The sequence below is a fragment of the Sabethes cyaneus genome, chromosome 3 (assembly GCF_943734655.1).
Source record: "Sabethes cyaneus chromosome 3, idSabCyanKW18_F2, whole genome shotgun sequence".
Taxonomy (NCBI): domain Eukaryota; kingdom Metazoa; phylum Arthropoda; class Insecta; order Diptera; family Culicidae; genus Sabethes; species Sabethes cyaneus.
In genome coordinates this window covers 217,393,806-217,462,119 of record NC_071355.1, presented here as the reverse complement: position 1 = coordinate 217,462,119, position 68,314 = coordinate 217,393,806, and the positions used below count along the sequence as shown (strand labels likewise).

The following is a 68,314-nucleotide window of genomic DNA, read 5'->3' as shown; positions in this document are numbered from 1 at the left end:
AAATGAAATACAAATTTCCTCATAACTCGAGAACTAATCAAGCGAATTGAACCAAATTTGGCATATGTGTGTTTTTGGAGACAATTTTTTTTCAATGATGAATTGGGACCCCTCCCCACTTTAGGAGGGGGGGTCCTATAGAAACGAAATACAAATTTCCTCATAACTCGAGAACTAATCCAGCAAATGGAACCAAATTTGGCGTGTAGGTGTTTTTGGAGGCAAGAATTTTTTCTGTGATGAATTAGGACCTCTTCCCACATTAGGAGGGGGGGCTCCAATACAAATGAAATACAAATTTCCCCATAACTCGAGAACTAATCAAGCAAATAGAACCAAATTCGGCATGTTTTTGGAGGCAAAATATTTTCTACGGTGATTTAGGATCCTTCCACACTTCAAGAGGGGGGGCTTCTACTCAAATGAAATACAAATTTCCTCATAATTCGAGAACTAATCAAGCAAATGGAACCATATTTGGCATGTGGGTGTTTTTGGAGGCAACCATTTTTCCCATTATGAATTAGGACTTCTTACCTTTTTAGGAGGGGGGGGGGGCTCCCATTCAAACGAAATACAAATTTGCTCATAACTTTAGAACTAATCAAGCAAATGGAACCAAATTTGGCATGTGAGAGTTTTAGATGGCAGAATTTTTTTTCTGTGGTGTATTACGACCCCTTTCCCTTTTAAGAGGGTGGGCTCCCATACAAATGAAATACAAATTTCCTTATAATTTGAGTACTAATCAAGCAAATGGAACCAAATTTGGCATGTAGGAGATTTTTGAGTCTTGAATTTATTTTATGATAGTTAGAGACCTCTCACCCCTGTGGTAGGGGGATATGGACTCTCATACAAATAAAACAGAAATTTTTGCGAAACTCAAAAACTAATCCAACTCGAGAAATTCGAGACTCTTCCATAAAACATTAATCAATAACAAGACCACAAAAACTATCTATAGTAACACTAGATCATTCAGGACGAGCCGGTCGCGAGTGTTGCCGATGACCCGCCGTCGGAAGCGCCGCCCACTGGGGGGCTTGCAAAACTCGAGATAGTGACAAAGATCATCCGAGATTCATGATTTATGTACAACACAGGTTAATTTGTGGCAATACGAAGTTTGTCGGGTCAGCTAGTTATGCCAATATTAAAGAATAGGCGCTTAATTTTTAGTTTGTACATTCGGTGGTTGATCGGCCATCACCCGATGATGCCATGAGTACCTCCACATAGCGATCGACAGTTCTTTGCCGATTGTTCCGATCCGAATTACTACTTATTACCACGTAAACGAACTTAACGATTGTGCGGTGCTTGGTTTTTTAGCGGTACTGGCTTGCATGGTCCGCTACCATCGTGGAAAAGCCCTCCTTTCCTGGTCTCCAGCGGGGTTGTTTACGCCTTGATAATAAGGCCATTACAAATATTTTAAAAAGTTTTTGTCCCTCCGGTGTTGGGCCACTGAAGGGGAGGGCGAAAAAAAAACAAAGAGAATTTTTTAATCGAGCAAAAAAAAATGGATTTTTTAGGCATTTTTATTTTAAGTTTAAACGTGAAAACCAAATCTGTTCTTGCTTTTAATATATACGTTGTTAATTTCCATGCAAAAATTTACGAAAAAAGACAAAAACGAAACAAAATTTTTTTAGCCGATTTTCGGAAATTCCGCTGTTTGAATTTCCATTTCTATTTCATGCTAGAAGCGTTAACTCAACTCGTACACTCATTTTTCAAGTTTTTCATGCTGTAGAGCCTAAGACAATTGATTTTATAAAAAAAAATTAACTCATAACAAATTATTTTTTTGGCCTCCCGAGTTTTCAAGCCAATTTCCAAGGGGGGGGGGGGTGTTGACAAAAACTTTTAAAATGATTTGCAATGGCCTAATGATTTGTTCTAAATTTTAGTCGGCGATGTCCCCTTAAGCTTGAAATGTGTGTCGTAGTGTATTACAAGTAACAGACGGTAACGGGCATTTAATACACTCGGCTCACGCGACATCTTCTATATAATAAAACCAAGTTGGTTTGTTTGTTTGTAAGGGATAAACTCAAGAACGGCTTGACGGAATTGCATGGTTCTTTTTTCAGTTGTTGTGTTTTGGTCTGCGTCAGGTTTATATGTAAAAAAAGTAATAAAATTTCACGTGAAAAGCTGGAAAATAGTAAAAAACCGATATTTTACTTTTCCCGCCATCCATTGTATAGACAATGTTTTAGATTGCTATGATTATTATCGGTGCAAATCAGCCGACCCGCATTCAATATGAAGCAGCGTCGCGACGTTGCTGGGCAAACAAACACGTTGATGAAGGTAACTTGATTGAATGGTGAATTGTGCCGAATTTTCATAGAACATCTGTTCGTTATAACAGTACTAAACCATTAGTTAGAAATGGTGTTCTTTCCAAAATCCGAATGATTACTGCCGAATATTCATTGGAAACATGTGGAAAATGTTAATTTTTCAGTTCTTAGGACTCAACTGTTAAGCCGGCTGTCAATTTGTTTGTTGTAAAAGTAAACTCGATAGCTTTAGATAACACTTAATTCCGTTCGCTGTAGTTGATTGTCAAAATGATTATATTCAAACGAAATCTTATTCTTGCTAATAAACGATTTTATGAACTTGCAAGATTAGAAAATAATAAACGTTGTATGTGTTATGGGTTCAGTTTATCAAATAGCCTAACTGCCTAGAGCTAATTCTTTCACCTCATTTATCAAATTAATGTAACTAACCAAAACTGGAAACTTTTTACATTAGGTGCGTATCCAATGCATGTTTACAAATGTTTTACACACTAAATTGACTGAATAAAATATACGTAAACGTAATATACTGTCAAGTGAACAATATATTTTATGTACTAAAAAAATGTAAATAAAATTTTTTATTGGAAAGGAATATTGGCCGGATTAAATTGGCAGTAAAAGTTGTACAATGATGGTAGCCCATTAGAATAAATCGTATTTGAATATTGTTAATAATTTTTTGTCTTTTTCACTTCCAAGTGGACTTCTTACAAGTGCAAAAAGGCTCATGAAATACCAAAGGAATAAAAAAACAAGAAACGATTTAAAGCAAAGTAAAGGTTTAATATCAAACAGAATTAAAGATCTAATAAATATTGACATCGGATACATATCCGAATTTACACATAAAAATTACTGTGGAAAACAAAACAAAGCTCTGATTACGATAGACGAAATGTGATCGAAAGTGTCAAAAAATTATTTGTTTATTAATTCAACAATTTGCGTAAAAAACAACATGTAAAATTTCAACCTAATAATGGGCGAATGCACAAAGGCAAATAGAAAGCGTTTGAGGGCGGAAATGAAAATATAGTTGGTGGCGCAATGATTCTGTTCTCAAAAAGTTTTGAATATATATTGCATATCGTTAGTCGGATAACCGCAGAAGACGAAGTTAGACGCCATCGAGTTTTCTTTTCCAAAAAATAAATTGACACCCAGCACAACTTTTGAGCACTGCGAATTGAAAAATCGACATATTTCACATGTTTTTAACGGATATTTGGCAATAAATGTTATGATTTCGTAAAGATTGCTATTCCCATCAAACATTTTATTTGAATAGTAGATTATTTAACCGTTATATAGCTAATGTTATATTAATAAGCAATTACATATACAGCTTTTGTTAAACGTATGTTGGGTTTCTAACTAATTGCTAAACGATTGTAGAAAACAGACGTTCTGTGAAAATCCAGCATTTAATTAACCATTCCCTCAAACTTCTCAAAACAAGTACAAAACGTAACCTATACTTCAAATACATCCGCCATTAACAATTTACGTCTTTTAATACAATTGGTGGCAGTACGAAGTTTGCCGGGTCAGCTAGTTTTAGTTAAAATAGTGGTTCAAGTATTTTTCATTCAAGCAACCTATTTGAAAATGAGGCACGGAAATCAGAAAACATGCGGTTTGTGCATTATACAACACATCAATTACATTTTGGTAGCACAGATCTGAGCAGCTCTGTTTCACGAAAGATTTGAGTGCAAGGTTGAGCCAGTTCAAATAGCAGCATCGTAAATCTTATACAGAAACAGAAATTTGCACGCTCGCAGGTAATAATATTTCCTTCATAACGTCGAAACATTATTGTGCAGTAACTAATTACAAACCCCAGATAATAAAAATCAATCATTCAGTGACGCAGAAAAAAATCGAATTTGCGAACCATGCCAGCCACACGCTATGGAGTCGAACTGAAATAAGTTTGCCAGCAGCAAGCAAAAGAATCATCTAATTTTCTTGGGAAAATTAATTTGACCTCTTCGACCGCAACGTCGCTCATTGCTCGGAAATGAATCGTCTTTATCCGATAGGAGTATAACAGGGTAAAATAGGCCAGTCAAGTTTTTCAAACCTGCGAAGCCTAGTGTTGGTGAAAAGGGATTGTTAAGTTGAATTTCTTGTGTTTTAATGTTCTAATTTCTTTGAAACCTAAGAAATCAAATCAATCAATTTAAAAAATAACACCATATGGTGATTGTAAGTACATATGTTAACGTAGGGTGTGACATATTGTTTATAAAAACTACTCTAGGAAAAATTTGAATACTTGATTTGGAAAAAACTGTAAGCAAAATATAAATTAAGTTTATAAGTTTATAACTTTGCCTGAGAAACTTTGCAGAACGACGAATTTAAGGGATGGAAAACAGTTATTTCGAAAACACGCCCACAGACTGAAATTTTGTTTGGAAATTATGCCTGCGTAAATAATGTAATGTAAAACTGATAAGTTTTTCATGAAACGAACCACGTTTTATGCTCTGTTCCCACGTGTCTGCTAATGAAAAAGTCAATATTCTGACCAACATGCAAATCCATCCACAGGTACCTACTGCGTCGCAAATTTTTTTTCCCGCCGTCATTGATAGGCAATTTTCTCGTAAAAATCAATTCTTGACTGATTGTGTAATTTTGTAATCTTGGTGTCGAACAGAGTAGTACCTGGTAGGTACTGTTTGCGTACATCGACAATGAATCTCAGCAAATTTTCACAGTTGAATGTGAAAAACTCGACTTTTTACTCGGCAGCTGCTGAGAGGCTATAAAAAGAAGTAGCGCTGGATATTTTTCTAACTTTTTAATGATATTCGAGATGGAATTCTGACTTCCCGAAAATGTTGTTATACTAACAGTCACCGAAAACGTATATTAAATTTAACCTATTTATTAATAATCGCTTTGAGACTATTTGAAGTAGGTATAATTGAAAATATTATTCAAGATCTTTCAAATGTTTGTGAAATTCTAATTTAGAATAGCCATTAGAAATGTATTTCTAACAAACCTCCTTTACCATCCTAATATATGGAAAAAATGATAGGGGAAGGGGTAAATATTACCATGACAGTCGGCATCACCTACTAACCCGAAAAAATCAATAAGTGGGAGTTCTATTGATATTATCTAATTGAATGTTATTAGAAACGCCGAATGATTAACTCCATGAAGAGGAGATATCGAAACCGATAATCATGAAGGCAAATGATACGAGTACGGTTGGCAAAAACGCCGACAGTTCAATGTTTCACGCGAGGATTGTTTTCTGCGGGAAGGCGTAGAGAAAAAAACCTGACATGTCAGTCATCAGATTAAAAGGCAATCATTGCTGTCAGTTTGCGGTAAAAGAGTTAATTTTCTCAAATCTGCGGTATAAGCTTTAATTTTTTATGCAGCAGTTTTTTATGCACCAGTAAGTAAGCAGAAGTCTAAAATTGATTTTGTTTTTTTTTGGCAAGCTGTAATTATATCATTTTCAAGTATGATCTTCACTTTTCCTGTTGTACTCGATATGATTATGCATGGCGTTCAAGGTGAAAACCTGCGGCACCGAGTTAGCAGCGTACAAGTTTTCCATCGAGGATTTATTGCGATCGGCTGAGGTCGATCACGTACACACACGGGTTTACTGTGGTAGTTTTTTCCCAAGCACTTCTGAAGATAATCGTTCACGCATTTTCTGTTGATCATTGCGTTCTTATTAGCTACGTTGAACAAATATCGCATCGAACGAAATAATTTGAAATAAGTTGCGTAACCTGGGTGATAAGTTATAATCGGAATTATATCTTGTACTATACCAGTTGAAAACACTTGGAATGTACATAAAATTTGAAGATTTTGATAGGTATAAATTGGAGAAATGTTACGCCTGGATTACCATGTTTTAGAAATGGCGCTTAAAACAAAGCAATTCTACACGAAATTTACTTTAAAATGTGGAATCTGAAGTAAACTTTTCTGATTTGGAAAAGAAAAATTTTCATCTATTTCTCTCCGCAAATTTGAAGCATCCTTCTGAAAACCCTTTAAAATTTTACCCTCTATTGCCTTTTGTTTCAATCGCAGCTCTGTGATGATCCGCGTCATTGATAGGTGATGCAAAAAAGCATTTCGTAAAATTCTGTACTTTAGTTTCAGAAAAACAAGGCATACTCTGCACTTACTTAATCAGCTCCAGGCCGTGGTTTCCTCTGCTGTACGAGCAAGTCGGCTCCATTCCACTCGGTCTATGGCCGCAATTCGCCAGCCACGTAGTCTGCGTAGGGTCCGCAGGTCATTTTTGACCGATCCATCTCGCGCGCGCCCCGTTCCAGTTGGATCGTTATTGAGAACTTTTTTAACCGGGTTGTCGTCCGACATTCTCACGACGTGCCCAGCTCATCGCAGGCGATCGATTTTTGTGATGTGAGCGATGGGTGGTTCCCTAAGCAGCTGATGCAATTCATGGTTCGTTCGCATCCTCCACGTTCCGTCTTCCATCTGCACTCCGCCGTAGATGGTGCGCAACACCTTCCGTTAAAAAACACTAAGGGTGCGATGGTCCTCCACGAGCATAGTCCATGTCTCATGGCCGTAAAGGACTACCGGTCTAATCGACGTCTTGTAGATTGTTAACTTCGTGCGGTGGCGAATTTTGTTCGATCACAGCGTCCTACGGCGTCCAAAGTAGGCACGATTTTCTGCCATAATGCGTCTTTGTATTTCTCTGCTGGTGCCGTGTTCTGCGGTAACCAGCTCGATTTCATCACCGTCTAAATGAATCCGGGGAGGGAGGTTAGCATTCACTTCTCTAGAACCACAGCGAACAGACATCCATTCAGGAACAAATTTTTCGGAAATTCTTGGATAAAATTTCAAATTAAAATCACCTAATATGCTAGCGTCACCACCACTATAGTTTCCCAACTAAATGATTCTTTTGATTTGCACACTGACAACCTTTGGCTCCCCTGGCGCTAGTTTATATGGACTATAAGCGTTATGCTAGCGTCAGAAGTTAGCTGTTGTGAGTTTAGTGTAGAATTTTATGCGCCTTCAGCGACATCATCACTAAAGTTTCCCAACTAATTTGACATAAGTTTTATCCAAGTAGGGACCTTTCGCATGGATGTCTGTTCTCTGTGTCTAGAACCTCTTCCTTTAATGTATTTTGTTTTCGATACGTTAATAACAAGTCCAATCCGTTTGGCTTCAGCTTTCAGTCCGATGTACGTCGATAACGTCGTCAGCGAAACCAAGAAGCTGGACGGACTTCGTGAATATCGTGCCACTCGTGTCTATCCCCGCTCTTCTTATCACACTCTCCAAAGCGATGTTGAACATCAAACATGAAAGTCCATCACCTTGCCGTAACCCTCTTCGAGATTCAGAGGGACTCAAGACTGCCCCTGATACTCGAACAACACACAAACGGAAATCCGTAATCTGCCATAGCTGATCTCGATCGATCGTGTCATTCGCCGATTTGAAGTCGATGAATAAATGATGCGTGGGCACGTTGTATTCGCGACATTTCTGCAACACTTACCGAAGCGCGAAAATCTGATCCGTGGTGGCACGGGCACCCATGAATCCCGCTTGATATTGGCCCACGATCTCCTTTGCAAATGGCGATAGTCGATGACATAAAAGTTGGGAGAGTGCCTTGTAGGCGCCCTTAAACAGTGTGATTGCGCGGTAATTACAACAATCCAACTTGTCGCCCTTTTTGTAGATCGGACACACGACGCCTTCCGTCCACTCCTCCGGTAGTAGCTCCTCCTCCCAAATCTTGACGATAACCCAGTGCAGCGTCACCACCGTATTTCAGCTACCTCTACCTCTTCTGCTACTTCCTGGAGGTCGGGGACTGGTATTCTGTCGTCTTCTGCACGTGCTCCAAGATCTATTGCCATATCGTCACCTTCATGTTCAGCTACATCGCTGTTAAGGTGCTCGTCATAATACTGCTTCCACCTCTCGATCACCTCACGTTCGTTCGTGAGAAGATTACCGTCTATTTTTATTTTGGTAGATATAGAATATAGATGACTGATAGTTGTTTCTTCCCCTAAGCACAAATGATTTACGTTTATTCTAGGGTGAAAGGCCTATTGACCGTTTTCCTAGATGATTCAGGGCGAGACGGCTGCAGGCCGCGAGAGTACGCCGGTGACCCGCCGTCGGCATCACCGGCCACTGCGGGGGGGCAGCCCCCCCGCAGAGACTACTGCTATTTAGGGGCATGCATTTTCCTAGGTTTACTGACTAGTAGGGATTATCCCTTAGTTAAGTCCGAACGAGCGGCAGCGAGTAAGGACAGCATATACCCAAAATTTGTGCAGACTGAAGATCGTGATTATTTTCAGCCGAATATGACGTTCGGTCATTTGTGTTTCAGTCTTTCGTGATTCGGCCATTAGATGTGATATTATACCATTTGTTATATCGGCCATTTGTGTTTCGGCCATTCGTAATTTGGCCCTCTGTGTTTCCGCCATTCGTAGGTAATCCATTAAAAGACAGAGATCAAAACTAGTAATCGCAATTAAATTGAATTTGAAACTGAACTACAAACCGGAGTTGAAATTGAATTTGAAATTAGTTACGCAAGATTACTTGAAATAAGGCTTGAAGTTCGATTTTAATTAAAATTTGAAAGTTTACTTAAAACTATTTTTAAATTGAACTTCAAATGAACTTGAAATTGGACTTAAAATTAAACCTGAAAATGGACTTGAAATTAGCCTGAAGTTGGACTAAAATTAAGATTAATTTGAGCTCGAAGCTTCACTTCACTTTAAACTGGAATTTAAACTTGAAAATTGACTTAAATTAGACTTGAAATTGAATTTGAAAATGAAATCTCTACTTGAATTTAGACCTAAATTAGACCTTGAAATTCTTAAAATTGAACTTGAAATATTCAACGGAAATTAGATTAACACTAAACTTTAATTTAAAATAATTTCAGTTTGAATTGGAAATTGGTCTTGAAACTAGATTTGAATTGGACTGAAGTTTGAATAAGTTAAACTTAAACTTGAACTGGAAAATTGTTTATGAAAAGGTCTTGAAATTGGACTCCAATTATCACATTGGCTAATGATCAAACCAGAATCTGCTTGAATTTCAGTACGTTTAGCTTATATCTGCTTTTTGTGGGTCTTGAGAGAGTTACGTATACATTTTAAGCGCAGTTCATAACTGATGTTTGTTTTTTCAAACATATAACATATAACAAATTTTTTCGCACATCGATTTAAAGGTATATCCATAATAAGCGACACGGTCCTTATGTTGAACTTTATACAATCACAGTTGAATATACGGCAAATATCCTATCCAGGCAGTATGGAAGGCGGGGTGAGAGTAATTTTCTTATTTTTTCCTAACAATATTTATTTCAATCTATTTTAAACTGTAAAAGAAAATTCTCATCCGAGCTGGTAGAAATATTGCAACAACAAAATCAAATGTGAGATCATCAGCATATCCTACTTTTTACAAGATTATTGTTTACTTATTCCAATTCTTTACATATCATTATAGTGCTTACATTTTTTTACTCCCGGTTGAAAGTAGAATACATTAGTGAACAGGACAGAACAAATACTGTATGAGTTTTTCAAGAAAAAAAACCCCTCACCATGATGCCTCGGGAAAAAAAACTCCATGCTGCATTCGTAGGTAAAGCGTGATGCTACTTATGATGGCTACACACTCTTAAGTAGCCACTTTTCGCCACGCTCGTGCTTGCTTTCGAAGATCTTCAATTTGAATACAAAATCTGAAGAACGCTTGCGGGAAGCTTCCAGTACCGTGTGGTGCTTCGTGCAGAACAGAACGTTCGGTTACAATACCATACCCGCCCCCAGGATGATATTGTTAGTTTTAACGGCCATTGTGTCGGTGCTTACGGCAACGCTGTACTGGTTGCACCGAAGGAAGTATCGCTTCGCGGATAAATGGCCCACACTCCAGCCAACATATCCTTTGCTGGGAAACGCTTTGATGATGATTGGAAAAACGGACGTGGAACGGTTTCAAGTGATTAAGCGCGCATTTCAAGTATCCGATAGAATTACGAAAGCCTGGGCGGGACCAAGAATACTGCTGATCACCAGTCACCCGGATCTGATTCAGCAAATTCTGACCAGCCAGGATTGTCTGGAAAAGCCTTTCCTGTACAATTTTGCAGGATTTAGCGATGGGCTTTTCACGGCCAAGTGTATGTGTTTTAGTCGAACGAAATCCACCGAGTGATGCTTCAACAAATTTGAACCTTGTTACAGATCATATTTGGAAAGGATCCCGCAAGCGGTTGAACCCGTCGTTTAATCAGCGTGTCGTCAACGGTTTTCTGCCGATGTTTGTGGCATGCGCCAAAAAGATGGCGGCCAGTTTGAGTGAGCTCGAGGACGGTGCCACGGTTAACATGCACAAGTTTACGGGTCTGTGCACGGTTGAGATGGCTTGTGGTACTAGCTTGGGTAGGAATATCATCGACCGGAAGGGTAAACGGGAGTTCAAACAGGCGTTAGATACGTGAGTTTCTGTTGGAATATGTGCTTTGCAGTATTCCGTGTGTTATAGTTTTGTGAAACTGAGTTCTATAGTGAATTTGTGATGTGTTTCATTGCAGAGCTTCCGAACGAGCCTCAAGAAGAATGATTAGTGTTCATCTGTATCCTGATTTCATCTACAAATTGACAAAGTATCACAAAGAGTGCACGGAAGCCAGAAAGGCTGTCGTAGATTATTATACCGAGGTAAGTTAAAACAATACGACTTTAACTGTAGAAATTAGTCGTTTTGAAATAGTAATTTTTCAACCATCGAGATCCATCACTATTATTATTACTATCATTTCTAAATACGAAATTCGAGTTTCATCATGATCTGAACTTCTGTTCTGAATTAAAAACATTCTTTAAAAATTATGGAAAATGAAACAAAAATCAACCAAATTCATACTTTCGATGGATGTATGCCTGATTTTGTGACTTTTTTAAATTGCTTGAAGTCATGGAGTTTTTTCTAAATCAAAAATATTTTATGTTTAAGTGCTTCAATTTTACTGAAATACAATCAGATCGAGGACGAGGACTTATTGTCTGGTTTAGACAAAATCAAAAAAAAATACAACAAATTTTCAAAATAAGAGATTTTTTATGCTTCAAAACTCAGACGATACATGGAAGAATCCAATAATAATAAAAAGTTTATGTACCGGTCTCGAAATTTTGTAGACAGGTTGGGGCAAGTAAAAAAAATAACATCAAACCTTTAATAACTAAACAAAAGAAAAGAAACTACCATTTATTATTCATGTTATTAAAATTATAGTATGTACATTCATTTTGTACAATACTTATATTTTGGTTAAAATAGATCCAACTTGAAAATTGCATTATGAAAATTGGCAGTTTAGGTTCATGTTTGAAACCGCTTATTTATTAGTCAACTTTTAAGTTATATGAATATCAAGCCCAAGATTGAAATATCTTTTTGAAGCACAAAAATTTGCTCAGCTGATGCTGGTTCTTCAACAATAACGTGTTCACTTTTGTATAGCGAGGATGCAAACCGTTTCAAAAACAATTTGATTCTTTCTGGCAATCAGTTTCAGGCTGCCATTGTTGTAGGTCTCACCAATGTTTTTTATTTTGCAAATTACATATTTTCTTCTCATCATCCAAGCAAATAAAACACACATAAATGTTATATTGGCAACACTCTTTAAATATTTAGCAAGATTGATAACTGAAAACTATATTATCGATTTATTTAATGTAACATAATACATGAACACACCATAAAAAATAAAAGCAATACGCACTGCGTACAGGAAGTTCTTATCCAACTTATGAAAAAAGTAATATAACTTAATGTGACTTGATTTGATGTAACGTTATGATTCGGCCCACCGCTTTTGGTCCTGGTGATAATCATAACGTGCCGATAGTCAGAGAATTTCAAGTTTCCAAGCAGTTCAGTGGCATGCAGAAAGGCAAAGCATGGTAAAAAATTGTATCTTTAGCTTTAAGCCCCCAATATCTAAAAGTACCTAGCCTAGATTTGAACAGTACGGAATACAATGTCCGATTTGAAGCACCGATTGGCAGAACAGCACCAAGAAATGCAGAAGAGTAATTCTCGCTGAAACGGGGCCACTACTGACACGAGGTCTTCAAATACTGGAACTTTTGCACTTAATTGGCTGAAAATGGTTAAAAATAAGAATTACACTTTTGATACCTCGAAATACTGGACCCCTCGTTCGACAAGGGGCCTAACAGGTTCAAAAAATGGTGAATTTTGAGTAAACCTTGAGATCTATATCATGTGATATTTCATAAATTTACCATGAAACAACTAACAAATGGCCCGGTTTTGTAAAGAAGAAGAACAGGCCTTTCAAATAGAGTAAACAAATTTTAACGGCCCTCTTAGATTTGGTCGCCATATTAGATTTTATAAAAAAAAATCGCCGTTTTCACCAAGAGCCCTCCAACCGATTTTCATTTTAAGAACACCATTGGAAAGCTGAAATAAAATGCTACAAGAAACATTTATAAAATTGGGTGTGCAATGGCATTTACTGAATAAAACAACCAGTTATTTGTAGCAAGGTTCACAATTTTCATAGAATTATAGTGATATTTCCAAAAATTTTACTCTATTTGAAAGCCCTATTCTTTTTCTTTACGAAACCGGGCCATTTGTTAGTTGTTTCATTGCAAGTTTATAAAATATCAGATGATATAGATCTGAAGGTTTGCTCCAAATTCAACTTTTTTAGAACCTGTCAGGCCCCTTGGCGAACGAGGCCCACAACACCCGGGTTCGAATCCGGTTGCAATCTCAAATTACAGCTTGGTTCGACTCATGCACCTTCCAGTATTGGACAAAAGGTAGGAGTCAAAATGACTACTTGTCAAGCATAGCTACCAATACCCCCCCCCCCCCCTTCCTTTCCGCTCTTCCCCACCTTCACCAAAAAAAATTTTCATTTCTTTCCCTACCGTCCCTTCATCAATTGTAGAACCATCGTTTCAAAAAAAAATATTAATATATATGTATGACCGCATTTCAAGGTCAAGACTAAAAACTTGAGATTAGTCTAACTATTTGATAATGTGTTTCGGTATTCGGTCATTATCGGACCATTTTCTCCGGCGCAACGAAAATCTTCGCAAACCCAACTTCGCAAACTGAAAAGCAAACAGACGCCGATTTACAGTTGTCGAACGATATCTTGGTGGCTGAAAATGGCCGATACCGGTAAATCAGTCGTAAACTGTTGAATCAGTGTCGGTCTTGTGAAGTTGCGTCGCGAGCAACACTGTTCTCATGAATTTGTTCTCATCTGGGAGCCTGTCGTCTTCTTCTTAAGTGACTTGTCGTCCTAATACAAAGATAGTTGAACAAGGTCTTTATTCATTAATTTATTATTCATTAGCTGCATGTTGGCATCCATAACTTCGCCTATCGTTGTGGTTGGCACCTCTTCCCCATTTGTTGCATCGTCAAAATCGCTTTCCCCGCTGCCATGGCTCTCTGCCTGGGCGCCAATCAGGTATTCATCGAAGTGTTGCTTACACCTATCGGTCGGCTCACGATCGTCCGTCACAACACTGGTTACTTATCCCGACACATTTGCGGGATCCGTTCTGCTTCTGGTAACAATTTAGCGTTTCCTTAGAACGATGCAGCCGCTCCAACTCATGCATATTCCTACTTTTCCAAGTAGCGCTTTCTCTCCTGGAAGAGTTGGTTTCGCTGCATCTCCTTCTGTTTGTGTCTTTCCACGTTCTCCTTATCCATCAATCCATCCATCAATCGTTTCGCTGATTCCATGCCATATGCCCGATGGAGCTCTCCGCTACACTGCTGATGGCTGTTTTGATAGGCTTCCAACAGTTCTTGAGATGGATTGCGTCTAGCTCGGCCTCATCAGGCAGCGCAGCTTAGAGTGAGTGCGTGTAGTTTGCGGCGACGTATGGCTGCTTCAGCCGCGCGAGATCTAACCGAGGCTGGCGTCGTTACAGAATGTTGTTCACAACGGAGAGTTTTGGGCGCATCCTAACCATCACTAGGTAGTGGTCCGAGTTTACGTTAGCGCTTCGATACGATCTGACGTCGATAATGTCTGAGAAATGGCGACTGTCGATGAAAACGTGGTCGATCTGTGATTCTGTCGGATTTGGTGACCTCCAGGTGTACTTATATAGCAGTCAGTGCTGGAAGAAGGTACTACGTACGGCCATGTTCTTGAAGGCGGCAAGGTCGATAAGTCTTAGGCCCATTTAATTGGTAAGCTGGTGTTCAGCGCACACCTGGGGTACCTGGGGGCCTGTACCAAAACCGAATTGTACCCAACAATGATAGTGGACCAGCGTGCCAGCGACCAGCGGGTTCTCTATATCGTAAAACTCTCATGATGGTTTTAACCTCTTCCTGACACTCGAGAAAAATCACCTTCCGTACGAATATATTGTAGTAGCTCCACAGGGATGAACGTGGTAGCCGGGACGCTATTATAGTAATCACTCTCAGGTTAATTTCTATTCCACCTCTATTATGGGCAATTTTTTGGCAACATGTGGAATGCGACATGTTGCTAGTTATTGCTTCTGTTGCCACCTCACGTTCTACAGTCACTTGGAAACCTCGGGCAATAGTTTGGAACACGTTGCATGCCACAATTTGCCAATCTAAATGCACCTTAAGTAAAGTTTGTGGAATGATGAAGATGAAAGCGAAACGTTTCAAAATAAAAATAAATATTATGAAATTTGTCATAAAACCTGATATGCTACATTTATTGTATTTTATCTTATTCCAGCTAGTGATGGAGCGAAAAGAGCTGCTACTAAAGCAAGGCAATAACAACATCAGCGATAACGACGATGATAGCCCTAAACCAAAAATTTTGGTAGATCAGTTGCTTACTACAATCAGCGAAGATGGAAAACCGTATACTAACAAACAAATCACTGACAATATTTACGCCGTAATGACTGGGGTAAGTTTAAACAACTCAACAATTAAATGAAAGAAAACTTTTTCACTATTTAATTCCACTTTTAATTCTATTCACGACAGATACGTATTTCGCCCACAACTTGCAGGCTTCATCTATATCTGTTTTCGAACCGCACTGATGAAGTCTGCAAGTCGTAGGCTAAATGCGTAGGATGATATATGTATTTTGGACAAGCATTACGCCTCCTCTATTTTGGACATTTTCCATTTGATTTTGCCGTAAATGTTCAAAATAGAGTACGCGTAACGCCTGTCCAAAATATATAAATCACCCTATCTGTCGTAAATAAAATTAATACATAGTGGAATTAAATAGTGGAAGAGTTTCGTTTCATTTAATTATTTGTATTCCTCTAAGACGCTCATAAAAAACCAGATTAAATTTATGGTATCTAATCCACACATTATTATACTATCAATTTTCTTAGGCCACGGACACCGCCGGTCTCCTGACAGCCTATTCCTGTTTATTCATGTCTTTCTATCCGGAGATTCAGCAGCGTTTGTACGAGGAAATCACCGAAGTCTTTCCCGACGACCCAACCGAATCGGATTTTACTCCGGATAAAATTAAGCAACTAGAGTACACCGAAATGTTTTTGAACGAAGTGCAGCGTCACTGGACGGCCGTGCCTCAAATAGCACGGGAAAACATTGCCGAAATCGAAATCGATGGAGTTAAGGTACCGCCGGGAACCATTTTCGTGATGAGCTTGATCGAACTGCACAAACGAAAGGACGTTTGGGGCCCGAATGCGGACAAATTTGATCCGGAAAATTTCACACCCGATAAGGTCCGCTACCGGCATCAGTTCGGATTTCTGCCGTTCAGCGGAGGCCATCGAATTTGTATCGGTGAGGCATCGGGTGGCACTGAAACTGAATAATAATTTGAAATAATTTGTTCGTTTTTCGTTTCAGGATGGCGCTACGCTTATCCGGCAATGAAAATCATCATGGTACACCTGGTGCGAAACTTTAAGTTTAGTTCGAAAATCAAACCGGAAGACATATGCTTCAAGCATGATTTGACACTAAAGTTGCCGTTCGACGTGCTGGTACAGGTCACGAAAAGGAATCCAGTCAAATAATTGAATGTTACCGTTTTAATTACTATCTAATTATCATGATCGATTTGCGTAGCCACGTTGATTGTGTGCTTGATACTACATTATGGCTTTTGATATATCTGGCGTCAAACAAGGAACAATAATTTGAAAGTGAAATAACCAAAATTTTGATGAAAAAACGCAAGACTGTTGATACGACGCATGGATAGGATGGATGAAGATTGATTACATATATTATTGTAATATATATTAGACATAAAGTGGGAAATAAATTAAACAAATATAAAATAATACTCAAACGTATTTATACATACCAATTATTAAAATGTATTAATTTACTAGTTGATTACCAATCTTGCTCAGGCACCCCTCCCCCTGTTTGTCTTCCACCCTTTTGTACATCTGTTGTCATTCCGAAAATTCACATAACGCAGGAAACACATTCCGGAAATACAAGAGAAACAAAACCTTTTTTTCTTGTGAATCTCTAACCCTTATCAGAGATCGCCTCTCTTTCTGTCAATCCATCTGTTTTTTTATTATAGGGTGGGGGGGAGGGGACTTGATATTTGCTTACTTAAAGTGCTTAATAGAAACTATCCTAACAATCTCACGTTTCATCCGTAAAATATTTTCGATCCATGAATTATATCAATAACGAATAATAACGACTGAAATGGTTATCACTTTATAAATTAGTTTAAATATTTAATTAAAATAAAGAGAAAATAACAGATCTACAATATCTACGCAGAGTCCAAATGTATATCTCCTAAAACGGAATAAAATTGGATCATACGTTGATGAGTTACTGTTTTGTTTTTGAATGGCGCCGAGTATTTCAAAGCAACGGAAAAAGGTTAAATCTTTGATAACATGGCACCGGTGACCGGCCTGCATCCAGATGGAAAGAAGCCGGAGAAACGTTATGCTTCATTCAACTGATAGCCTTGAATCGTTTGCCGATTAGGTTTTAACTGTGTCACGCAACTAACCAGAGAAGGAGACAAACCAAACTTGTTTGGTTATGTTTTTTTACCGGTTCAAATCATTTTCTGCAAACGATCGAACGAGATTCCTTATCCCATGGTTTCGACCAGTACATTACTGTTGAATAATTTGAATTTTACACCTTCAAGTGAATGAACTATATCACCGGATTTCCTAGATAACTTTTTTATCCATTTTCGTTGAGTCACAGCGTAACGGATGAGCCCAGCAATCGAGTTATAGCGTAACATACTGAACTCTCTGCCGTGCAGCTCGCCACCCCACACCGGTTGAGCTAGTTCAGGTGAGGGTCAGCTCCGAAAGTTGACTCCTTCGTTGGTCACCCCCAGATAACTTTTATCATTTCGCCGTTTCGGTTGCTTAAATCTGCTGTTTGTGACTTGTTTTGCAGTTATTTTTAACAATAAGTCAGATAGTTGTTGCACCCACTAGTAGGCAATTGCAAGCTATAGGTGTAAAAAATCGCAAGTTAGTTGTTCGTTTGCACCGCACAGTACTTCATTTATCAGTTCTGAACTATCCGTTACCAGGATCAGTATGTTCGCGGTATTGTTGATTACTGTGGTGCTTTGTTTTGTTCTTTATCTAAAACACAGACAAAAGTATAAGTTCGCCGACAATTTACCCGGGTTACGACCGGTGTATCCTATACTCGGCAATGGAGATATTATGTTGGGAAAAAGTGATGTGCAAAGATTCGACACGATGGTTAACATATGCCGTAATCATGACCGTTTAGTGAAGGTATGGGCAGGACCACGTTTGCTGCTCTTTACCTGCCATCCCGATTTGATTCAGCAGATTCTGTCTAATCCAGATTGTACGGAGAAACCTTTTCTGTACAAATTTGCAGGATTTGGGCAAGGATTATTTACGGCAAAGCGTATGTATTAATTCTGATTGAAATTATCTAACCATGTGGAGCGTTTGGTTTGTCTAATTATGCAAAAATACTCGTATGAAAAACTGATCCGATTTCAAACGAAAAACCTCTGAATCTGAAAATTTCTACTTTTCTTAGAATACCTGTCACAAAAATAAATCTTATCCGTCCGCAGACAAAGTGTGGCGTGGGACGCGAAAACGGCTCAATCCCTGCTTCAACCAGCGCATTTTGCACGGTTTCATACCAACGTTTGCGAACTGTGCCCGGCGGATGGCCGAGAAATTAAATGAACTGTCCGATGGTGCAACGGTCAACATTCACAAGTATACCACGCTTTGCACACTGGAGATGGCCTGCGGAACTACACTCAGCAGCGACATATTGCAGCGCGAAGGCAAAGAGGAGTTCGTCGAGGGTCTCGATGTGTAAGTTGAAGTTTTCCTTCACCGCTAATAGCAGACGATTCGTTTGAGATGAAAATTTATTCGGATTTGTGCAAACTGTGCTAAAATTCGTTAAAAGTTAAAAATAACGATTCGTTGGATAACATTTTTTTAGGCAGATTGTTTTTTATTATTCTTTTCACGCCAGCATAGTTTTTGGACCCATGTGTGAAAGTTGAAATGAGACCGCTAATTTTTAGCCTTATTCGGAGGATTCCTGTATCATGGTCGTTAGATGAAATATAACGGATTAATTTATATTTTTGCACAGAGAAATATTGAATGATTGGGCGTTGTTGACTATAGAAATCAAACTCAAATTCTACATGAAATCACCAGTTCATAAATACTGAATCAACCGTTGTATCTATGTTGTACATTTTATTTGAGGTTAATAATAATGGTTTTTACAATGATGAATCCGACATTTTGTGGAAAAATTCTTCACTAAGCAATTATTACACAATAGACAGTTGTGTTGCCGTGTACCTATAAAACATTAGCTGTAGGATACATTATTTCAAGAGTGTTATCAATTTCAGTGCATTCAACGGTGCAGCACGCCGCATGGTTAGTGTTCACCTGTATCCGGATTTTGTATATCAGCTCACTAAGTATTACACAGAGATAATACAGGCGAGAAAAGTGGTGGTCGACTTTTTCAATCAGGCAAGTATGAATTGCTTCTATTTCATTATCTGAAAACAATATATCTGGATTACCTACGAATGGCCGAAACACAAATGGCCGAATCACGAATGGCCAAAATGCCAAATGGCATAATATGTCTAATGGCCGAATCACGAATGGTCGAATCACATAAAGCCGAAATACGAATGCGTGTACGCCATATTCGACCGAAAATATTCAGAGCATTCACCTGCACAAACGTTGGGTACATGCTGCCCTTACTCGCTGCCGTTCGTTCGGACTTAAGGATAATCCCTACTAAGGGATAATCCCTATTAATCAGTAAACCTAGGAAAATGCATGCACCTAAATAGAAGTGGTGTCTGTAGGGGCGCACACTCACGGCCTGTGGCCGTCTCGCCCTGAATCATCTAGGAAACATTTGTTACTGACACGGTAAATAGGTCTCGCACCTTATAATGACCGTAAATCATTTGCGGAGCACTACGAGTGGAACAAAAAGGCGTTCATGAAACTTGTTTTTTTTTGTTTAATAGTTAATAGTTGTGTTGCTTATTTTGTTTTTTGTTTGTGATTCGGTCATTCGTGATTCAGCCAAACGAAATTTCGGCCTTTTGTGATTGCTGTTGAAATTCGACTATTTGGATTGCGGCCATTCGTGATTCGGTCATTTGTGTTTCTGCCATTCGGTACCAGCCCATACCATGAATGTATGTTGAAAATGTAGGGTAAGGAACCTATTTTAAGCAGTCTAGTCGGCTCTAGATGGGTCGACTAAGTGGAACTCATACCAATCTTTTTTACTCCTCCAAGCTGTTACTACTGAAAGTCACTATTAGTAAGCGAAACTTCTGATATTTTACATTAAAAATTAAGACACTGAAATTAATTCTAATCAGCCCGTACGTATTTTAATCACCAAGGAGCTTTCTTAGGCAGTCCTGAATTTTACTTACTTGTCCTAAATTATCACTGTTATAATCTTGTGACCATGGCATCAAATAACGCAGGCGCTCACATTTCTAGTACAATATGGTATGTTAAATTGAGTGCCTGACTTTTACAAATACTGTAATCAGTGTTCAAAGCAGTGAGGTGGTGATCTTTTTCAGTAGTAGCGAGAAGGCGATTTTCTTTAGCAACTGAAAAAAAGTTTTTTGAAAACAATTTTGAATTTATCATATTTCTTATCAAAAACACAGTAAATTGTGTTTGTATGAATTACATCTATGGTTAGGGGCCATCCATAAAGTACGCCACGCTTATAGGGGGAGGGGGAGTTGACCTAATCGTGACGATTTGCGACGTGGGGGGGGGGGGGGGTATGAAGTTATGTGATGTCACATAATAAAAATTTCAAATAGAAAATTTATTCGGGGAATTATAATTCAGTTTTCACAAGGCTTCTATAAAATTAACGTACTGGTGGATTTAAAAAAAATAGTTAAATTTTTTGAATGACAACTTTTTATTGTCAACATATATGTGTGAAGAGGACTCATTTATTCTTCTAGTATGAACTCTCCATTAAGGCTTTACAGAATATGCTGTAACCACTGAAGAGCTCCTTGAGTGCCGTTTTGCCTAAAAGATTTTTGCAACTGCCAATAGCAGCCGCATAAACTCCTAAGGGCCTACGGGGTGCTACCAGAGACCAATGGCAATGTTTCCCCTTGATATTCGTGCTGAACTCAATCGATAAACATAAAATCATACCGAAGTTCTACGGCTGGTTTTAAGGGTCTTCCGTATAACCTATACTGCCCCTCATTCAAAATCTCCCTGAAAGATCAAATTTGTGCCACCTGTGGCTTATATTTCGCATTTAAGGTAATGTTGAATGATTGCAATAAAATGCACAAAATGACAAAATCAATCAATTGATTAGAATAGGTGACCCCTGATTAATCCGTTCCTTATCTTACGTCAGTGTCAGTATGACTCAAAACTGCTTTTTATATGAGAAACTGGTGACTCACTCTCCAAATGATAGCTAAGAATGCTTGAAACGTCGCGTCGATAGCTTTGCTTTTCGTTCGTCGACAACTTGCTTTTAAAACCATGTTTTTACAGGAGCAGCATTTGTTGCGACGAGTTTGTTCCGTGCGGCACTGGAAATTCCAATCTGGAATACTTATGTCTATGATCGTTTCTCATACACTTCCCGTTATCGGATCATTGTAAAATTTATACAGTAAGATTTCGAATTTGGCAACAAATACGTGTCGCTTATGTTGCCAAAATCGAGACACTTTTTGATACGAAAAAATTGAATGTAAATGCGTTAGAAATTGACTTAACATTATTAATCAAAGATTGCAACCATTTTATGTTTAAAAAGTCCGCCAAGAGCTATCCGTCTGGTGCAAATAAGTTTCCGTCAACCTGCGTTAAGACGAAGTCCTACGGCAATAAAAATATTGTTGGAAACATTCTATAACTGCAATTTTTTTTTCATGAACACACTGTGGGCATAATTTTTTTGTCATTTAAAGCATATATGCGGAAACAGATTGATATTTAAGCATATTTCTTTAAGTGAAATATTTTGTATTGCCAAAAACGGATACTTTTGCTGCCAAAATCGAGCCATGCCCAATTCAAAATTCTACTGTATAAAAATAAGCGAGAAAAAGTCTTTAGAACCGAAATCTGAAATAACAAAATCGTAATTATTTCTAAATTTTTAGTAGTTTATGTAGTTCATAGTCATATATTCTGCACTTCTAGCACAAACAAAGAAAACGTTAACGAAGTGTCAAGTCCTTAAGAAGAATCGTTACTGATTCATTACAATGTTTTAGGTCAAGCAGGAAAAAGGAAAATTTTTCTGAGGAAATTTTTTTGAGAGAGAGTTAATAATGCTATGGAGAGCATAACTGTCAAGTCCGGTCTTAATTTCACGGAATATCTTTAAGTCGTCTGCGAACATAAAGCAGCTCAAATGACTACATAGCTCTTTAACAAAAAGTACAAATATCATGGGTCCTAGATGACTGCCTTGTGGCACACCGGATCTCAAAACAAGCCGAATTAATACCATTGATGCTGACAAAAATGGAGCGTTCGGTAAGATATGATTAGATTGACTGTATCACCCAGGTTGGTAACCCCATACTAAAGCCAAGATGCCATAACATGTCGTTATCTCGTTCTGCCGTTAAACTTCTCGGGACGTCAGAGAAACTTTGCTGACTGTTCAAATGGAGGAGCGTTCAAAATATTGGGCAGATTTGTGCTTGACTGTCGTTTAAAAGATCCAGTTTTTTCATTTTTCTCCTGATTTTGGAACCCATTTTAACAGATTAGTCGTTTATGCTAGAATGTTCTTTCTTAAAAATATGATTTCTTTTCAAGGATATATGGTAATCAAATAAGACAAAATTCACTTGCGCAAAACCATTATAAAACCTGATAGACTCTGCAACGGTGTGACAAAAATACTGAAAGAAATAAATGAAATTAGTTTACCATTGGATTGTTGCTTATGCTGTGTTTCTGGATCACAAGGCATAACGCAAAGATCTAGGCCCAAAAAGATATGGAATACAGCTCGTTCAAAAACTGAACTCGTATGATCAGTTCAGAAATCAGAAATTATAATTGGTATTTAAAAATATTAAAAACAGGAAGAAAAAAGAGTGGAAGCACCGACACTCAAGCACGGATAATAAGCAATTCGCCTAATCAATAGTGCAAATAACAAAGTGCGGAATACATAAAAACATCCGGACGATGTCATAAATTTGTGACACATGCTAACAGACATAGCACTTCGAAAAAACTTTTCAGCAAAACATTGTTATGATGATAATTCTACGTCTTGTGAAAAAATACTAGCAACATAATCATGTGTAATGGTATTTATGTGAATCAACACCGCTTGCAGTTTTCTCGATTAGCAATTAGATGCTCAATTTCGGATTAGCAAACCGCTAGTTGTCTGAAGAATTGCGAACGACCAAAACAGTAAATGAGTATTGCGCCACGACATTCACAAACGCTCATACGGAGTGGTTTTTGCATTGAACCGACTCTCCGCACTTTGACGGAGTTTGGGAACGTATGGTACAGTGCATTAAGGTAACGACGAATGTCGACATCAACATATCAGCAATCATATTCGAGACTAAAAAATTGTTAATTATCAACCGCTAACCTAGTTCGCACTGTTGGAAGCAACGGACCAAACGACAATGTAGAGAGAACACCAAAAATGTAAGATAATACAACATAGCCAGGTGGAGAGGCGTGCGCACGGAGACACAAAAATTACCCGACAAAGTCGTGGCCTCTGTATTTTGGAACACACATGGATTTTCCCCTAAAGCTTCTGTCAGAGGACCGGTTGCTGAATCAGTTCCAAAGTGGCTAACGTTAGTGCGATAAACACTATACTGTACATCTCATGTGCTCGTTAGTGACTGAAGCGTTTATATTTAAACGTAATATTGCATTAATATTGGTAAAATATGACATATAGCGTTCGACTACGAACATTCTAAAGTTTGGTTTGTGTTCTTCATTAATGCATTCTGATCTGATAACGCATAGGATCCCAAGTAACAATTTGGGTTTTATTACACTCTTATGATGGCATTTAAGATCAAAATTGGTCATGAAAACCGCCAAAGAAGTACAGTAAAACTCACATTGTTGCTTGGGATGGTAGATTAATCCGGTTGTATTGTAGACCAGTTCGAGGTTCCTGATACGATTGTTATTTGTTTACTTCACTATAAACTTATGAGCCGTTATTGATCACAGAAAGGTGCTCCTGATAAAGATATGACCTTGGCAATGTGGTTATAACAGCCATTGCAGCCTATTTTAAGGTTAAAAGCGATAAAAGAAGAAAAACACCGACATTTGTATTCTGCAAAAAAAAATATCGTTTAGTCACATCACAAGTGTTACAAGAAAAACTTTTTCAAGCACTACGACAGCTCCATAATTTCTTCAGAATTTGTAGCGCCGTAGCATTTGCCATTAATTCCAGCTTTTCGGTTGGTGTCCAAGTTGATCTCGAGATGGTCTAGTAAGCCAATCATCGTATGTTTGAGTCTCAATTGGGAGAGAGTATCTCCGAAAGACTTTTAGACTGTATACTAACAATGCAAACTCCATACATGGACTGCAAACACCGCCGAACAAAAAATTAGAAGGTCAAATTCCGGAAACGGAAAGTAGCGAGCCAAGACTTTGCTTTTCAACCGTTTCAAGTTTTTCAAAATTACTTAAGCTGCATCTTTTCCTATGTTGCATTTAAGAAACCTGCTGCTAGCAAACTAGCAAAATCTAATCTTATAACTACAATGGCTACGGTTTTCCACCGATTGAATATTAAGTGCTTAAAGTCAAAGTACTTTAAAAATTTGGTTGTATTTTATTACGATTTCCGTAGCACTTTCATCTAGGTCAAGCAGTGATGATTGTAAGGAAGCGATTTGTGGTGTTATCATTTACCACAGATTTGCTTTACAACTGAACAGATGCTCATATGAGAACTGACCAAATACCAAATAGATTTAATACATTTATTTTATTTATTTTGTAGTTAATTTCTGAACGAAGAAATTTCCTGGATTTGGATAGACAAAACAACAACAATGATAACGACGAGGGTCACAAGCTGAAGTGTCTAATAGATGAACTGTTAAGTGTTTCTGAAAACGGAAGCACTTTCAGTGAAACACAGATCGTAGACAACATTTATGCGGTTGTTACTGGAGTGAGATATAATTCTTATGGAAGGACCGTAAATAAATTTAATTATTCGTTTGCTATTTCAGGCTAACGATACATCTGGTTTACTGATAGCCCACGCTTGCTTGTTCCTATGTTTTTACAAAGACATCCAGGAGCAATTGTACAGAGAAATTATCGAGCACATACCGAACGAGGAAACGGACCTCTCCCCGGACGTATTAAAGCAGATGGTATACTTGGAAATGTTTCTCAAGGAATGTCTGCGTCATTGCCCTGTGGCTCCCAATGTAGCGAGAGAAAATATGACCGAGCTTGCAATCGACGGCGTTACGGTGCCTCCAGGCAATATTTTCGTTATGAATTTTTATGCACTTCACCGACGAAAGGACGTCTGGGGTCCAAATGCGGACCTGTTTGATCCGCTTAATTTTTCCGAAGAACGAAGCAAACATCGGCATCCGTTTGCATATCTACCGTTCAGTGGAGGCAGTCGGATATGCATCGGTAACTATTTTTCTCTTCAAATTGAATTTAACGTTGCAAAAGAGAGTAGCTAATATTTATTATATTATCTTTTCCACAGGTTGGCGTTACGCTATGTTGAGTATGAAGGTTATGCTGATTTATTTAATCAGGAATTTTCAATTTGACACGAAGATACGGCCAGAGGATATGCGGTATAGGCACGATTTAACAATGAAGTTACCGTTTGATCACATGGTGCAAATCATCAAACGTAAAGCAACAACAGATTTGAAATAATCTGCAAAATTTAAGGCATTTGATTAGCCGTGTTGGGAAACCTCCACAAAAAATTTGCATAGCAAATTAATTTTAGAAGGATTTTTTGGAAAAACCTAGTCGAAGTACAATGTCAAAAATTTTAAAAATTGCGCAAAAAATTTGCTTTAAAGATATAAATAAAGTGTACGATCTCAATTACGATAACATTCACATGTTCACCTCGGTGGTGGTAGCAGTAGAACTTAATCACGCTTAAGAAATGGTGCTGAGGATAAAGCTCGTGACTGAAAATTTATAGGCATACTTGCATATATGTCACTCTTGTACATGCTTGAACTGTTGGAATACCTACGCAGATAATGCTCTGGAATGCGAGCAAGTGATAGGAGTATCTGAGAAGCACATCAATGTGAAACTTGTGTTCTGAGGGTTTAAATAAATCATTTTCTTTCATTTAGCACACTTCTTTACCAAAAACTATATTTTATCAACGGCTCGAATTACCATCTGATAAAACCTACAAAGCTTTCAGTCTTATATAATTTTCGCTACATCTAATTTTTCCCTTTCGTTCTTCTCAACGTCTTGTTATTTATGTCTTGTTTACTACAACTCTATCATAGTTAATTATTTCATTACTTCCACTACTACTTCGTATTCGTTTATCAATGGAAATGTCTCGTACACTTCTCTATATAATCCCAGCGCTGTTTAAAAAAGAGTTTTGCTCAGAAATTTTCTGTTAGATAAGGGTATTTTAAATTTTACAAAAGGCTTTGGAAATATCTGCCTCAAAAATAAGTACATAATTTATGGCTAATAAATGTTAATCATAATCTACGATTGATGACAACTTAAAAACAGTTTGTTACTATAAATATGGACCTGATATACCCCATTGTGTGCTATATTGCTTTCTGGAAAGGGTGATTTCCGAACCAAAAAAAAACTAACGCACATTTCAACACGTTAATTTCGGAGGCAAAGCAGCTCCACAAGGTCAACGCCCAACTAAGTACTCAGTTAATTCGCCAACTAAGAGAATTGTTCCGGTGAAGTTATTACTGAACGCTTGCGATTTATGTGGGACGAAATTTTCCGATGTCAGCCAAAAGTGTAGAAACTGAATGAAGTAATGGCCAGCATTGCTGCTGCATACCATCACATGGCAACGATAAGCGCTTGCGTCGAGAGTATAAAGCTCTATCGATTAAAACGAGCTTTACGGGCGGCGGTAGTGTTACTTGGGTTAGCTGGTGGGGATAGGTCCGGAAAAGCGCAACAGACTGTTTCGAAGTTTTGAAGCGTTCACCTACGCATGATAGCAAGCAAACGAGAGTTTCATTCAGGCAGGCGGCATAGTTCGGGTTCGGTACCGACGGGACGGAAAAATCGACGCGGCGAAGGCGAGTACGTCCACTAGCGAGTGCATAATCTCCCCTTTGGCAGTGTCAGGCAGAGAGCTTTTTGGATTACGAGTGCAGGCATGGACTAAGACTAGTGGAAGAGTGCCTCTAGCTGTTGTGGTGTTGTGGTTAACGTTGTGAAAAATGGTTCTCACCCGAATCGTAGTATATCGAGCAACTCTGGGATATGGGATGGGTGCTTAATCTTTTCAAGCTCGGCTTGTGCTCTTATCGAAGTTAGTTTCTCACTTTCAACCTTTAGAAACTTATTTGTGACTGCACGTGTTAAAAAGCGAAGATTTAGTCCTCAGATAAAATTGTTTCTTTTGTTTTTAGCAATGTGATTCTTTATTTTTCTTGAAGAATGATGTAACGTGATTAGTTGCTCACAGATTAGAGCTTTCAGCAATCCACCTTTTCGCAGGTGTAGTGGCGGCCAGTCGGTACAACCCTCGGAAAATATTAACATGTCTTTGGCGACTATGTTCACGTCACTATGTTCACATTTCCATCCTAGATTGTTGTTGTAGAACTATCAAGCGTACGACAGCGGAGTTGCCAAAAGCAAATAAACATTGTCGAAAAGTGCACCCACCAGCCGCCATTAAGCGCGCGAAAAGGTGGATAATGGAACTAATTCCGTCCTAACAATTCACTCAACGTTGTAATTGAACGGGAATCTAAGAATTTAAATTGTACCAAAGCCCATTAAAAATGAGGGCCTCCGTTCCTATCGGCATGCGACTTTAGTTTTCATCGGGGCTGGTTACCCGATCTCTAGGTACTAAGGTTTCTCAAACTGTATACTACACTCAAAATAAATTTCACGTCGAAATCATAGGAAAAGTTATGTGAATATTTATCCAGCTTTTCCTGTAATATTTACGTAATTTTCAGGTAGTTCGCATGCATACTAATGCGTTAATGTGAAAATCAAATAGATGTTACTATTTTTTCTAATAACAATCAGCTGAAAGTCACGTAACTCCCTATAGAGAAATTTACGTGATTTTTCACGTGGAAAGGACGTGTAGATTATTTTGAGTGTAACTTAGAGTTCAATTTCACGTTAAATGTCATGTGCAATTTTAAGTAAAATTTATAGTTTAATTTTAAGTCTAATGTCAAGTTTATTCAATTGCTATTTAAAGCTCAATTTCAAGTTCTATTTCGAGTCTAATTTCTGGTTCAATTTTCAAGCTCGAGTAAATGTGCCCAAGTTTCAAGACGAGTAAATGTGTCAAATTTCAACTGCAACTTCAGCTTCGAGTCCAATTTGGGTCCTGTTTCATGTCCAATTTCACGTCCAAATCCAAGTTTAAATTTCAATCCAAAACTTAAACTAACGTCAAGACTCCTGGCGTGCTCAGGCAGGAGCAGACTAGGGAAAGTGGCCCGGTTTCTATAACAAATTTAATGTTTAAGTTCAAAAACAGACTCTGATGAAGCCTGCAATCTGTCGAGAATAAATATAAACAGTAGAATTTAATTTGGAAAAAATTAATGTATAACAAAATAACCGGAAAGTCCGAAGTTGTCAATTCAAGAGCCTGTACGATAAGAAAACTATTTGTGTTAAATACATTCTGCTTCAAATCCAATTTAATCTCGAGTTCAATTTAAGTCAATTTTCAAGTACGATTTAGAGTTTAAATTCAAGTTCAATTTCAATGTCCCATTTTAAAATCAATTTTTAGTCTAGGGGTCAATCCCGGCGTAGTGGTTAGAACTCACGCCGAGGACCCGGGTTCAAATCCCAACCCCGCAGAAGTCACGAATGACCTAAGCTGTTATAGTGACTATAACCAAACAAAAAAAAATTTAGTCTAATTCAAGTCCAATTTCAAGCCCAATTTCATGTCCTAGTCATTCACAGTCCAACTTCAAATCAAATTCTAAGTTCAATTTTATTGTCCATTTTAAGTCCTGTTTCATGTTAATTTGATGTTCCATTCTAAATCCAAAAAAATGAATCTTATTGAAAATCCATTTTCATCTCCGTTCTCAAGTCTAATTTGGTCTGTCCAAATTAATGTCCCATTTTAAGTCCGATTCGAGTCTAATTTAGTTTAAATTTGATCTCCGATTTCAGGTTCAATTTGATGTCCGATTTTAAGGCCAAATATATTTCTAATTTCAACTGCAATTTGAGATTCAATTAAGGCAAAGACCCCATTTTAAACATGACGTGTAATTTCAATCCCCCATTTTAAAGCCAATTTCTACTCAACTTAAATGTCTATTTTACCATCGAATTCCAGTGCAATTTCAAAAGCATTTTCAAGTTCTATTGAGATTTATGTCCAATTGGAAGCCCAATTTAAATTCAAATCCCGAGTTCAATTTGAAAGTCAAATTTAATACGACTTCATGGTCAATATTCGAACAAAAATCCTTTTATGCTTGCAACGGTGTCATCATGACTTATGTCTTACATGACATAGTTTCATTTTCGTAGTGTATCTCGTTCGGTGTGTACGTAACATATTTGAGTTACGGTCGTTGACAATAAATAAATTGCGAAATGGTGCTGCACCCGGCATTATTTTTCGTGACCTCAAACCTCTCCGCATAAAAAGAGGATTTTTATGCTATACTGTAAAAAGATTTGTCCAGGCGGAAAATGTTAAAACTGTAAAAAATCGGAAGAAAACGAAGCGTTCGAAATGCAGAGGTCAAAAAGGTTGCTCAAGAGCGAATTCGTCGCAGTTGCGGCCGGTCCGCACGGAAAATGGCAGTTGAGCTGAATATTAACAGATAATCTCTACGACGAAATTTGAAGATGGAACTGGATATGAAAGCATTTAAAAAAACCTAAAAAGAAAATGTAATTTTACTATTGATTATTTACGAAAAATCGCGGTTTTCTTTTTTCAAATCGCTGTAACTCTGGATTGACAAAGAACACCTTGTGGTTTTGAGTGATTCTTATGTAAAAAAAAATCTGAGGAATACGATGAAGCTGGAAATTTTGAAATCAAATTGTACTCAATAAGAGAAAAATGCAAATTTAGTTTTTAAACCGAATTTAAAAATATTTGGCAGCACTATCCCTAAAAATTAATATTTTTTCGGATTCCTTGGACAATTTCCTTTGAAAACATGATAAAATTTCCTTTCTAAACCTAGTGTTTCCAGAGTTAAAGGGTGTCCCACATCAAATTGCTTCACGGAAAAACGCTGTAGGAAATTACCTAGTTAACCAATCTTTTTCAAACTTTCATACAATAAAATATAACCTATTAGTAATCTTTTTTCATATTTATTTCATTCAACTTCAATACCATAACCGTTTGCTCGCACCTTACGCTTAACTCCACTCATAAGGTTCTGTGCAACATCTGGATGCAGCTTCTTCTGTACGGAAACCCACTTTTTCTTCATGCATTCCTCCGATTTGACTTCCTTGGGATGCTTCCGTTCCGTGCTAAGTTCCGACTCACAGTTGAGTGCACGGTTTCGAGTTTTTTCCGACGTCCCGATAAGATAGTTGAGGATTTTCCAGGTGCTTGCGCAAAATCAATTCGCGACGTTGCTTTTCGGGTGACGCCATTTTTTCCAATTTTCGAAAAACTAACAGCGATAAATATACAGTGTAAACAATGCACTCTAAATTACTGTTACTCAATTGTTCAAGAGATAATACTTATTGGGCAAATTTCTACATCGTTTTTTTCTGTGATGCAATTTGATATGGGACACCCTTTACAAGCAAAAGAAAATAATAGGATTTGACGAAAACGTGCCTTTTCTTTAAAACTGGAGGTACTCCCATTAATCGAGGGGACGTCCAATCGACACCAAACAAATCCGAGTATCCGAAAAGGTCGGTTACAAGGCACTCAGACACTTGACGTGGCCTATTTAATTCCAACTATAGCCTTATTTAATTCCAATTTCCCCTCCGATTTCAAGTTCAATTTAAGTCTAATTTTAAGTCCAATATAATATCCGATTTTAAATCCAATTTCATGTCTAATTTAAATCCAATTCCGATTTGAAGTTCAATACAAAGACAAATTTGAAGTGCAATTTCAAGCCCACTTTTAAGTACAATTTGAAGTTCAATTGTCCAATGTCCAGTTTCAAGCCCAATTTAATGTCCCATTCAAAAGCCAATCCCAAGTCGAACTTAATTCCGATTTCAGCTCCGATTCAAAGCCTAATTTTAAGTCAAGTCATATCCGACGTCCAGTCCAATTTCAAATCAATTTCAATTCTGATTTCAAGTCTGCTTTCAAGTCCAATTTGAGCTCAATATCTAGTCTAATTGATTCGATTGTCTAATTGTTCAATTTAGGTCCAGTTTGAAGTCCAATTTTTAGTTCAATCTTGATCCAATTTCAACATCCAGTTTGAATCCAAATCCAAATGTAAATCTAATGTCTAGTCCCAATCTAAAGTATTGTCATGATATAATTCTGAAGTCCGGAAATTTTAGTCTGAACGGTCGATATTTTGCGATAAGCAAATTAATTGCGTGTAAATAGATCCGCCATCCTCCGATTACTTGATTTTTCAAGGCCAAATCATGTTTCTGAAAGATTGGTGCTCCACCTTCTGCTTATGGCAGGGCACGCCAGGGATCGCAAGATAATCCAATCGGACGAGTGGAGTGGCCTAATGAATTAATGACGATAAAAAACGAACTAAACGAAGCGAAAAATTAACCCAATGTTTCCGCTTCCGGTATCTAGGAGACATGTGCAAAGTTAAATCCGAATCCAAAATAATAAAATGCCCAAATGCGTTAACGAAGTAACGTTAAAAACTTTTTTTATTCCTGTTGCTAACAGCTGTAAACTCTCGAACACCAAATTGCCATAAAGTGCCTATTTTTATATTGTGTGTTCAGATGCCTATCACAGGACAATCGGATCTGCGCAAGGTTAACGATACAATGCCCATAGAATATTGAATTCAGCGTACGGCATAATTATCTATGGTGAAGCATTCTTGAGAGGTACAGTATCACCTGACATTCATTTTTTTTCTGTTCATCGAAAACTGTTGCTTGGTGCTGGTGGTAATGGATCCGAGTGGCACCATTCAGTCTGGTTCAATTTCACTCTACCAGCCACCCACATGAAATGGCCTGGCCCATTACTAATGCATATTTTGACAATAGCTATTAGTCTTACCTGGGCATATTTGGTTTAAGTCAATTTTCGATTAGAATCAAATATATGATATTTTCCGACAGAATCAGATTAAGTATAGATGGGTCACTACTAATCGATACGAGTTATCTATATTTCTATGGCAAAACTAACATTTTCTGCTCACAAAAAATATTGCTTCTCCAAAATAGATTATAGGTTATAAAAGTAATCATTAACCAGCTGTAAGAATGCTTTCAAATTATCAAAACTATTTACACAGATGTTAAATTAACGGATTAAAATATACTGCAACTTTCATAAATCAAACTTTTGTGAAAGATTAGATGAAATCCTGTCTTCTCATCACATCGTGATACGACTGAATTTTCGAAAGTAAAGTAACGAAAAGAGTAACGAATTTCTGATACAGACAATTCTCTCTGTCTCTATTCCAGATTACCTCCTTGCTGAGACACTTTGCACCAAACAACTGGAAGTGATGTGATGACGTTATCGTTATCACATAGCTGCAGTCTCTTCTCTATATATGTATTGTATTACGAATGGGGCCCAATAATGAAAGTTTACTCCTGCGTGGGCATTTGCATTTTCCCTAGTTGACAGAGTACTCCAGCGTGGCTTCAATGTGGGAATCAAACATTAATTGGTTCTCTCCTGGTGTTGTCATGCAGGGCAATATTATTTAATCAACGAAGTAATATGAATTTACACGGAGGAATTTACGGGATCTTTCAGTTCAATGAGTTTAGCTTTGGAATAAGCTAACTTATAGTAGTATTAGTAAAAGTAACTTATTTCTTGACATCCATCGTTACAGATTTCGTATTCGGTAACTATCTTCTACAGTATGGACTAGAACCAGAAGAGGAACGCTGGATGAAAATCAATCCCGATTTTTAAGGCAACAATACAAGAAGACCTACTGTAATACTGCCATCGGGTTGGAAACACCCATTTACTCAGTAGTACATAGGAATACCATCAGTAGTAAGACTGGTCTGGAAGTGGATAACGATGATAGTAACTTAAACCCAAGGCAAAGAAAGCACTGAATGTTTGCACGAAAGATAATCATGCGTCCCACTCAGTCGACATTCGATATGTGACCTCTTCTTAGGATGGCTGCATCGTGGATTGTTACCCTTTTTATAGAATTATTGAATCTGTAAGAATACTCCATTTCAACATCCAGGGCCAGTCAGTTTGAGAAATTTACACAGAAAGAGTCTTTGTCAGGATTGTCAAGGAAATTGTTTATATTTAAACTTAAATCAATGCCCTAGAAATTTATCGTCATTATTTTCAATAAACGCAAATTAAATATGAAATGCCTTTCACCTTAAGTAAAAATCTGTTCTTGAAAATGTGGCAGCTGAATCTCTTTGTCAACCGGGACACAATGCTTACATCAATAATTTTCAGACGTACAAAATTACCCTCTTCTACATTACATTTTCATTCTTTTTCACACTTTTGTTTTATCTGAAGAATTTCACTCTTTCTGCTGGCTGCAGGTTTCAACTCCAATTAAGATTTTACTGCACTTTCGTTAAAAAGTGAACAAATCGAGGACGCCAGCATAGTCATATTCAATTGTTTTACGTAGCAGCTAAGATTGTATAGAAGAGTTAGATATATTTTGGAACATGTTCTTCTTTTTTAGCAACGGTTCTAGCGGAACTACATTTAGTTTTCACATTGGCGAACGACAAATTGACATTTACTCATTGGCGGAACTAGGGAGGGGCCTCCCATGAGAGATTTAGCCCCCCTAGAAAAATGGACCTGGCCGACCAATAAAATGGTCGAAAAAAATGCAGGGGGTTATAGCCTCCCCTAGAAATGAGTCTTAGTTCCGTCAATGCATTTACTTGCCACAACTAGCAGATCATCAAGTAGTAAAATGAAGAAACAAATTCGTGTGTAATGATAAATCTCGAAAGGGTTAATGCCACAACCATTTTAAAATTAAATGAACATTGGTGAGTATGAAGAAACGTTGTCTAATTAAGAATCCTGACATGGAGGAAATGCTGTGATTAAAACTAATTTGGGGAACTTATGGTTTCTAAAACTTAAATGTAGTTAACTTTAGTTCAATATAAAATTCAATTTTTACAACTTTACAAGGAGTTATGGAAATATTTTGGAAAAAATATATTTCAGGGTTTAATTTGAGAATTGAAAATAGACCGATGAATTGAGTTTGTTTTGCTGCGAGTGAAACGTACTGCCTGAGAGGTTAAGATGGACTGATACTGTACAGCTTCATAACTGAAAGCATATAATTATTTTTGACCATTAACAAATAAAATACGTAAAATACGGCGGTGCACCGTGCACGAAGTGGCGGTCCACCTCCTTCTTCAGAGGCCTGCCAATCGGAAATTGTTTAATAGCGGTAGTATGAGCAAACACACCAAAATCGATTTCATGTATGGCCGCTCGTAACTGGGCAGAAGTCCGCGTTTTCCAATATAATTTCCTTTTGTATGCTCGTAGAATGATGAGAAATGAGAAATGATCTTGACTAAAGACTGCCAAGAAAAGAGGATGGCCGTTTTACTGTGGATTCCTTTGAAACATTATAAGGTTCAAACGCAAACGTTTCCAACTCAATTAGCCAACTGCACCTAATAAAACCTCGAGTAAAACAGTTATTCGCATCACTTTAATAAGATTTCGTGCATCAATTTGCATTTAATATGCATGCAAAATAAAGCAAAGGAAAAAAATTGCCGGGGGCTATAGCCCCGCTCTAGAAATGAGCTCTGCTTCCGTCGATGATATTTCAACATCAAGGGGAAATCATCGGAATCAAACCAAACGACGAAACGGACATTACTCCAGATATAAGCGATTGGAATGCGTTTGGAAATGGTTCCCTTGGCAGCAATCGGTGCAAGAGAAAATATGACCAAGCTAGAAAATCGACGGCGTGAATCCGCCTCCTGGCAATATTTTCGATATGAATTTTTATGCACTTTGGGACATGGCAAAAGCGGACCCGTTTGATCCGCTGAATTATTCCGAAGCAGCAAGTGTCGGCAGCCGTTTGCATACCTACATACCAACTGCTGCTTGGTCCTGGAGTCAGTAGGATGTGTATCAGGACCTAACTGTTTTCTCACTTCTCAAACGAATGCAGCGTTGCAAAAGAGCAGCTATTTATATTTGATTTTATCTCATGCAGAAGATGGTGTTATGCAGTGCCGAGTATCAATGTGCGGATTTATTTGATCAGAAATTTCCAATTCGACACGATAACATTGTGAGGAGATGGTACATGTACTATGGAGCTACCGTTTGAACGCATAATACAGAACCGGAGACGAAAACGGATTTGCGAATAAACTTTTGATCGGGACCTTTATAAAAATTACTAGGAACACTAAAAATATAAATTCTAATTTTGTGTTTTCTACCATTAAAAAGTAAAATAAATAAGCAAAATAAGATCAGTAGTATAAAACGTACCATTCATGACAGGTATCATATCCTGGCCGGCAGCGGTAGACGCTTAATCGCCGATGCAAAATTATGCGTGGGAACACCTCGTGAAAGAAAGTTTGATGACATACTTAGGCATACATGTCACTCTGGCGTGTGCCTAAGTATGCGGAAATTAAACTGTCTTGAACGGTTGAAATACTTATGCAGATAATACTCGAGAATGCAGGCGTGTGATTGAAATGTCTATTGAAGGATATCGGTCCATTTATGAAGCTTGTATGATGATGGTTTTCAATTGGTTGGCTAGAAGTTTTTCTTATGTAATTTGGTAAGTGCTAAAGTTTCTTTAAAGACATTTTAAAATTATAAACGAAGTACAAATCTGACAGAATTTTTTCCTGAAATTTCCAATAATATCCCACCGTGGTTGCACTGCATCTGGTATAGGGTGGTTGCCGAATTAAAAACAAAACTTAACACGTCTTTTGAATAGTTTGTTTGCGATGGAAAAGCTACTCCACAATGTCTACACCTAAATAGTCACAAACGGTTACTTTAAGGATTACAAAATTTGTTCGGAAGATATTATAACCGAAAGCTTCCTATACATGTGGGACGAAATTCTCCGATGTCTGCAAAAAGTATAGAAATTGAATGAAATGATAGCCTAGCCTCATAATTGCTGGATACCATCACAAGGCGACGGCGAGCGCCTGCGTCGAGAGAATGAAGCTCTATCGATTGAAACGGCGAGCTTTAGGGCATGGGTATTCAGGGGTTAGTTACTAGTGGGGATAGGTCCGGAAAAGCGCAACAGACTGTTTCGAGGTTTCGAAGCGTGCACCCACGCATGTATTTGGCGGACGAGTATTTCATTCAAACAACGCAGTTCGGGTTCGGTACCGACGACGGGACGGAAAAAGCGACGGACGTCATCGCGACTACGGGCGACAGCGAGTGCATAATCACCCCTTCGACAGCAGTGTCAAGCGGAGAGGATAATATTTTCACACTAAACGCAACATTCGTAGTTCGGGATTCCGAGTGCAGACATGGACTAAGATGGTCCTAGTGGAAGAGTGCCTCTAGCTGTATAATATCATTGTGAAAATTGAAAAGCTACCAAGCAAAAATACCAAGCAACCCCGTATGGGTGCTTAATCTCTCCTGCTTCGGTTCGTGCTCTTCTCAGAGTTGGTTTCTCACTTTCAACCTTTGGAAACTTATCTGTTGTTCTGCCGAGGGTTCCTTCCGAAGCGGAGACTCAGTCCTGAGCAGATTTTTCTTCCAGAAAGGTGAAGTGTGTAACGCAAGCTACACAACATATTGTCTCTGGTGACACCTGGAAAATTTTCCACTGTTTTTTGGTTTTTCAGTTATTTTAGAGGTGTAATTTTTAGTTTTCCAAAGTAAACGCAGTAATAATTCGTCCAATCGGAACAGTGTGTTCACGTTAGGAAAGGGGGCTGTCCCCCAGAAGTGTGCTGTAAAGTGATCAGCTGGCAAGGTGCTGGAGCCTCCAGCAAAGATGGGATTAATTCTTTCCTGCTAAGTCCCCGGATTCAGCTGGAAACAGATTGAATCTCAGCGTCGAACGCGGATCTAAGAATAGTCCATTTTTCGGTAAGTATCCTCTTTCCAATGGCAGGGTTTTTATCTTATCATTAGACATCCCACGCTAATGGCGGCGCTCAATTTTTCTTTCATCATTATATCAGAAAAAAATCCATCACAATCAAAGCAATTTGTGATGGGCTACGTGCGTTCAATTGCATGACGATAGGTGGGTGGTAATGAGAAATATTGTCAGTCAAATTTATGAATAATAATAAAACCTATTTTCTATTGTTTTTTTTTTTTTTGATATTTTACGTTCATGTATTGTCACTAGTAATAAAATTATTCGCATATTGTGTGTTTAAGATATGAGTTATCACAGTAATGCGAAACATTTTAAATAGGTAGTTAAATAACATTGCAAATAATGTTTAAAGGGGAAACACGATATTATTGCATCACAGTACATTTACTATCAATTTTCTTGTATTTATCGGATGAAAATCAAATTTGTATACAGTTTTAAGTTCAATTTACATAAATTGAAGCAATTCAGAAGTTTCTGTATTCGACACTTTCGCTTAACGCCATCCATAAGAGTTTGTACAGTCGTATTCATTTTTTCAATTTCTTTAACATGTCCTTTGTATTTTTTGCTTTCTGCTTAGTTTTTCAGAGCTTCCGCTTCATCATGTCCCAGTAGGTTTCAATCGAACGTAGTTCGGGGCAGTTCGGTGGGATCATGTCCGTGAGGCTAAAGTGCACTGAATTAGCTTCATGCCAACACGCTTATAGAATAGTGAGGCGAAGCTAAATTCCGGCCAAAATAGTGGTATTCCATATATCGCAAAAGACATTTTTGGAGGCACTCATTCTTGTAGGTTTTCCCATTTATGGTACCTTTTGTAACGAAAATTTTACTTCGCTTGCTACAAGTGCAGACAGCCAACCATAATAGGTGCGAATTTCGACATTTAATTCTTTTTGAAACTATCATTCACTTTGAACTTATCTTCTCCGGTGTAAAACTCCTGGAATTCGTTGGAAATCAAATTTGACATATGATTCGTCATCAATTACACAGCAGCTGTAGCAGGTCAACATCTCCGTGTAGAACTTTCTAGCACGGGTTTTGGTGTTCATCGCGGTTTAAGTAGTTTTGAACCTTATATGCATTTAATTTAGCTTTGACTTTTCGGATGTAGCTCTGTGAAACGCCAACCTTCTTTATTTAACATCACGTTTTGAAATATTGGGATTTCAAGTAAAATTAGCTTTGATCTTGCCCTCCGTCTTCCTGCGAGCTGCCCCTGGTTTGTGATCCAACGTCAGTCTTGAGATGGTTGAATTACAAATCATCAACCTTGTTCCCAAAACACGATGAAATAGCTCCGGATTTTCCATAAGTGGGTACAATTTTTGTCACGCATCGTCAATTGCCTCTTCCATCTTGGTTGAAATAAAATGCACTTCATAGGTCACAGGATGTAACCAATACGTTTTAAAGAGAAACTGTGCCAAATTTGGTTAATTTTTACACAATACAAAAAAGTGGTCAGTTATAAATATTGCAATAGTTTCGTGTTGGTCCTTTGTGTAAACAATGCTTATACATGCTTCGAATGCTTGAAGTAACATTTTATTAATGTTATTATTTAGATCTCCTTGTTCTCCACGAAAAAAGTTTGAAATTCGGGTATAACCTAAACCTGATCTAGTTTTAAGCTGTATAAATTGATCAACCTACAAACTCTCCAGTCTTCAATCAATTAAAACTCACAAACATAGCTTATAGGCTTTAAGAGAAAGCAAGAAAGTTTTGGAAAAATACTTAAATTTAAATCTGATTGCAGAAAATTTTGGTTTTATTGTACCCGACAGACGTTTACTGTCTAACTATATACGCAAAACTAACAGTTAGGTCCTCTGTTCCAATAAATTAGGAAATGCTTGGATCGGCTATTTACTTGGAATTGAATCTACACGACGCTAACATTTCACAAGCAATTGTTTTCTGTCACTTTACTTCCCAAATCTTCATTTCCCAATGCTCCTTCTATCGGATTCGTAAAATCCGAACCTGAAACTTGAAAAGCCGATGTCGATGCTGCAGCACAACACGCATTCATTGAGAATCATTACAGTTTGTCACTTTTTAATACTTTTCCAATTTCTTTTTCATCGTAGCTAAAAAATTTTTCAATTGTTTGGAGTTGTCCAAATTTATAGTTCAACCAAAAGTTTTTAACGAATTCAGTGAACTAAAGTTGGGAAGAAGAAATAAAAGAATCAATTATCAAATAGTTGAAGATATTTTGAACAAATTAAATTAGCAACATCATGGTACAACACGTTCCTCGTAAACCATACATTATTTTCAATGCAGCAATATGCCACGGGTTTCTTGTTTTTGATCACGAAAGCACGATCGTGAAAGTCCATGAGCGAACTACCGACTGTTGAACCCCGCCCCCCTTCCACCCCTCTTAAGCATTCTCAAAAGAAACGGTTCAGCAATTTGAAACACTGAAACACTGCTGCGACTTTTCAATCTACTATATAAGCGTTTTAATCGGTATGTAACCTATAACCAACACCAAGCCCCTGACAGGACAAAATGTTTTCGTGGTTGGAATCGCAGCTCGATCTCTCACGTTTTACGCAAACCTGCGCCTGAAGACAGGACTTGTGGACCCGAGAGAGAAAGGGACGATAGATTGTGTTACAAACAAATATACGGTAACGACATACAGTACCCTGGCCATAGCCATAACCCCAGGACCACTGTGGCAAATTGAAATATAACAGAACAAATTTATACGATTTAATCATCGAAACACACTCCTTACTCTGTTATTTAATATTGATCGTTACGTTAAACGACTTTTATTACTGCACGGGGGAAAGAAATAAAGAACAATACAGAAAGTTTACGAAAATATCAGAATTGGACCAAAGGCCCAGTAACTCAAATCGTATCACAGGTGGACTAAGAGCTAACCAACTTCATCATAATTGCGCGCTTTGTCGGCTAGCCGCAATGCTTATCAGTTGTTATAAACTGCCTGTTGGCATGTAAGCAGTAAACAAGCGTAGCTTAATGTGATGTTCCTACCATTATTGACTTTTGGTTCTGAGGCACGAAAGCTTTCATTTTCCGTTTCAAAAAAAAGTATAAAAGGTCTTTACCATTTTAGATTGTGTGGTCCCTGCCGTTCTGGGATTAGCGGAGTCTGTTAGCTGGCTCTCACGAAAGTGATATTAGATTCGATGTCTGATTAGATTGTTAACGATAAGCACTGGGATAGAATGGATCATTGTTCTTTGTATTAATCAACTACACACAAACTGACCCGCCAGTTAGCTTGAAGCACGATACTGGTCTAATAAGCCAGTCGTCGTATTTTCGAATCTCGGCTACAGGGTTCTGCTGGATACAGTCAGTAGAATTTTTGCACTAGCCCTGTCCTGCACATTAACAGCCGGCCGCAAACTCTGTCGATAAATAAGGGTCAAGCCTTAGAGAGACAAACGTCAAGCCCAAGGCTTTACTTTTTTACATACAAACTGGACTAAATAAACGATATCGAAGTTCTCTCATCTAAATCACGGTACAACAATTTTTCAGTTTTTCTTCTATTCTGGTTCTTCTATGATTCCTTAATGATTTTTCGTCTATAACTACACTGATCGCATCATATATTTTAAAGTCAACATATTTAAATATCCTATTTCAACAAAGTGATTATGTGACCGGCTTGTCTGTTTGGACATGGAACTCGGACCCGGACCGATTTTGTTTGGATCTATTTAGATTATTGTAAAAAGCATAATTTTCGATAATTTTTTGTCTGGACGTGTCTGCTGACGTGGTCGGCCCGAGCGAGAGTTTATTTCTTCTATTAGTCCTGCGGAGAATAACTTTTTATTCGGTTCGTTTTCACCAGCGGATGATTTTTGGTTGTTAGTAACTTTAAGGAGAAGTAAGTCGTCGAAAATTCTATGAGTTTCGAGGGCAGTTTTTTCAGTTGAAACGAAAATTCTGTTCATGAAAATGAACACATGGTTCAGATTGCCAAGAAAAATGCGGTGGATACATTTTAAAAGCAAAACTCTTAGTTTGTGGCAAAAAACTGCGTCCGAAATTCGAGTTATTGTTCGAAAGTTAATGATAACTCATTTCCCCTCAATCTATTTTTGGAGAGCGAAATAAGGCGCATATCCTCGGTCTATTGCAGCCTTTGGTTAATGCCATAAGTTCATCCCCAAAGGTTCGGAGTAACACTTAACCTTTATTAGCGAAGATACTCCCAACGACTATGAACATGTAGATCAGTGATTCCCAACGTTTTTCGGTTCGCGAACCCCCTGGCGGATTTCCCTATACTATTCTGCAGCGAACTAAAGTTTTGGCGAACCCCTGGTGGTTCGCGAACCCCCATTTGGGAAACGCTGATGTAGATAAACAAAATAGGCAGCGTCTCTTACGGGACACCCACGCTTTCTTCCTTCCTTCCGCATTCAAGGAGTTGAATAATATTAGATACAATTTTTGCTTCTATTTAATTCCTTGGAACTCTCTGCGTTATATGTTGCGAATGATAGAATCGAGTAATCGTTGTTTTCCAAGATGTTTTCAAGAAGTGACTGCATTAGTATGACACTAGATTAGATTAGATAACTAAACTCTCATGAGATTGGACCCTTTTGATCATAATGGAGAAACGCCATTTTGTTTTTTAAATGAAATCTGCCATTAAAAATGAAAAATCTGGCTTGACTCTCCAATTTGAATGAGACTTTGAACGTGCCTTCAGTGAACCAAATCATTCTTTTTGAACAGGTTAATTACGACCATTATGACTCGAAACAAGTTTTTAAAAAGGTGTGTAAAATTTAGAAAAAAAATCAAAAAAAAATTATTGATTACCATGCTGCATCAATATCCGGACACTTAAGCAGGTCATGTGTTTAATATGCTCCGTAAACAATAATTTCGCAACGTTCTAGTAATTGTTTTGTACTGTAACCAAATATAAAGCTTAAATTTGCAATAACACGTCAATTATACATTGAAAACTCAATAAAATACATTAAAATAAGAGAAATAAACAGGCTTGTCTTGTTCATTAATCCGGACACCTCACATCTCAATGAATCAATATCCGGACACTTTTGAATCGTTTTCCGGACAGGCAAAACTTTCTCGTATTTTGTCTAAGAAATGTACCTATGCCTTATCACTTGTAAAATGTAGTATTAAATAATCATCTCTCTATACATTTTTACTTTTAATGCCACTTTGTAATCATTAACGGTACGATTTTAGTTAAGTGCTACACTGATCCACTTACCTAACCAGAGAATGAAAGTGATTAAATACTTCAACATTAAATGCCTTAAAGTATTTTGGATTTCCAAATATTTTGACGGTTCCATGGATCGAGACTCCTTCTCTTACCACACATTCAGCCTGGTTCAACGTATCCTTTCGCATTTTTTAAGAAATACATTAGGTAGTTACCATCAATAGTCAAACATGTCCGGATTTAAAAACATGGTTTTAAATCCGGACAGCGTAATTATTTATAGAAATACACTTTATTTCAACACATTAATGAATGACACCATCTCAATTAATTAAAACTAACCTTCTTTGTTGATACTAAGCCTAAAAAGTTGATTTCTTTGTAATGATAAGTTCCAAAAACCTTAAATCGCGAAAGCACTACTTATTAGTAGTCTAAAAAAACTCGCAGAAAAAAGACACTGTTTGACACCAACGTTTCATTTGGATTTATTTAAGTTATTTCGCGCAGCCTACTTAACCACCGATTATGTATAAACGGTCTTAGATATATTTGCAAAGTAATCCACATAGCTACACCTCATAAATTGCATTTTTTATTACTTAATAAGGATAAATTAGTGAAGGTGTCCGGATATTGGTACCGTCCGGATTTTGATGCAGCATGGTACAGCGGAATGGCGGAAAAAATGAGCATCTATTTTGCACTCCCTTCATTATTTTACCATGCACTGCGACGTATTTTTGCAAGTTTGTATTTAGCCATCAGAAATGGTCGTTGCTCTTGCTCGTTATTACCAGGGGGGATCTATTACTGTCAAATTCCATACATGTGTGCGTTACCGCAGATGGTGTTTGGTCCATGACGTTTGTACTGTCATGGACCAAACGGCGTGTGATTGATTTGGAGCCAAGGGACTCGCAACTCTATTTTTGTCTTCTGCAGTTGACAGAAACTCAAATCCAAACACGCAGCGCAATTGTCGTTTGTATTGTTTTGATCCCGATAATGGATTTATCTGCTTTTTAGCGTAAATAAAACAAACTAATAAACTTTTCGGAAGCTACATATACAGGTAAGAGCAGCAAATCGGTAAGAAAAAAAGTAGCAAGAGCGGCATTGAAAATTATGGTCACCTGCCTGCCCCTTCACATGTGAGTTTCACAATTCCTTACCGATAGATCCCCCCTGGTTATTACAGCCCAGCAATTGATACCTCATTGCTTGTAAGCAGGGTTGCCACATGCACAGATTATTCTGTGTTTAACAGATATTTGAAAGAAATCGCCTGTACAGAATCTGTATGCATAGAATACAGATTTTCGCCAAATTACACAGATTAAACAGATTTTTGAGCTTTTACATGAGAGTGAAAGAGACGGAAATAGTCAGCAAATTGACTCTCTATCTCTTTCACTCTCATTGTTTTGTATTGGACAGATTTTTGCACAGATATTTTTCCTCGCCGTACAGGTTGTCAGATTTTTCCAATAAAATGTGGCATCCCTGCTTGCAAGGGCACTCTTACCCGCGTATGTAAACGAGGACGCAAGATGAAGAAAAAAAGGCAAAATTTGTATCTATGGATCCTAGTATGCCGCTCGCGCTCACAAGTTATTGGCGGGCTGTGCAGATAGATACTACGAGGGTGTGCCTTTGCGAGTGTGTAGGTAGCAGAATGTATGCACACATCACCAGCGGATGCTTCTCACGCATGCTTGTCACGCTTTCCCGCACAGGGGTTGGCATCGTTTGCTTCTTGCTCTATTTGGTACATTGGTCTTAATTGGATTCATTAGAAAAATATCACTAAAAAGTATTTTCGAAACAAAAAGAATTTAAAAAAGATTCAAATTCTAGATTCTTGAGGGAAAGTCGGTACGGGGATTGGGCAAAAAAAAATTTCGGTTTCGGGTAGGGTACGTTTACCTGCAAAACTGGCGAATCCGGCTGAAAAACAAAGTTAAGAAGCCTAAGTACTACATTCCGTTTTCAAATCCTAATCATAGTTTTCAAAATTTGTGCATTTTCTCATATATGCAATCATGAAAATCAGAAGAAAGATTGCTTGTTGTTATCTACTTTACTATACTTTACTTTAGTGGCAACGGTCCGTTACCGATCTACGTCGGTACTGTTGGTTCTAGGCCACCGTTCTCTAATTGTCTCGAACATCTGCTGTGCGTACATCGTCCTCGACAGCGCACATCCATCGGGTCCGGGGTCTTTGGACTCTTTCTGGTTTACTGCTGAAAATAAGTTTGGCCACTCATCATCAGGCATTCTGGCCACGTACCCAGCCCACCACAGCGGTATTATATTACCTTCATTATATTAGCATATTTGTTCATGCACTTACGCCACATTCCATTTTCCATATTGATAGGTATTGATCGTAGAATCTTACGCTCAAAAATCTGTAGCACTCGTTCATAAGATTACTTTAGCTTCCATAATTTAGATCCATAAAGGGCCACCAGGAGAATTAGCATTCTGTATAGAACCAGTTTTGTGCGAATTCAACAAACTACGGGACTTCAGCTGGCTACGTAATCCGTGGAAATCCCGTTTCGCATCTGCAATTTGTCGTTTTATTTCACGACTTACTTTGTTGTCACATATTACGAGCGTACCAAGTGTTATGAATTCCTCTACTACTTCATATCGTTCCCCATCCAGTTCCACTTCGGATCATCTTCCACCAACAGCATTTGGACTCCCCCCAAGTAGCACAGTTTTGACACTTCTAGTTGCAGCAACTTATTTATGACTGAAATTTGTCATATATCGGTTGCCACAACTGTTTTGTAACAACTGTGCTAGTAGGGCCACGATCCTTGCAACCATGTACTCCATTGGGGCGGTGTTAATTGTAAGTCCCAATGTCGCAGCTTCCCTTTAAGGTGGCCTAAAGGACTCTTCTACTGCTTTACGATTGATTCCGATGATATCGACAACATCCGCAGAACTATGAAGCATATGAGATTTCGTGATTATATTCCCGTTCCTTTCCATGTTTGCTCTTCGTATTGCACCTTCTAGAGCAATGTTGAAAGCAGGTTAGAGAGTGCATTCCCTTGCTATAGTCCATCCAACTTCACGATAGCGGCTAGCGTCTCATCCGCTATCAGCTTAACTAGTTTCATCGGAAAACCACGTTCTGGCATTAACTGCCACAGCTCATTTCGTTTCATTGAACATACACACTCGCCGCCTTAAAGTCCACAAACAGACGATAAGTCTGCAACTCCCGGAAATTGTCTAGTAACCGACGCAGGGTAAACATCTGATCCTCACGAAACCCAGCTTGGTCCTCCCGATGAAGGACCCCGCTAACGGTCTCAGTCTACGAAACAGAATACGGGAAAGCATCAAACAGGCAGAATTGTTTCCGTTGGATAGTAACCGAAAATCTCTTACGATTTTAGTTTGAATACATACACCGTTTCCTAAAAAAGCCACTAATAACTACTAGTCAAAACCATATTGTCCAAAACATTGAATTGTGCGGAGAACTTAAAAGCGTTTGCGCCTATTTTGAATCTATCCCACTATGCATTATCCATCGGAAAAATAAATTTTTCTCGCTTTCCAGATACTATTAAGTAGCGCTTGATAGACTTATCAATACACATTATCTTATTTCGAACTCTTCTGTCGCCAGATTGTGCATTTTCGATGGGCATTTTAGCGTTCAGAGCGCTCCCATGGTCGTTGTCGATGGTATTAGTGTAAAAGATGAAACGACCTGTTGAGCACACTTTATTTTGATTAGATGAATGTTATAGCACATTTAGCTATACGTTCATGGTAATTGGCATCCGGAGGCATTCACCCAGACGAACGAGTGTTAGTAAACCCCGCAGTCAATCCTTTCAGTGCGCAAGTGAGGGCAGCATGTGGGTGAACGTTGCGAAGAAAATTTCCAGTCTGCCCCAGAGCAGAACGCAATGATGGTAGGACTGCGTGCTCATATTAGCACAAATAAGTTGTCCATTGTCCATGGTCTTTGCTGGGTTGGCATGGGTGCGGTTTTTGCACGGCGTTGGTATCTTTCCCTTCTATCTTTCTCTCTTTCTCACAATTCTCTCCTGAAACATTCCCCTGGCACGCATAATCTCCTTTTGTACTAACCATTTCTATCCTATACCTAGTGAGCACATCATTGAATGGAAGGTTCCGCCAGCACTTGCACATTGAAGTCATTTTCCCAAGGGATATTATCGCATCATAGTTTAGATAATGGGTGACATTTTGCCTACAGGCGACGATAATGTATTCAATGAAGCAAGCATTGCTTTTGCGTCATGAAGTTGTTATTCGGTGACAGCTGTTTGGGGACGAATGCAATTTTAAAGATTGGGAAGTTTATTGGAGGAGAATGATTAGTATTGTATAATATAGAATCCTGAATTATCCTGAATAATATAATTGACATTAAAACCATTGCAAAAAGTGTTCTCCAGTTGTTAGTGATAAAAACGAGTCGTTTGGCAAGCACCGATGGAGTTGCATGGTTATCTATTAGAACTTTGTGACAAACAGTCACAAACAGTTTTTTCAATGTAAAACGTAAAATTAACTAGACTTTTTTTCGCATTCTTTCAACCTCCTAGGCAAACGACAGCTTCGTCTAACCGACACAGAACGCAGATATTCTAGAAATCCACGAAGAAACGAAGTGAACGAGCGAGTATTGTTGCCCTCGTCGGCCTGCCTCGGAACGGCGGTTTCAGAGCTGCAGTCAACCCGTGCAAGCGACAGGGGCAAGCATAACTTTAAAGTGATGTAAAAAAGCACAATGTCAAATATTGACACATTGACGACAGCAGTAGCAGCATGGACAAACACTTGGCGACAACTAGTACAACTGGCACTGCTGACAGGATGCCTGATCTTGGCGAACGGAGGCAGTAATGCGGTCTCAGCCGAGGGCAACATCGGTAAGTTGCAAGCAGCCTGCCGGTTGATTTTCTGGAATGAAAACCACTTATCGAATGCCAATTAATGTTGGATTTAACGGGACTTGGCCTTGAAATACCCATCCCAAGAGGATGAAAAATATAATGCCCCTAAGTATTTCAGTAACTTGCAAAGCAAACTTGACGTAATGAAACGCCGCCCTTGTAAAATCATGTTCTTCGAACTTCATGCATCTTTTTCTCGGGAACCAAAATACGTATTGAAACTAACTTTTTTTTATTTTGTTGGTAAACGTTTGTAGAAGACTTTTATAATTTTTTAACTTTGTACACCAAACATAACCCAAGGTAAAAGAAAAAGTTCAATTTCTCTCTCCATGTTCTTTCTTCTTTTTGTTTCCACAGATTATGTTTTGCTTAGAAAGTTCAAAAGTAATATACTGTCGCTATTCGCGTAACAGTCCCATATTCTATAGCGTTTCCTATATAAATGGGACTATTATGTGAGTAGCAACAGTATAATTCTTCTATGAACGTCTCCCGAAAAAACAAGAAAAATGTGTTATAATGCATTATGTATTTACTTCTGGAGAAAAAGCAAATGAAGCTGAAAAAATTGTTTTTATAGTAGAGGCGTATTATTATATCCAGTTTGCTCCTCCTATCATTAGCATGACTATTTTCATCAATTTCTACTGACGGAATCGTTAGTAAATTAATAACCTTACAAGCAAAACAGTTTAAACCGATATTCAAAATACAAAAAATATGATTTTTTGAAATATTTTCCGACGGTCGAGTCCTTCTGGTTGTGATAAACAATAGTAGCACAAGTTCATGTACACATCAACAATATAAAAACTGGGAATTTAGGCACAATAAAAGCGGCATTGTGTTTGATTAAGCAGTATGTATGATAATAATAGTGTGGATTTGGAAAATTCACTATGTCTTAATTCAATCCTGTATACGTGTGCAGTAGAATCCTTGATCAAAATGACAATTCTTCGAATGCCAGAAACAGTATCACAGTGGCCGACGATAAATCACAAGTAAAATGACCAAATTCGTATCGATTTATTACCTCACATTTGTCGGTTGCCAACAGCTTGGAAATCTCGAGCACCAAATTGCCATAAAGCGTCTATTTTTACACTGTCAATTGAGTTACCAGAGGATAATAAGAGCATCACCACAATGCTAACGGTACGATGCCCATAAAATCCGGAATTCAACATATGCGCTACAGTTACCTGCGGTGAAGCTTTCCTGACAGGTATGGTATCACATGACATTTATTTTTCCATGCTGTTCACGACCAGCGGTTGCTTAGTGCTGGTAATGGATCCGAGCGGCACCATTCAATCTGCTCCAGGTACCTGCTGCCCACGTAAAGTGTCATGGCCCATTATTCGTGCATATTTTGACAATATTAACTTTATCTTAACGTATTCGCAAAGTCATAGGGCCAGATGTGAAAGTTTTTCCTGTGTAATTTGGCAGATCCTGTGGCGCCTCACAAAAATAGTTTTCTGTAGTGCAAGAAAGATGCTAGAGAATTGAAAGACCACAAGCTTACATAACATTTTGAAGCATTTTTAAGTGTATTTGACAGCTGTACATTGTACACTTTTCCTTGGAGAATTTTGAAAACCTATACTGCAGAGATGATTCGATGATTGCAACTTGTTTTAAAAGAAAGGGTCAGAAGTTTTATAGATATACCCGAAAATAATGCAATTTTTTCCAGCATTTATTTCAAAATTCAAATACCTGAAAACCGTGGATTTTTTACAGCGAAGTATTTCATATTTTAAAATCCCTTACCCATTGACCAATTCTACACAATCTCAATACATCACAAATTTAATCATATTTTTGCTGCGAAACGCAAAAACCAGTGAGACAAGCGCTTTTTTTAACTCAATTAAACTGGAATAAGCTTCAAATAAAATGATTCCTTGGTGGAAATTTTAAAAACATTTGTTTATGAATGAACAAATAGGGTAAGCGTACCAGTAGTGGTGCATTTAGTAGTAAAATTTCAGAATTGTGGTAAAAATACAGTGATATCAGGATAAATATACATACACCCACACGATATGATTGAAACTTAATCTAGATCTTAATCTTACTAAAAATGACAGTTGGAATCGTTAAAAATTCAATTTTTGTTAAAGAGAAAGATTTTTTCTACCATCATTGGTTTGCCTATAGTGGTGATATGGTTCCTACCGAGGTCCCTAGAGTGGAGGCCTACAGAGAAAATATAAAAAAAATACAACTGACCTTCTCCGGCTTAATATAATCTAATCTAATCTCACACTAACGCAGCCAATTCTCGAAAGCATCCTTGAAATAACGATTACTTGAATCAATCATTTTTCTTGGCAACGGCCAGACCAATTGCGCAGCATGTACCGCAGAGACAATTCCAAAGAATCAAGTGGAACCAGAAATAATACAGGTATTACGTCTAATTCCATTAAACTCCTTGAAATCAAGGGGAAGGAAGAAAGCGTGGGCCTCCCGTACCAAACGCTTCCCACATATGGGTAATAATTTATTTACAATCATTGGGAGTATCTTTCCTAATAAAGGTTAAGTGATACCCCGAACCCTCAGAGATGATCCAATGACATTTAGACCAGAAGCCTGACTGCAATTGGCGAAAAATATATCGCCTTATTTCGCTCTCTGAAAATAGATTAGTCTTTCAAAAATATTAGTTTAAATAATATAACACTTGAAAAAAAAGTCGTGTGGATCAATGGTTGCCTAAAAGTACAGTTGCAAAGTTGGGAACTGAAAACCACACGACCCCGCACCTTCCAGCTTGGCTACTCAATTATACAAATTGAAGTATTTCCTGGTGGAACCACGTGGAGGCGCCAGGTAGGGACTTGGGATGGCTAGAGCTATGTTAGGCGCTTTCTGCTAGTTACCTTCTCCGGTTTAAGCCAAAGATTCAAGGAATCTCTAATCCCTCACCTTAATCCCAAAGTTCTATGCGAATTTGCTAATCCCCTTCAAAGTGATATCATTCTTTTTTTTTTTTGATTATTTGAAAATATCGTTTTTAATATTTAATATCTGCGATACATTGATAGAAAGACACGTCCAAATTCGGATTTTGGAAGCGCAATCGAGTCATGACATCAGATTGGTACCGTCAAATGGGGTAACTTGCAACAGCGGGGTAACATGCAACAACGCTATATCGATCTAATTTATTGTTCTTTTTGATCGGTTACTTCAATTTTCAATCTATATCAGTCACTGAATCTTGTTAACAGTTCAAAGAAGCTTTAGATACTGTGAAGTTGATTTTCTGCTGTTTTGGTGATTTTTAAAAAATCCTACAAGCATATTCAAGTCAAAAGAAACTCATACTAAACATTAAATTCGTTTAATCTCCAAAAAATATTGCTTGTTGCAAGTTACCCCGTTTAAGGGGTTACTAGTAACAAATTAATTAAAAAATTCAACAACAGCCAATATTGATCGCATATTTTTTCTCAATATGCGAAATTGTTCTATCCTAGACCTAATAACTTTGTATTAATTAAATGTCCTCATATGTACTACAGATAAGTTTTTACTCGAACTCATAGCTGAGAACTGTTGCAAGTTACCCCATTTGACGGTACTTATTTACTTTGATGGCGACACGGTCTGTTACGTCGAACGAATTATAGTCATCCAGAGCTGTCGGTACTGGGCTACCGTTCTCCAATCTAGTCGTATTCCAACTGAACATACATAATCCTCGACGGTGCACATTCACCGCGTACCAGGTCTGCCCCGTAGTCTACGACCTTTTCTTGGTTCTTTGCTGAAAATAGTTTTGGCTACTCTTTCATCTGGCATTCTGGCCACGTGTCCAGGTAGAGGTCTGCAATACTGTACTACATTCACTATATTAGTATTATCATGTACTTGATAATGCTAGCAAAGAGGGCTCCGTAGCCGCAAAGCTACCGAGTCTGCTTTGACAAGCGAGTGGTCGTGGGTTCGAATCTTAGTAGAATCAAGCCATTCGATGTCAAGTGATTTTAGCATGAGTTTATTCTCAGGTCCCCCTCATTTACCCCTCCTTCATGCTGAATTCTAAATTTACCCACTGAAGCCTCTTGAAACTGCAAAAGTCCCTTCTATAGTTAAGTGTACTGGTCAGAGGAACGAATGAGTCCTCACCAGGGACGGCTATAATATGGGATAGTGCTGGCAGCGAGGAATAAGTGGGCAAAGCTTTGGAGAAATGGTAATCCTCAATACACACAAGCACGCATAAAATTTAATAAGCATATCGCTCATTCAATAGCGATTATAGCTAAAAGAAATGCAGTGGAGGTTATACAGCAAACACCCGGGCGATATCACAATACATCAACTATACTGGTCGCAGTGATGAGTCCACACAGGAAAAAAATGCCCGCAATCCAAGCGTCTGCCTGCGACGCACTCTATTTTCTATTTCGCCATCAAAAATTTTTCGCAGAATTTTACGCACAAAAACCCCAAGTACTCGTCGATCCCGCTTCCTTCAAAGACCAGGGGGGTGAATTTATGTTCTGTAGAGCGCAAGTTTTGTGCGAATTTGAAAACTACAACACTTCAGCTGGCTACGTAATCTGTAGAAAGCCCGATTCGCAGTATTATTGGTTAGTCTCAATCTCGCTGCAGACGGGCTTAAAGGCGTCTTCCACTGCTTTGCGGTTAATTCCGATTACATCGATCATCATTCCCAAAACCAAGAAGTGTGTGAGATGTCACGATGATAGTCTCGTTTTTTTTCATGTTTGCTCTTCGCATCACACTTTACAAGATAATGCTAAATACCCGATTAGAGAGTGCACCCTCTTGCTTCCAACCAACGTCAAGAAAGCGGCTGGCGTCTTAGCCGCTAGTCTGACGCATGATTTCGACCCATCCAACGTCATACAAACCAGCTTTGCTAGTTTCGTCGAAAGACCGTGTTCTAGCATTATCTTTCACAGCACAATTTGTTCGACTGAATCGGACGCAGCCTTAAAGTCACAAACAGATGATAAGTCTGCAAGTTATGTTTCCGGACACTTGATATACGTGGGATCCGTAGTGGAAAGACCTTAACGAAAGTACCAAGCTAGTACTCGCCGTCGAAGCAATGGTCTTAGCCTGCAGAACGGAATACAGGAGAACTAAAGTTCTGCAATAAGTGCATTGGTTGTGAATAAAGACTGGTTGTGATTTAGTACTAAAATAGTTTGTACCTAAAAGAACATTCGAGTATTAATGGGACGAATAGTGTGAATTTTAACAAACTTGCGCTTAAGATTGTGTTTAATCTAATAGCCAGAGAATATTTCGCAAATTTCTACTGATTTTTGCGTGATGCTTTTAAGATAACTTAGTTATTTGGTATTCTATGTTGTCTGTGTTTGGGAACCACCATTGCCAAAGTAAAGTAAGCACTGTTTACTGGGGAGGTGACAGTAACTAGAACCCTCAACTCTCGATTGCCGGTCGAGTGCGTTTCCAATTACTCCGCCGTGCAGATTATTCAGCTGGCAGTCTAAAACCAAGTTTGGCTTATTTTGTTCATTTTTCGCACACATTTACACATAACAAATTTGTTTGAATTAATGCAAAACTGACTGAGTTGATTGTTATATGCACAATAAGTCATGAAATGTACAAAAAATAAAATAAAAGCTGCAATTTGAAAAAAGTTTAGTATTCATATCTTTCGAGTAGTAATAATCTTCGTAATAAATCTGTAATTCCACCCCAATTCATAACGTAATTTTTGCTGCCGCTGGAAGCGCTCCGTTACCAACAACAGAAGGCCAAAGAAATCACATTCGTGACTTAGCATGCTCCCCAAGGTAATTAAAGTGTCCACTTACTTTCCCACGTCATGCGATGTAGCTTCAAACAAGGCATGAAACAATTAAAACACACTCTGTAGGTACCTGCAAGTAGACGAGAGTTCGTGTGAACTTAGTCTAATTCAATACATAAATAAATAGGCGAGCTAGGAAAACTACAATTTTCTTGGAAAGACGGTGCTTTATCGTTAAATTTGATTTCATATTTCGCCCGACTGAATGCTTTGAGCTTTGAAATATTTCAAGACATAGCAACTAAATATTTTAAAACGTGTCTCATAAATGTGGCTACACTTTAACTTCGATTTTTGAAATGAAACATTGATATATCCCGTTGCGCAAGTTGGCTAATCTTCGATTCGCTCTATTTTTTTCTGAAAGTTTTTCGTTAAACAAACTTCTGTAATTTCCTGCTATTGCTATTGACCCACAATACTCCCGGCGGGATGGTTCTAACTCAATTAATGTCTACCCCGGCAGTAGTTTTGAACCTAGGAAGGATCAAATGAAGAGATGATTCTAGTCACTTTATTTACGTTTCATACATAACACTCTAGTGACGGTGGCAACAAATTGTGTGGTCTACTTACTCTTTGAAGACGATTCGAAATAATCGAAAATTAACTGAAAAGGCTCCTTGGAAAGTAATATCCCCAAACGGCGACCCTAGCTCGTCACCCTCAAAATGGATCCGAACGTGTGATAGCTGGTTTTCAAACCAGTAAAAATATTAATGTTTTAAAGCACTTTACTCAATATTTTGATTTGATATTGGTTGTGAATATATGTTTGGCGCCAACAAACCAGAATATTGACGGCGTCTTCACAATCAATCTGTTCGCTAGAAAATATTAATCAATTCTGACTTTCCGATTTCCTATACCGATATTGAAGATAAATTGGTTCCTCTCAAACAAATACCATCTCATAGTAAAAATATCCAATAATAGCTATACATAGCTCTCTCTCTGAAATCATTAGAAAAGCTCGTCACGTACAAAATGTCTATATTTTGTTTGATACAGCTTACTGTCCTATTACGATTTTAGTTTGAGTCAGTCGAGCTAAATTGCGAACTAATCAACACAGAAACCATTTAATTTAATTCTCAGTACCCGGTGTCTTTTTTTCATTTCTCGGAAAAAAAATCCCATTTCCAGTAGAATATAAATCACGGGCTATTTTTAAAATTTATTTTTATAATACAACCATTCCCCCTGGGCGCTATGATAGGAGGTCTTTCATAGGGCATTAAAATATTTTGCCACGCAAAACTTTCTTGATTCATCAAACTATTACGTTTGATAATTTTTGTTATATTACTATAACTAAGCAAATAAATAATATCGCATAAAACGATATCAGTAGAACAAAATTGCTACGCTTCATGGCATAACACACGCAGAACAAAACTTCGACGGTGCTGATTGTACTTTTCCGCGACCGTCTCCCCCTGCTGCGACGACGTAAAGCCTTTCCACCGGAAAAGCAGGCTCAATTCTGAAAACAGTGTAGCATCATCGTGGGCGGTGGGTGGCAGCTAAAAATAGTATCAACCAGGCCGGCCCGTAACGGTCCGTTCTTGCTGGCATGCTTCTTCAAAGTTGGGATGTGCTGATTCTGGGTGAGAAGTACAAGTACTGCGATAAATGTGCACGAACATAGTAGATTCGTTCGTTCTGCCGGCATGTGGGCGGTTAGTTCCACTGCACACCGAGGCAAACGTTTATGTTGAGTAAGGCACTGCATGGATCGGTACAGGAAAATACCTGAATTGAATATGGAAGGTAGGCGTTCGGAACAAAAAAACTCGAAAAAACACGAAACTCCCAGGAGATTTAACTGTCTAATCGAAGCAGTATTAATAATTTCAATTCCAATTAAATTGATACCAGGTTTACTGATAGATCGTTCATTGAGTTTAGCATTTTCAAACAGAAATCCGATTACAAATAAGAAATCTTAATAAAGTCGTCATATTCAGGTCAATGAGGGCCATGAACTGTATAGATATTTTTAGCAATATACTATACAGCTACAAAAATGGCAATTGCGTCTTATAGCTTTAATTAGTTTCAGAAATTTGCTTCAAACAAAGCAACAGTGCTTTTGCTATTTGGTCACAGCACTGCCTTATCCTTAGTGTCGAACAGTAACGAAAACAGTGCAAGCTCTCGGTAGAAGTAAGTATGACGTCGGTCGCCTGTAATCGATTTTCCACGCGGTGAGCTTTTCGTGCTAACAAAATCACCACTTTTTGTAAAGCATGGAGTGAGTATCGATAGTAAAGCTTCGTATGCCATAGGCATAGAAGAAGAAAAGAGCATCGTCGTGTTTGATATTTGAACTGTGTTTTGAGCTCATGTTTTCTCATATGCATCGTCTGCCGATTGTGCGTCTGTATGAGTTAGTAGATGTGAACATGCAAACTCCATATTTGAGTTGTTTTCCTTTATACGATCGGAAAACAGCTGCGATGACGTCAAAGCGAATGTTCTTTGCAACGCAGGCTATGTTGGTATATGTTTTTTCCATCGACTTTTCCACACAATTCCGTGACATGGAATAATGTGGATGTGACGCGATACGATGGAGGTGCTAATGCATTCGACACCATTTGGGATCACTTGTGGGATGGATCGTTTCGATGTTTTCCGACAGACTTGTAAGTTCTAGAAGACAAGTAGGAGTAATTTTTTTATGGTAAACCTACGCTTGTGGTTTGGATAATATTATGATTTTATCTGACTTTTAGTAAACTGTGGACTTACAGTTTGCGTGCTTTAAAAATTCAAAATGAATCCTTTCAAAATTTTTACAATGAATGTAATTTGTTATTAGCTTCTATTATGCCCTTATTATTATGCCTTCTTAAATCATAAATCGCCAAATCATTGGCGAAATCCATGCAATAACTAACTGTAACTGTTAATTCTCGGATAGAAATTGTTTGTATCGCTTCCATTTTCAGTTATTTCTCTCTAATCACAATTTCAAATATAATGTGAACAAAAAGGAATAAATTCGTTAGATGCTTATTTTTCCATATTCAGATTCCATCAAATTATCGGTCCCAAGTGTTTGTTTGCTGATTTGCCGCAGGCAGAATGCTGGCGCTCGCTTCTTTCGTTCGGAGCAACAGTTTTTTCCTATGAAGAAAAACGTCGCCATCATGACAACAGTAGAGCAGTGGGCGGACGGGCGTCCTCGTGTCCGTGTAGTTTTCTTTGATGAGTGGCGATGCGCATGGAAGAATCTACGAATAAAATTGAGGGTTTCTTGTCGTATCGAATTACTTTCGTTACCCAAGCAATATTCTCATGAACTTAGGTTGAAAGAAAATCACGTTGATCACGGTTGCTGTAGTGTTTTATTCGAAGTGCTCGACATTTACCGTTATTCATCATTACACAATGATATTTTGAATTTAAAATTTAATTTAGTAGAAAAGTGCTTTTAAAAATAGCGAAATACTATTTAAAAGAAATGATTGATGCTTATGAAAACAAACCTCTTTAGTTAACTAGATTCTGTTAAATGTCAATACAAATGTCTTAGCCAAATGTTTTTGGCAGGGATGGAAAATCAGTGATTCTGATAACTGATATGAGGTTTCTCACAATTTGTACAGATTGCAATAATGTATTTGTCGCTTACAAGTAATGATATCAATGAATCTGAATCTGATCACACCTTTTCTTGATCGCTAGAATTTGTTTCCATCCCTGGTCTTTGGACTTTTAGGATTTTTTTCCATCCCTGGTCTTTGGGCTTCTGCTTTCTTTCAACAGACTGTTCGTTTACAGGACAATTGCTTATTACCGAAAAATCAAAAAGTTGCCGAAAGTCTCTCTCTCTCTCTCTCTCTCTCTCTCTCTCTCTCTCTCTCTCTCTCTCTCTCTCTCTCTCTCTTCCTGAAAAACTGAGGATTCCTTACGTAACATATCAAAATTTCAAGAAGTGTATAAGCTTAGAATTGAAAAAAGCTTTTAAAGAAATATTATTACGAGAATGGAAAGAAGACGCATGGTTTACCTGCGATAAAATGGACGTCTTTGCTAAGATGAACCAAAAATATAAGTTTTTTGCCAGAATTTGCTTATTCAACCGAATAGGAAAATTTAAACCCCAGATTCCAAGTATGAAATTACAAGTTGCTGAACTTTATATAGTTACATTTAACCTCACAGACAAACAGATATAATACTCACTATTCTATTCTTCTATTCATTTTAAATTTAGTTTTTGTTGGAACTCTCGCCGTATTCGTTAGACTGGCGCTTTTTGACGAAAATAGGGAAAGGCCATTTGCAAAAAACTTGCCTAATCGAGAGATACGCCTGTTGTAAGCCGTAACATAGGTCGTCAGGATTGGGCTTGGATCCAGACTTGATGCTGTCTCGGACAATGTTGCAAATCGAGCGAGACGCAAACGATGCCTACGCGAGCAAGTGTGAGAAGCATAGCATCCAACGCAACTACTGTTGCCGTGTGCGCACTTTCTGCTACCGATAAAGTCACGAGCTCACAGCCTAGTAGCGTCGTTCTGCGCAATCCGCTCAAGAAACCAACAGTTCGTGCGCAATCAACAGCTCGCGAGAATGAGTTGGATGTATGGTTGTAGTTTTAGCTTTATTTCATCTTTTCTTGTTCAGCTTGCACTTTCGCTTCACATGCGGGCAAGAACACGGGCGCACGTGAACGTTTGACATCAACTGCGAGCGACTTTAAATGACGAGCGAGAGCGACCACCGTGGCTGATAGCTAAATACCGTAAACGCACCTAATTCTGCGCACCCCACATTTCAGTCAAACCTTCCAAATTCCAGCAAATTTCTATCTCAATTATCATAACTAGGAAAATATGTGTCATTTGAGAATGATATGATTTGTAAGGAAAATATGCGGTGAGCAGAATAAGGAACCATGCGCAGATTTAGCTGCCTTTACGGTACACACGTCCTCCGGTACGGTATGGTAGTCCTCCCAGTTGGCTTCGAGGAATGACGCTGGCCTAATAAGTCAGTTGTCGTATGTTCGAATCTCGACTGGGAGAGGCTGTTAGAGTCAATAGGATCGTTGCAATTGTCCTGCACTCTAACAGCTGGCTACGAAGTCTATCGTATAAAAACAGAAGGTCAAGTTTCGATAATGGAATGTAGCACCTAGGCTTTGCTTTGCTTTGCTTTACGGTACACACTCGCAAAACCTCATCGCAGGGCATGAAAAAATAAGAAATGAAGTCCGAGAGCGATGCTCATGCCACTGTATTCGTTAGAACGAGAATTAGATCACACGACTGTCGGCATCACAATACTGAATAGGATGACAAACACGACAGGTCGAAGGACAAGACAGGCTGATGGACATGATGGACCGATGGATAAAATAAATCAATGGAGAAAACAGACCGATGAACAAGAAGACTGATGAAACAGATTTTGTATGCCAGAAGGGCACTGGGTTCAAATGATAAATGATGGACAAGCTAGAACGATGGAAAAGTCAGCCTGATGAAAAAGACACACTGATGGACAGGACAGAAAGATGGAAAAGATAGACCAATGAAAACAACAGATTGATGGGTAAGGCGAGCCGATGGATAAGACAGACTAATGGACAAAATACAGATAGATGCACATCATCGACCACAGGACAGGACAAAACAGACTAATAGACAAGATACACCGGTGGACAAGGCAAACCGAGGAATAAGACAAAGTAATGGATTAGATAGACCTACTAAAAAGACAGACCGATAGGCAAAACAGATCATAGGACAAGACAGACTGATCAACAAGATAGACTGACAGACAAAAGTGTCCGATTGAATTGATTGTTGATTGAATTGAAAGATTGATTGAAAATAGAAACAGATGAACAAAACAGACAAATGCACAAGGCAGACTGATAAAAAAGACTGATTGATGAATAACACGAACCGATAATCGAGAAGATGAGCATATAATAAAAATTAAAAAAAAACAAAATAACGTTTATTTCAACATAAAAATCAGTAATAATTATTAAATATTCTTAAAAAAATGTTATATCGGATAAATGATGCGTTAATTTAATGGTTAATTAATAGGTGTTTCATCATCCATTTCGTCGTCACTTAAGCTTCCGTACTGTTTTAAATAGTTTAAAACCATTTTGAAGACTCACCAGCATAAAATAATTGACAACGTATGCACGTTAGTCAAATTTTTCCCAGGATTGTCAACTCTCCTAGGGTTAATAAATGAAAAAAACGTTAAAAACGTGCCCCGGAAGGCTTTTGGCCGCAGGTGTCGCTGTTTCAATTCAACGGCATGACTCCGGCATGTATGACGGGTAATATGCACATTAAACAGGTTGCCATTACCGCGTAAAACCTCTTTGACAGACAAAAGTAATAAAATTGCATTTTTCTCAATTTCATGTTCGTGGCATATTAGCCAATTTTTCATTTATGGGCAGTATACTGCCGTGAATCGCATATCAGTCCCATATGGAAATTCATCAATCGGAGAAAACAGTGATGAAAGCTATGACCATGTTTATCAAGATAAGAAAAATATCGCATGACATATCGTTATTAACTTGACTCAAGAATATGTATTACAATGTTTTTAATACTTTTGTAGTACTATACAATAAAATTATAATATTTTTGTATAAAAAACAACAATGGGACTGATATGCCTTTATTTTGTATGACAGACTGCAGAATAATTGCATATCAGTCCCACTATGACCTAGAAACCGGTTTACGGTGTAACTGTCAAAGTTGATTGTTTCGCTTAAAATGTTGTTTATTTAAAAGTTTTAATAACTCCTGAAAAATGTCCTCGTTAAGTTTTCTTAGAGCATGTTATGCTTACGATGATAGTTCCGATGAAGATTGTGTTGGTTTTGACTCGAATGATTTTGAACGGTTTTCATGTCGCGAAACAATAATAGAAAATTTTTGGTCATGTATTAACAATTCATCAGTTTCAGCCGGTGAAATTGAGAAAACTGGTGCAAGTGTTGTAGCAGAAGAAAATGTCGACGAATCTTTGGGATTGGATTATGATTCGGATGGCAGCTTTTTTAAAAACAAACATGTCCAGACATCGTCAAAACCAACCAGAAAGCGTACTAGAAAAGAAATTAGGAATTTGGATAAGGCGAAAAACGGCGTCTTGCTCATTATGCTATAAGACGAAACTAAAAAAACAATTTTGGATTGAGTTACCAGAACAAAACCAGTGAATGCATATTTGATGAACGATCTGTGATGTTTGCTAACATTTTATCTATAATAAGAGTAAATATGAGTAAATAAAGTACGTAAGAGTTGATAAAATTGTGTTATCACTCATTTGAGCTTTAAAGTATGGGATATATTATACCTTCTTCCTGCGGCCACTGCTGTGGGACTGATATGCGATTACTTTTAAGATGGGACAAACTGACCTGATATTTTTTTTATATTTTTTGAAATGAAACTAGCTATTTTTTTTACAACCTAAAGAACAATGATAACTAATACTATTTAGCGATTAAACTCAAAATTACAAAAAATACATATGGGACTGATATGCGATTCACGGCAGTATAATTCTCACAAAAAAGTGAAGTTCAACAGATGGATGGCAAATTTTCTCATCTTAAATATAAAAAAAAAGATTTCAAATTGATGCACTTCAGCCGGAGATATTTGTAGTTATGTACATGCACTTTCTTTCTTTAAGAAAAGTTTCAACTCAAAAACTATTCTGCTTAAATTTCTTCATTTTCGGATTCAGCGGCCAATTTTACATGAAAAATCACCTTCTACTTAGTAAAGCAAAGTATAGGTGCTACATTCCGTTATCGAAACTTGACCTTCTGTTTTTATACGACAGACTTCGCAGCCAGCTGTTAGAGTACAGGACAATTGCAGGGCCAGTTGCTACGACCCTATTGACTCTAACAGCCTCTCCCAGCCGAGATTCGAACATACGACGACTGGCTTATTAGGCCAGCGTCATACCTCGAAGCTGGGAGGAGTACGTGCACTCAAAAAGCATTTTGAAAATGTATAAAAACTGTGTAAAGAAAGTTTATTACAAGAAATAAATCATACAAAATAAGCCATGAACATCTTGACAGATGAGATGACACTTAATAATGAAAAATTTCGAAACAACTATTTTGTGCAAATGCAGGTAAAACAAAAATCGCAATGAATTTCTCTAAGTAGGTGCGTATTTTCCGCACGTGTGAAGACAAAAAACTTCAAGTTATCATTAAATCAAGTTCAATACGCCTACTCTTTCACATACTCACACACACACACCGTGATACAAAACACAATGGGTTATTTTGGGAACCGGGCGTTAAACATAACTTTTAGATTTATGATCTTTCATACTCGGAAGGACAAACTAAAGACGGAATTGGGTTATGTGCAAAAGTTCCATACCTATGTCGATGCCTGGCGAATAAAAGCATTGCGAAGATTGTGGCTGCCTTTATCATTGAGTATGTTGTTATAAGATTCCTGTGGTTTATCCACCTTGACAAATTGCGGGAAGCGGAAAACAAGTCAACATACGTCCTCAAGAAAAACCACTCTAGTTAAGGATTATTATTATTGATAATAATAATGTATTGTATACATTATGTTTCATATAGAGTGTATTGAAGTACGATGCGAATGTAAAAACTCTGGCATTTGACTTGCAGTATGTTTATTTGGATTTATTTGGTTGGAAATGTTCAGCGACAAGGCTAGAATGAAATTTAGTGTCGACGAATTTGATCTGAATTAGCATTTGCACTATTATAATTAGTTTTTTTGTCACAAAAAAAACAGTAATTCAAAATAATACTACTATACTACAAAAATACCCTTATGATGAGTCGAACAATACTAACCAATTTAGTTTAAATTTGAACATTTAGATACTACTTAACATTTCCAATTTTAGTTCACACCAATGAAAACAACTCATTTTTTTAAATGTTAATTCTTCTACTGTATTAACTATGCTCTTGTATAGAGATCTAAGATCCATCTTACAAAATCATTTCTTCTTTCACAAAATTTTTGTTTTCGTGTATGCTAAAGGTCGAATCGTTAAAATAAAACGGTAATTATAACAGTAAATGGTAAAATATCATTGCAAAAAATTAGTCATAGGTAGCATAAACTAAACAACAGCTTTGCTTTATTTGTACAAAAAAACTAGACATGAATTACAAAAGATTATACAAACTATGTGGTCACATCATATCTTGAGTCTTGACAGACATTTCAAAAATAAAGTGATTAAAAGTGATTTGATACACGCAAATCTTTCTCTCTCCCTCTATTGCAGGTTGCCTTTTCGCGGAAACGCTCTGCATTGAACATCTGGAGTGGTGCTATGACGGTACGTATCACAAAACTCCGACAGTCTTCATATTGTATTACGCGGCCAATGATGAAACTTTGCTTCCGTGCGGGTATTTGCATTTTTCCATGTCGGCAGAGTACACCTCACTCCGTTACATGGATGTGGGAAGCAAAAAATTAATTGGTTCTTTCCCGGTGTTGTCATCCTCGGTGATATTATTTAATCAACGGAGCAAAATGAATCCGCACGGTGGAAGGCAATCACATTGCAGTATTCGTTTAGTATTTCTGCCTAACAAGTTTACCTTTTAAATAACCTAACTTGCGGTAATAAAAAAAAGTCATTTCTTTCCTCGCATCGTTTCAGATTTCGTATTTGGTAAATGTCTTCCACAGTATGGACTAGAGCCGGAAGAGCTGTTTCGAGAACCGTTGGATGAAGATCAGTCCCGATTTTTAGCTATAATGCTAGAGGACCTGCAGGGTGCTGGCCTCGGGTGGGAACACCCGTTTACCCAGTGCCGCATGCAGGGGGCACTCTTCGCAATGCGATCAAACACGGAAATTCCTCGTAACCTTTGCGCCAATCTTGCTCCCGACCCTGAAGTTCTTGGTCCTCAAAGCCCCCTTGCATTCGTCCGTTTCACGCCCCCAAACGATGAATACGCTGATGAGGTGTATTATCCTCCTTTGAAAAAGTCATTATCCCCGTCCGCTGCTTCAACACTAACTGAAAAACGATTCTACCCGTCCGCATTACATACCGCCAAGAAATCCTCCGTGGTTTTTCCAAATGACATGCCTGCGAAGCCTCCAAAGCTACGTCTTCCTCCGATCGAAGAAAGAAGACCGCTTATTCCAATACATATGGATCCATATTATGGAGCAACTGACAGAAATCATTTTCGGTATTTACCCGGCCAAGCAGCATTACGGAGAATTCTTAAACAGCTAGAAGGTGGTAATACTGAATCTTTTCCATATCCAAGCCCGGATGTTACCGATTACCTTGATGAGCAAACTCCCAATGTAGTTGAATCGTTAGACTTACGCATCAAACAGCCGCAAGGCCCAAATGAAAAACGCGACCATTCTATTTTCAAGGATCAAAAGACGGACATTGATGAGGAAAAGGCGTTAAAACAGCTGGTACAAAAACTCACCCCAGTTGATGTTCCTGACTATACATTCATAAATCCGAAAACTACATCCTTCCGGGAGTATGCTAACAAGCACCATATACCCAAAATTTCTAATTTCGCTCCGGAGAACGTTAATGACGACATCCAGGAAAAAAGCCTTCCCAATTTGGACAAATTCTTCAACAAACCTCACCGCCATCTGAAGGAGCTCAATGAAATCCCAACTAATTTCCGTGATGATGCCCAGTTCGCTTCGTCAGAAGCTGGTCTCTACACCGAGGGAGGATTCGTCTATGTTCCCAAAGCGGGCACGGCGAAGGGTAAAAATGAAGCGCGCGCCTTACTAGACAACATCCTTGGGTTCACCCGCCATGAGCGCCTGGATGTGAAAAAACCGGGCCCTCCAGCAGGACCACCGCCATCATCGTCGTCATTGTCACAAACAGCAGCCAATGCACTACCGCAGGAAGCATTACCCAGCAATGCTAAGACCGGCGGCCTGGAAGGGGACAACGACGACAGTGATGGCACCAAGCGGCCTAAGTCGAAGAAAGAACTCCACGTGCACACGGATGATAACCATGCGCCGCACTCGGTCGATACGGAATATGCGCATGTGATTCTCAAGAATCCGTAAGTTGTTTTGGATAGATAATTAATCATTAACTGAGGGTTGGGTCATTTTAGGATCGATAACTGGAAGGATGGATCGAGGATTGTAACCGCTTTGGCCGAATTGTTGAACATGCAGGGATACTTCACCCATCCCAGGTTAGTCGTTTTTGTCGATTTTTAATGAGCATTATTTTGATATTATCAGAATAATAAAATAATGAGTCCTAGAAGTAAGGTGGTCGAAAGTGAAAACAGAAACATTCTGCTATCAAACCTATGCCGAACGTACTACGGTTCTCTAGCGTTGTTGGTCCTGGGCCGTTGTCCAATCGCCTCGAACACCTGCTGTACCTCAACAAGGCACTTTCACCGAATTCGGGCCAGCCCCGTCGTCGGTGACCTCCTGCTGGTTCTCTACTGAAGATAATTTTAACTGTTCATTCGTCAAACCTTCTGACCTGATTTCTAGCCCAATACAGCTACCGTTTTTCTATAGCATTTTTCATTTAAAAACTAAAGCACTCGTCGATCCGCTTACTCTATTGTCCATGTCTCATATTCATAAAGAACCCCGGAAATATTAGTGTTTCGTATAACGGTAATTTGGTTTGTTTAACTTTATTCGCAGCTGCAACTCGTTGTTTGACTTCACAACTTACGGTATTATCAAATGTTACAAGTGTATCAAGATATTCAAACTCCTCGACTAGCTCAAATCGTTCTCAGTCGTAACCTAGGCACCACCAGCATTTGGACTCCCAATTTTTCTGCCAGCTAGCATGTATGTACTTTGTTTTGGCAGTATTGATACAAGTCCTTGGTGCTTCCAATTTACAAGACCTAGCATCCTGTTTCACCAGCTCTGCAGATGATCCCGACATAAAATCTCATAATGATACGGTGCGGTTGCTTTGCACGTTTGCCCTTCATACTACCATGGCAATGCTAAATGACAGGGTTGGGCGCATGGCTTTGCTTCAGTCCATACAAGGCCACGAAAGTGACTGAAGTCTCATCCGTTATTCTAACGCAGCACTTGGAATCGTCCAGCGTTAAACGAATAAGCTTTATTAGCTTCGTCGGAAACCATGTTCAAGCGTTATTTACCACAGCTCATTTTTTCCGTAATTGTATCATACGCTGTCTTAAAATCCATTAACGGATGACGAATCTGCAAGCTGTGCTCCCCGTGTATCGATTGTTATAGAGTATAACATAACATCCCGCTTTTCGTAGGGTCGACCGCCACGAGGTTTCCTTTCGGGTGGAATCCAACCCGGATAAGAAGACAGCAACGGACGTAGCGAAACAGATCAATGACAGCCGTTTCAAGAATAACTTATCCCGTCGTCTTGGAGTCTTGGTAATACAGGCCGGTGTCGGAGATAAAACCAAGGAAATGGACGCTGTAACCACGGAGCGGCTAAAGCGCGTCGAAGAAGGCCCAGACGTAACGCACGTGATGGCATTCATGTTTGCAGGTAGGTTGCCAGTGATCAGCGCCTCTTTAGTAGAATATTCGATAAAGTGCTGCCGTTGAATTTGTTTCAGGAGCTGGTGCCGCAGCAATCATCGTCATCGTAATTACTTTATTTCTTATCAAGAAACATGATAAAAGAAAGGATAAATTAAGTGGTTTACAAGCGGGACTTTCCGGTGCGGATAGTTGTAGTAAGGACTATCAGGATTTGTGCCGCGCGAGAATGGCAGGAAAAACTGGTAGCAATGACTCCCCCGGTGGACGAATTACTTCATTGGCAAAGGAAGCTGAAAGACCACCCTCTTCTAGATCGAGCACCTCGTCCTGGTAAGTTTAAAACCCATTTACTGAATATTGGAGAAAAACAATTTTTTGATTTGCAGGAGTGAAGAACCCGCCCTGACCAACATGGACATCTCTACGGGCCACATGGTTTTATCGTACATGGAAGATCACCTGCGAAACAAAGGTCGACTGCAGCGAGAATGGGAAGCACTCTGTCGCTACGAAGCAGAACCTAGTGCCCGAGATGCTGCATTGCAATCCCAGTGCGCTCCTTTGAACCGCCCCGGGGCACCACTACCGTTCGACCATTCACGAGTGGTGTTGAACCATTTGGCCAATGCAGAAGGAATGGATTACATCAATGCTTCAACGATCGTAAGTCAATTCAACTGACGGACCAAGACAAAACGCATTAATTTTGATTCCTTTTAGACGGACCACGATCCACGAGCACCAGCCTATGTAGCCGCCCAGGGACCGATGCAGTCGACGCTGGCTCACTTTTGGCAAATGGTTTGGGAGCAAGGGGCCGTTGTTCTGGTAGCGCTATGCCGTCTACAGGAGAATGGTGAATCGGCTTGTGCCCGGTATTGGCCGGAAGAAGGTGCCGAAGTGTACCACATATACGAGGTACATTTGGTCAGCGAGCATATCTGGTGCGATGATTACTTGGTTCGATCGTTCTATCTGAAGAACCTTCGAACCGGAGAAACACGCACCGTAACGCAATTCCACTTCCTCTCGTGGCCTCAAAGTGGTGTACCAACTTCGGCAAAGGCTCTACTGGACTTCCGGCGAAAAGTTAACAAATCATATCGAGGACGATCCTGTCCGATCGTAGTACACAGCAGGTAAGCATTTGGAGGAAGCGTAAAAAGAGCTAGTTTCCAATAAGCATTTGAAATATTTTTAGCAACGGATCTGGCCGAACTGGAGCGTACATTTTGCTGGATCTGGTACTGGGTCGTATGAACAAGGGCGCTCGAGAAATTGACATCGCTGCAACATTGGAACATCTGCGAGACCAGCGAGCAGGATTGGTAGCCACCCGGCAGCAGTTCGAGTTTGTGCTGATGGCCGTTGCCGAGGAAGTACATGCCATACTGAAGGCGTTACCGCAGAACTCGAACACCAGCGGCGAAAAACGACCAAGTGATCCGGAAAAGGAGGCGGCGCAGGCAAAAGAAACACAGGACGCAGAGACCAAGGCAAAAGACAAAGCAACGGAAAAGTAAGGGATGACGCTATGGATTCTTGAGTTATTATAAAAATATCTGGAAGATTTAATTGGAATTTTCTGTGAGTTATGCTTGCCTAAGTATTTGGTTCAGCTTTTGCCCCCCAAAAAACTCGTTGCTTAATATGAAAAACTATCAGTGAATTTTTACACTCCAATGTTATGGTAAATGTATTAATATTATTAGTACAGATATATATTCTTCGGATAAAAATTTGTTACAAATTTGTTTGCCAAATGGCACGAATAGGTTTATTTCAACGTTATCAGGTTATGTTGATGAAACCCGAAACACATGATACTGGAAAACCAATGCAAACGTCTTAGGGAATTTTGAATGAAACATGTAAAATCAAATTATAACAAATAATTGTTATTAATCCTTGAAAAATAATTAATATCTGTCAATTTTTCTGACTAGTAATAGAACAAATTGACAAACATCCTAGAATCAAGCCACGAGGGCAAATTTTGTCCCCTTCAAGCTGGGACAAAATATGCCCTCCTGAGAAGCAAGGTATTTTCAAGCATCTATTGGGAAACATTTTCTAACTATAAAACAAATGACTAATCAAGAAACAGCTGCAAATCCACATACACACACTCGCCACCACCAGACAGCGGAATAGTACGATGCGAAGCATCCGGGGACAAGATCCGAGAGTTCCAGAGCAAGTTACC

The 68,314-nt window shown here is 38.4% G+C and overlaps 3 protein-coding genes across 3 annotated transcripts; all 3 read left to right on the top strand.

The window, feature by feature from the left end:
• The first annotated feature begins 10,196 nt into the window (after positions 1–10,196).
• LOC128740723 (cytochrome P450 4c21-like) lies at positions 10,197–16,459 on the top strand. The gene is made up of 6 exons (XM_053836287.1): positions 10,197–10,548; positions 10,613–10,865; positions 10,963–11,089; positions 15,169–15,348; positions 15,797–16,223; positions 16,290–16,459. Exons 1-6 carry the CDS (start codon positions 10,197–10,199, stop codon positions 16,457–16,459), a joined length of 1,509 nt encoding a protein of 502 aa, XP_053692262.1.
• Positions 16,460–17,986: 1,527 nt separating this feature from the next.
• LOC128740722 (cytochrome P450 4c21-like) lies at positions 17,987–25,900 on the top strand. The gene is made up of 6 exons (XM_053836286.1): positions 17,987–18,332; positions 18,508–18,760; positions 19,321–19,447; positions 24,987–25,160; positions 25,222–25,642; positions 25,722–25,900. The coding sequence occupies exons 1-6, from the start codon at positions 17,987–17,989 to the stop codon at positions 25,898–25,900; spliced, it is 1,500 nt and encodes a 499-aa protein (XP_053692261.1).
• Positions 25,901–47,531: 21,631 nt separating this feature from the next.
• LOC128740720 (receptor-type tyrosine-protein phosphatase N2) lies at positions 47,532–67,631 on the top strand. Its single transcript, XM_053836285.1, has 10 exons — positions 47,532–47,673; positions 62,858–62,911; positions 63,242–63,591; positions 63,694–64,649; positions 64,704–64,787; positions 65,868–66,112; positions 66,183–66,438; positions 66,495–66,771; positions 66,829–67,247; positions 67,310–67,631. The coding sequence occupies exons 1-10, from the start codon at positions 47,532–47,534 to the stop codon at positions 67,629–67,631; spliced, it is 3,105 nt and encodes a 1,034-aa protein (XP_053692260.1).
• The last annotated feature ends 683 nt before the right edge of the window (positions 67,632–68,314 follow it).

Coding starts and splice junctions, on each gene's coding strand:
- LOC128740722 (XM_053836286.1), top strand. CDS start 17,987: ATGTTCGCGGTATTGTTGATTACTGTGGTGCTTTGTTTTGTTCTTTAT. Junction 18,761..19,320: donor TTCGTCGAGGGTCTCGATGT/GTAAGTTGAAGT, acceptor TATCAATTTCAG/TGCATTCAACGGTGCAGCAC. Junction 25,643..25,721: donor AGGCAGTCGGATATGCATCG/GTAACTATTTTT, acceptor TCTTTTCCACAG/GTTGGCGTTACGCTATGTTG.
- LOC128740720 (XM_053836285.1), top strand. CDS start 47,532: ATGTCAAATATTGACACATTGACGACAGCAGTAGCAGCATGGACAAAC. Junction 64,788..65,867: donor GGATACTTCACCCATCCCAG/GTTAGTCGTTTT, acceptor CGCTTTTCGTAG/GGTCGACCGCCACGAGGTTT. Junction 67,248..67,309: donor CCGATCGTAGTACACAGCAG/GTAAGCATTTGG, acceptor AAATATTTTTAG/CAACGGATCTGGCCGAACTG.
- LOC128740723 (XM_053836287.1), top strand. CDS start 10,197: ATGATATTGTTAGTTTTAACGGCCATTGTGTCGGTGCTTACGGCAACG. Junction 10,549..10,612: donor TGGGCTTTTCACGGCCAAGT/GTATGTGTTTTA, acceptor ACCTTGTTACAG/ATCATATTTGGAAAGGATCC. Junction 15,349..15,796: donor TTTACGCCGTAATGACTGGG/GTAAGTTTAAAC, acceptor CAATTTTCTTAG/GCCACGGACACCGCCGGTCT.